Source organism: Phoenix dactylifera, chromosome 1 (assembly GCF_051530095.1).
Source record: "Phoenix dactylifera cultivar Ajwa chromosome 1, Ajwa_hap1_PhDact_Kaust_v1.1, whole genome shotgun sequence".
NCBI classification, from domain to species: Eukaryota; Viridiplantae; Streptophyta; class Magnoliopsida; order Arecales; family Arecaceae; genus Phoenix; species Phoenix dactylifera.
The window spans coordinates 61,195,483-61,260,389 of record NC_143190.1 but is presented as its reverse complement, the minus strand read 5'-3'; the positions used below and the strand labels follow the sequence as shown (position 1 = coordinate 61,260,389).

At 44.0% G+C, this 64,907-nt stretch overlaps 4 protein-coding genes across 6 annotated transcripts; 2 read left to right on the top strand and 2 right to left on the bottom strand.

The window, feature by feature from the left end:
- Positions 1 to 25,986: 25,986 nt before the first annotated feature.
- Positions 25,987 to 27,221, top strand: LOC103713482 (sphinganine C4-monooxygenase 2-like). The gene is made up of 2 exons (XM_008800427.6): positions 25,987 to 26,323; positions 26,490 to 27,221. Exons 1-2 carry the CDS (start codon positions 26,102 to 26,104, stop codon positions 27,030 to 27,032), a joined length of 765 nt encoding a protein of 254 aa, XP_008798649.2. The 5' UTR covers positions 25,987 to 26,101; the 3' UTR covers positions 27,033 to 27,221.
- A 6,884-nt stretch (positions 27,222 to 34,105) lies between these two features.
- On the bottom strand, positions 34,106 to 35,437 carry LOC148715461 (uncharacterized). Its single transcript, XM_088714646.2, has one exon. The coding sequence runs from the start codon at positions 35,435 to 35,437 to the stop codon at positions 34,106 to 34,108; it is 1,332 nt and encodes a 443-aa protein (XP_088570772.2).
- A 5,301-nt stretch (positions 35,438 to 40,738) lies between these two features.
- Positions 40,739 to 52,628, top strand: RRP41 (3'-5'-exoribonuclease family protein). Of its 2 annotated transcripts, XM_089926268.1 has the most exons (13): positions 40,739 to 40,771; positions 48,132 to 48,240; positions 48,319 to 48,365; positions 48,489 to 48,549; positions 48,881 to 48,919; positions 49,017 to 49,084; positions 49,533 to 49,611; positions 49,705 to 49,741; positions 49,955 to 50,071; positions 50,165 to 50,250; positions 51,221 to 51,310; positions 51,543 to 51,604; positions 52,263 to 52,628. In XM_089926268.1, exons 2-12 carry the CDS (start codon positions 48,184 to 48,186, stop codon positions 51,588 to 51,590), a joined length of 729 nt encoding a protein of 242 aa, XP_089782394.1. In that variant the 5' UTR covers positions 40,739 to 40,771; positions 48,132 to 48,183; the 3' UTR covers positions 51,591 to 51,604; positions 52,263 to 52,628. The 2 variants fall into 2 exon arrangements, with proteins under 2 accessions (XP_089782394.1, XP_008798650.4); XM_008800428.5 differs by lacking the exon at positions 40,739 to 40,771 and having other exon boundaries at positions 48,103 to 48,240.
- Positions 52,629 to 54,556: 1,928 nt separating this feature from the next.
- LOC103713484 (putative glucose-6-phosphate 1-epimerase) lies at positions 54,557 to 63,871 on the bottom strand. Of its 2 annotated transcripts, XM_088708597.2 has the most exons (10): positions 63,297 to 63,871; positions 63,141 to 63,197; positions 62,196 to 62,467; positions 61,382 to 61,456; positions 60,105 to 60,161; positions 59,857 to 60,020; positions 57,826 to 57,960; positions 57,088 to 57,190; positions 56,130 to 56,229; positions 54,557 to 54,906 (listed from the first exon to the last, which is right to left on the bottom strand). In XM_088708597.2, the coding sequence occupies exons 3-10, from the start codon at positions 62,304 to 62,306 to the stop codon at positions 54,698 to 54,700; spliced, it is 954 nt and encodes a 317-aa protein (XP_088564723.1). In that variant the 5' UTR covers positions 62,307 to 62,467; positions 63,141 to 63,197; positions 63,297 to 63,871; the 3' UTR covers positions 54,557 to 54,697. The 2 variants fall into 2 exon arrangements, with proteins under 2 accessions (XP_088564723.1, XP_088564720.1); XM_088708594.2 differs by lacking the exons at positions 63,141 to 63,197; positions 63,297 to 63,871 and adding an exon at positions 62,606 to 62,912 and having other exon boundaries at positions 62,196 to 62,532.
- Positions 63,872 to 64,907: the final 1,036 nt, after the last annotated feature.

Sequence of the window (64,907 nt, the reverse complement as noted above, 5' to 3'; positions counted from 1 at the left end):
CATCCATGGTTGTGAAATCTAACTCATTGTTCCAAACACTGCTGTGACATCTTACAAACATATTGTCTTAGCCTTTGAACAGAGTTGCCCTGACAAATTTATTTGTTTATTTTTTCATTGTGTTTTATCTTGCTTGTGAATCTGCCCGGCAGATACCTGGGAAAGCAAGTAATGAGGCAGCTATTATGAGTTTTATATCTCTCTTTTCTTTAAGGGTAATGATGTTGGTTACATTGTTGCCTTTCTGAAAATGAGTTCTAGAAGATTATTATAAATGTTTTTTTAGAGTCTTAGAAGAAGCAAATAACCAAAGCAACTTTTTTTATGGAGTACACTTTAATGTGATCCAGTTAAGATTATTTTGAAAGTGTATATTAGTATCTTAAGACCCTATATAGCTGGGACAAGGGTTGATGGTTAGGATTGTATCTAAGGTACGCCGAACTAGTACCAATTGGCATACCGGTGACGATCCGAACCAAGTCGGTACCAGTTCGGGCCGTACCAAACTGGTACTGATCCGGTCTGCTGCGAGAGAGCGCACCCGCGCGGGATGTTTCCCCGCACTTCCACGGGCGAGCCGCTCGCACGGGCGCGCTTCGCCGCGCGTTTCCCCGTGCGCGAGCACTTTTTCCCGCTCGTTTCCCCGCTTGTGGATGCGTTTCCCCGTGATTCCCCACGCTACCGCCTTTCTTTTTTTTCCTTTTTCTTTTCCTTTTCTTCTTCCTTCTTCTTCCCGAAGCACCCTCTCTCTCCTCCTTTCTTCTTGTCTTTCCTCTCTTTCCCCCCTTCTCCCGCGAGCAAGGAAGGGCGAACGGAGCTCTTGGGAGGGGGGTGATCCTCGTCGGGGTGCTCAGGAGGGAGGGGGTCGGCCCGAGGCCCGGCCTCCCTTCTTCTTCTTCTCCTCTTTCTCATCTTCTTCCTCTTCTTTCTTCCTCTTTTTTCCTCTTCTTTCTTCCTCTTTCTTCCTCTTCTTCGTCTTCTTCTTCCCCGCGAGCATGCTACCCCTCATGCGGGCAGGTGCGAACTGGTCCGGTTCGCACTGGTACGCAGCGAAAACTGATCGGTTTTGACCCCATAGGAGCTGGAACCGTTTTCCATGGCCGAACCATACTGGTTGGCGCCAGTTGTATCAGCATCTAAAGAATATCAAAATAAGCTGTAACTTATATTTGAAAATGTTTGCATCATAAATGAAGATATCAATATAAGTTTACATAAAACAACAATTGTTCCTATCATCACATTCCAATGTTTCAACTTATGACTATTAGAAAAAGGGGTTTGAAACTGGTCGAGAAAAAGACTTGATTATCTTCTGAAATTGACTGATGATCAGGAGCAAGATTTCCTAAGGTAAACTTGATCTGCGTCTATGACCAAAAATTTATTAAACCTATAAGATTACTTTCACTTAGCATGCAAGTTTATGTTGCCTAGAAGTAAGGCAGGCGGTGAATTCATTATCAGGGAGATAGTTGAGTAAGTTATAGTCCTCATGTTGGCATATACCATAGGATCATACGATATCATCACCAATGCCTAGAACTGTTCTCATCTTTGCAGGTGACAACACATTATTGTTTGCAGACAGTTTTGAAGTTCACAGGATCAGGAAAGATGAAGAGATGTATATTAGTAATTCCAGATTTTGCCATCTATCTTGTTGATCGGGATGCTGATGTGTTAAAACAGTGGATAGCCCTTGCAGGCTGCAGCTGTTGACAAGATTTGCTTGAGCAAACTGAGTGATATTTTTTGCATTCATTGTGCGAGTATGACTTACTAATGGCCAGCACTCGGAAAACAGAAATTGTTACTGTGCTAGTTGAAGCTAGCAAAAGAACGTCCGAATATGAAAGTGAGGTGGTCTGCTCCACCAGGTAAGTGTGGGTAATGGCCTTGGTGCATAGATCGCAGCAGCTTCGGGCAGTATCTGGGCTCGCATTTGGAATTTTACCAAGAATGCTCTCGAATTTTCTCCTCCTGCTCTTCTGGCTTCCCCCCAGCCTCCACCTCTTGGATCATGGCGAAGGACTCTCTTACAATGATGATGATATACATGGTGGAGCAGGAGAGTTTTGGAGAGTTTTGCAGTGATGATGGTAAAAGAAATACAGAGCACTGCATCGGTCGTTCTGGGAGGACAAGTAGGAGAGTTTTGGAGGACAAGCAGCAGGAGAAGAAGAAGAAGAAGCAGAAGAAGAGCATCCAGACCCTCTCACTTGGTTGATACACGCACAGTAAAGTGATCGGTTATCATATCCATACGAGTGGGATATGCTCTACGGCCAATGAGTGTTTATCCAGGAGTGAGCGTGATACATGGTGCTCATGCCCGTGCTGCCATGGGACGAAGAAGAAGAAGGAGAAGAAGAATCAGGAATCCCTCCACTAAAGAAATTTAATTTCTCCAATCGTTGCCGTGACACTTCAAACCTCTGATGATATGTACCCCAAATCGGGGGGGGGGGGGGGGGGGGGGGGGGGACTCTCCAAAAGAGAGCTACACCACAAATGTCCGCATTGTTACTCAAAACTTACTGCATGTGTGCAATCTTTTGCAAAAGAGCTGATTTATTTGCTTCCTAACATCAATTCTTTGTTCCTTCTCATCGGACAGAAAAAAAGCAAGTTCGCTGCCTTGTTGCAGGTCTGTTCACACTCGTCGACAAAAAATGTATAAAATAGATCAGTAATAGTTTTCTTAACAGATTACAGCACAAGGAAAGACCAAAACCTGGATGGAAATTTAGCAACGAGGACGTCCTCCGTGATGTGCCATCTGACCCATATCCACTCACAGGCTTCTCAAAGCCAAAGCAGAGGCGGTTTGAATCCCTGGAGGTGGCACAGCCATTAGCCAGGTCCTCTCCACCGCACACCTTGTGCGTCCGGTGACTCGCACCGTTGTCCATTCCTCAACTTTTTTTCCAAAATGCATACTGCACCTGTGCCTAGTGTAAGCCTTAGTTGAGTGATCTGGATCTCCATCCATATGTAATTGCTTTCAAGAGAAAGATCCTACCTTTAAAAGGAGAGGCGTCTCAATTGTTTTCAAGAGTTTCCTCTTCTTTTAGTTCTCCACATCAGTGAGAAATTCATCATGTTGTAGACATTGTGATCGATTTATGATAGATTATGAGTCCTGTCAGGGTCTGAACTTGTGCTTCGATCTCTAGTTCTAAATACCGCTGCATTGTGTATTCATCTTTTCACTTTGTATTCACCCTCCCCTTGCATGCATAGAGGTTCGTAGATCGAAGAGCGTAGATGTTTTCTATATCTTATTGCAGGAGGCATTAAAACAAGGCTCACGAAAGAGGAAAGTGAATAATATTGGGGCATCTGATGGGACATTGACTTTTTAGAGAACAATCTCTTTTATGTTGAGGCTTTGAGAGGTGGAGATATTTACTGCCTGTACAACATATTATTGTGTGCTCTATTCAAGGCTATTTTTCTTCCATCTGTGTGATCTCTATTATTTGTGTCAGGGTAATTTCTTCTGTCAAACTTGAGGTCCTGGTGCTCTGAACTGATACTGTAAATGCATCTATTACTTGAATGGTCGGCACATCCGGTAATTGCATCCATTATTTCTGATCAGAATGAGGAAGAAAGCTCGTGTTTCATTTCTCTGCGTCGGCCATTTCGTCTACAGTTCCAGTTTTTTGCATGCAAGCACACTTGCACATCTGTATGTGCCTGAGCATAGAAGCACACGTATACCCACATGCAGATGCCCATGCAAACACTAATGACAGCATGGAGTATGGCCGGCTAGTATTGTGTTAGTTAAATAACAAGGGGCACAGTCATTTAATTTTGAGTCGGAATAAACAAGAAGAACAATTATTTTACTCGTTTAGGTAATTTGAGTTGGCTTTGGTGCTGTAGGTCTGTAGGGTCTCATTTCTTGTGTAGGACGGAGAGGCGGCTCTATCAGTGTCAGAAGAGGTCAAATCAAGATCAACGGAATCATTTCAAACCAGACAATTTCAACTATTTTGAGCTATACCGATGGCTTATCGGTACGGTTCCAACAATAGAAACGAGACTTGTTGCTGGAGCCGGAGAAGGAGAAGGAAAGAGAAAGCGAGCGGAGGAGGAAGAGAGAAGGAGAGGTCAGGATACCAGTGGAAGACCGGCGGAGGCCAGCTGAGTCCGCCGGAAGTGAGGTCACGACTGCTTCTCCTGTTTTGAACGAAATAAAAGTCGGGCCGCATCCACCGCCCTCTCTCCCTCTCTCTCCTACTTTCTCTCTCTCACACAGTATTGTATCTTCTGTCGGTACGGACTTGGCACGGCCCTTACCGAATCGTGCCACCGAAGAACAGGTACGATATTCGGTATCAGTTTCTCCAATATTGGGTCAAGCTCACTACAATCTTGCAAAGGTGATGCCATTCCGCTACTGTTGCATATTGACCGATGGTCCTTGGCAGCTTGGCAATCTAGATTTTATAACCCGAGACATTTGAGGCCATATCAACAAGGGTGATCAGCAACCCGATTCCTGCTGGTTTTAGCTTGTCCTACGTTTTGAGGTCGGGGTTCCCCCGACCTCAGACCTTATCCCCCACCGAACTGGAACAGGAAAAGAAAACTGCATCTCCACAGAAGGTATTATCCGCTTGGAGCATGTAGAAGTCTTCCTCACGATTTTGCCCTTTAAAAGGTGCCTCCTGAGGGAAGGGTAATCGAGCCCTCCATTTAAGGCACAGACCTTTCCGCTATTCAGTCGATGCAGGATTAAGTCCGAGACCCTTTATTCCCACAACATCAGCCCTCCAGCGGAAAGGTCTGAGCCGAGGTCAAGGGCCCCTACCTGGCGCGCCATTTGTTGAGATCGAGATTCCCCGACCTCAGACCTTAGCCCCCATCGAACTGAAATAGGGAAAGAAAATTGCATCCTCATAGAAGGTATTGTCCGCTTTGGAGTAAGTAAAAGCCTTCCTCACGGTTTTGCCCTTTAAAAGGTGCATCCTGAGGGAAGGGTAATCGAGCCCTTCATTTAAAGTACAGACATTTTCTCTATTCAGTCAATATGGAACTAAATTCGAGATACTTTATTCCCACAATACTACGTATTAACGGACATGCAATAAGCTTCTTTGTATGTTCGTACATACCATCACTTCTTTTCGAGATATGGAGAACGCGCACGGAGAGAAGGAGATGAGGTTAATTCAACGGCCACTGTTCCACTAATCAATGGTAGTTGACCGACATGCACCACCCGCTTTGTCCTATTCACATTCTATGAGTAAATATTTGCATGATCTTCTCATTATAAGCATTTGTATTTTATTTCTCCTGCCTCTCACGATTGCACCGTGCATTGCTCAGGAAAAGAAAATATCGAGCAGACAAAAAGCTTTGTTCAACACCGTGTCCCGTTGTGCTCTTTCTCGATTTTTTATGGGCCATTTCTGTGCTCTTGCAATAATTATAAAGGCAAGCTACATGTTTTGCAATTTCTAATCCAATCCATCAATTTGATCCTTAAACAATCCGTTTTTAAGTAGGTATGAAGTTGACATAAATAAGTTTGAATCATAAATGGGTCAACATGTTTGAATCTATTTATTAAAGGAGTTAGGTTCAGATTTAAACTTTTGACCCATTTAATAAGTGAATTGGATTATGTTACTTAACTTATTTAAAATATGTTTAACTTGTTTGAAACTTGCTTAGCTTGTTTCTGACCTATTTAATCCAACCTGCTTAACATGTTTAACCTATTTAAGTCTATTTAACCCATTAAAAATCCATCTAACCCGTTTATCCCGTTCAATGTATTAATAACTGAGTTATGTGGGTCGGATTAGATTATCTATTTAATAAAAAGGTAGGATACATATTTAAAATTATGACCTATTTAATAAATAGGTCGGTTTTAGGTTGATGAATTCTTAATCCGACTCTCATCCAATTTGGCTAGTACCTAACCCGACCCGACCCAACTCAATTGCCATCCCTAGTCCTATGTTTGGAATGAGATATGGTGCTTATTGCATAAGTAGGGTATATTCATGGTATGGCCTAGAAGAGTTGCATCTAGGGGCCTTATTGACTAGAGCATGATCTAGCTTGAGTCTGATTAGTCTTTATTTGAAATTAATTTTAATCTTGAATTCTAAGATCAAGCTTGGTTTATTTACTATGATTTCAACGTCCATTCAAACTTAATTTCAAATCAAGTCGAACAGAGTCCTACTTGATTAGCTTGATAATCCTAAAAATAAAGCTGAGATCAGCTTGAAATTAAACCAAGCTATTTATAGTTTAAGTGGATGCTTGATATCAAGTTTTGCTTCAAAGTTTGGTTCAAGTCTAAATTAACATTTAATTGATCCAAAAATAGAAAATCAATTCAAACTTTAATTCAATGACTATTATATATGAAATAAAGTATATATGCATAATTTAGATATATTTGTGCCTTATCAAATCAAGCTTGTTCGAGCTAGGTTGATTTTTGACTCAACATGAAATTAATCTCGATTCTATTTGGATGGTTCAAGATTGTTTTTTTTTTTTAATTTCAAATTAAGTTTCGCTTGAGTTTTTCTCAAACCGGACCCAACCCGAGCTCAAGTTGCTAAGTTCATTTGACCCCCCTAGTCACATCGTATGGCCACATAAGAAACCACACCCCCTTGCATTAAGGCAAGGTTTGCTAAATGCCTTCGCTATCATATATTGTAACCCGTAAATTACTAGTTAATCCATGGTGCAACATCAAGGCTCTAGGATGCACTTGATGCACAAAAATATGTAGTGGACAAATTGTAACATTTTCAATACTTTAGTTTATTTCTGGGATCAGCATATGCTCGCTAGTCGTGTATCCTTGATCTGAATATTTCTACATCTCTTCATAAGTATGCAGCGTTGCACTTGATAAAAAGTAGGTACTTCTAGAAAGTTTATCAGGTGACCCACCCAATGCACTAATCTCAAAGTACTGGATCTCTATCATTCATCCATCTGCACAGATCTCAAATCAGCCTATCATTTATCACCCATCTGTCTGCATAGATCGCAAAGTATTTGGTCTTTTACCCATCATCCACTTGCATGGGGTCTCAAAGCGCTGCGTCCGTGTGACTCTCCTTTCCTTCTTTTTCAATTCATGCCAAAACAAGAGTCCCTCGCTAGTTGCTACATTAGTGGAAAGCACAATTCTAAAAATTTACAAAAGTTTAGTTATCAAGTGACTCTTATATGATAATGTTTTATAACAGATATAGGTGACTGGACAATAGTGCAACGAATTCGAAGTTTCTATGGCTAAATAATACTTTTTGAACTTTTGGGTCTAAATGTAGATGTTCCAATTTTTCCGAGATATCTTTGTTATTTTTCCTAATACTTATGTAGTTCTGAATTCAGCATTACTGATTCACGAGCAAAGGAGCATGCTATGTTTTTATATAGTTATAAGTTCGCCTCTTTTTCATCCTTCTATCCGGTATTCTGTGCATTCGCATCAAAACTTTGAAATTTTTCAGAAGTTCTCCTTTGCTAAACTAAAATTCAAATTCCAAGAAAGCTTATCATGTCATGCACCTTGTTGTAGTATTTTTAACATTTATTTAGTCTTCAGATCAGCTTTCTAGGACTAATGTCTGAGGAATGCATTTTTATATTTTCGCTATGTGAACCTCTTCTCTCATCCTTGTTCTAAAATATTGTGCACCGTGCTTGCTCGTGCTCATTCCTTGCCTTAAAAACTTGTCAAAATGACCGTTTGAAGAACTCGGCGTTGCACTTAACGAATTGACATCCCACAATTTGGAATCCTCTGGCAGATTTCCTTTGCTCAAATTTGGTCAAGGAAGGAAAATTCTCAGATGGACCACCTCAATCAAGCGCTTGTCATGCTTTTTCAACAACTTATGCCGACCAGTATTCTAATCGTTTGTTTGAAAAATTCAAGTGCTACGAGGTTATTATCATGGATCGATTCTCCGTTGCTCGATTCATCGCTCATTATTGCCACGAATCTGGGAGTAAATGAAAGCGATCTCAATGGAAGTAACAAGACCAAGACTATTGATGATTTAGGTCTACAAAGGAGAATAGTAAGCATGAGTTCCGTGAAATGCGCATCACTTTTGTGACTTGGTCTTTACTACTGATACTTTGCATTGCACTTGTTACCTAAATTCTGCATGCTTTGAACATTTCCACATCGCCGGTTGTTATACTATGCCGGTGAGCAAGAACTGCCCTCATTAATGAGTTCGAGTGGGCGACGTGTAGAGTACGGTAAAAGTTTTAATAAAACCAAATCCATCATGGAGTTTGTCGATCCGATCAACACGTATGAATATGTATGTATCATGCATATTTTTTTTTTAATTTAAATACATGTTACTTTATGGTTGGATTGATCTATTAGCTCTGCGGTGGACTGCTTAAAATAATAATTGGTGGTAGAGTTCACATTCTGTGCGCAATGCTCGGGGATTTCGCGGCCTGGTCTCTCCTCAAACTTATTTAGATGGGAGTTGGATAGTCAAAGCATTTAGTCTTTTACTCGTCATCCACTTGCATGGGGTCTCAAAGCGCTCCGTCCGTGTGACTCTCCTTTCCTTCCTTTTCAATTCATGCCAAAACAAGAATCCCGCGCTAGCTGCTATATATATTAGTGGGAAGCGCAGTTTTAAAAATTTACAAAAGTTTAGTGATCAAGTAACTCTTATGTGATGATATTTTATAACTATTGGGGGGAAAAGTGTCGCCACGCTTTGGTAAGCAGACCCCTTCGAGCAGGGGCCAACCGAGCAGACCCCTCTGAGCAGGGGCCGACCGGACAGACCCCTCCGAGCAGGGGCCAACCGAGCAGACCCCTCCGAGCAGGGGCCAACTGAGCAGACCTCCGGCTGGGGGATACTCAGTCTTACCAACCTGAGGACGCCTGAGTTGCACACTGAGATTACGTCCACCCGCAGCACGGTCGTGCAGACAATTAATGTGTAAGGGTCGTGCAGACACCCGGTTCACACAACAGTCAAAACGTATGGCCCTTGCAGGCTTCTGGGCTTACTCAACAATTAAAGCGTATGGTTTCCGTCGCCTACGGACATCGAGTCTCTCACGGCAAATCCGCATGCCTACAAATGATGGCGACTCCGCGACGACAGGCTCCGGCCTAATCTCCTACCATGATAGCATTGACTTACATGAACAAGCATTAATGACCAATTGTACGACAACCAATTTGCTCTGTCACGTCACAGGTAGCCCGATCCTCCCTATAAAAGGGGAATTCCTCCACTTAGGGGGGGAGGGGTTCTTTCCGTCTCACTCTTTCTTTCCTCATACAAACCCCTGACTGACTTAACCATCGGAGGGCCGACGCCGGAGAGCCCGGCCACCGGCTTCTTGCAGGTCTCCAGGAGGACGCCGCCCACCGACGCGCCGCCACCCAGGCAGCGGAGCTCCTCTTCTCCAGCCGACGGCCGCCCCCGGGTCCAATTTCCAGCAACAGTTGGCGCTAGAAGGAGGGACCGAGTCGCGACCATGAAGCTGAGAAGCAAGGGAGCTTCCAATACCTCCCGACGTCCTCCATCTAGCCCCGGACACTCTGTCCAGAACTCGCCACCTCCGGCCGATTCAACTCCCCAAGTTCGGCCGGAGCAGTTTGATGCCCTGGTGCAGCAGGTTCAGGCCTTGGCCGCCACTGTCCAAGGCCTGCAACCTAGGGGCATTCCAACGGCACCACTCCCTCCGGCCCCAGTTCAGCCGGCGCCTCCTGTAAACGGATTGCCCCTCCCAGGCCAAGATCCCCGTGCTCAGGCCTCCCCCTGGGGGAACACCCGGTGAGGGGTCCTGGTGACTGGCCACAACCGTCAGAAGCCGAGTCAGTCCTAGGGCAACCTGCGCCAGAGCGGACCGCTGCGGCGGCCCCCCCGAGTGATGAGCTCGACAAGAAAGTCGAGAAGCTGGAGCGCCAGATTGAGGCGCTCCGCGGCAGGAAGTCGGGACGTGATGGTGACTTCGAGCTCAACACGAGGTCCCCCTTTTTCCAGCAAATTGAAGATGAGCCAATCCCGCCAAGGTTCAAGATGCCTCAGGTGGAGCCTTACAACGGCAGGACCGACCCCCTTGACCACTTGGAAAGCTATCGGGCCTTAATGGCCCTGCAGGGAGCCTCGGAGGCTATGCTTTGCAGAGCCTTCCCAGCAACACTCCGAGGAGCAGCCCGGCTTTGGTTTACCGGGCTGAAGCCCAGCACCGTCTCCTCCTTCGAATAGCTCGGCAAGCAGTTCGCCAGCAATTTTGCTGCCAGCCGACCCCAGCGGCGGACCTCCGACTCCCTCCTCGACATAAAACAAAAGGAGGGAGAGTCTCTCAGGGAATATTTGGATCGGTTCACCGCCGCAACATGGGAAGTCCGGGAGCTTGACCAGTCAATTGCCATGTCGGCGCTGAAGACGGGGGCCCGGTCTTATCGATTCCTCTTCTCTATCGAGAAGAATTTTTCTGGTGACCTCACTGAGATGCTGGTCCGGGCGCGGAAATACGCAAAGGCCGAGGAAGCTGTCGCTTCCAAGCGGGGCGGGGCCGAGCAGGCCTCCAAAAAGCAAAAGAGGCGCCAGGAGCGAGGCCATCCCAGAAGCCCGTCCCCGCATCGAGCCAAAAATCCGCCTCGTCTGAAGAGTCCGTCCCGATTGCGGGGACCACTTCGTCACAGGTCTCCGCCTCGCCCAAGGTCTCCACCACGGTCCTGCATACCCAATGGGAGGTACGAAAATTACACTCCCCTTACTGCTCCTCGGACCGAGATCCTAATGGAGATCGAAGGCCGGGACTATTTTCGGCCCCCGCACCCAAGACGGGATTCCGGAGCCTGGCGCAATCTCCGGAAGTACTGCCGCTTCCACCAGGACCACGGCCATGATACGGAGGACTGCTTCCAGCTCCGGAACGACATTGAAGCACTCATCCACCGAGGAGTGCTTGACCGGTTCATACGGAACCGGCCCGCAGGAAGGCCGGCGGAGAATCCCACACAGCCCGAAAATCCAAATGCCAACAGGCCCATCGCCGGCACCATCAATACCATCCAAGGCGGAGCCTCGGTTGGAGGAGCCCCGAAGGAAGGAACCACTCCGAAGCGCTTGCGCGCCTCGGAGACTATCTCATTTTTGGATGAGGACTTGGAGGGAGTTGAAACTCCCCATGACGACGCTGTGGTCGTCTCTATGGTTGTGAATAGGTTTGATGTAAAATATGTCTTAATTGATAATGGGAGCTCGGCGAATGTTTTGTACTTTGACGCCTACTCTAGAATGAGGATGGAACAGCAGCAATTGCGAAGGATAAACGCCCCGCTGGTCGGATTTACCGGAAACTCAGTCCCAGTGGAGGGCGAGGTTGATCTTCTAGTCACAGTCGGGCTCGCGCCACGAGAAAGTACCGTGAGGATGGGTTTCCTCGTGGTGCGTCTGCCCTCGGCTTATAATGCCATCCTCGGACGACCAGGGCTCAATGCACTCCAAGCCGTAGTCTCGACCCGCCACCTACTCATGCGATTCCCCACCAGCCAAGAAATCGGCGAAGTCCGTGGGGACCAGGCGGTAGCAAGACGATGCTACATGGCGACCCATGAGGCGAAGCAACCAGCCAGGGAGCCGGTTCCGACAACGGACGACTAGCATGTAGTGTCTAAGTCTCTACATGGCCCGGACAAGCGCAAGGCATGCCTTTTCAAGCGAAGAGTATCTAGACTCATAGCCCCCTATGTTGTAAGTGGTAAGGGGAGACGAGCTCTCGGCCGAGACCTTAGGGGCGCGGGTCGGCCCTCAAAAGAATCGGGTGGAGCCCGGTGAGCTACTCATTCAAATTCCCCTGCGAGAAAATTTTCCTGAGCTAACCGTGCAGGTCGGCTCCGGCCTTGACGCTCGCGAGAGGAATCGCCTTATTAGCTTCCTGCAGAACAACATAGATGTCTTCGCCTGGTCGCCCGCAGATATGCCGGGGATAGACCCGGAGGTCGCGGTCCACCGGCTCCAAGTAAAGCCCTGCAAACCTGTGCGGCAAAAGAAGCGAAACGCCGCCCCAGAGCGACAACGGGCGATAGCTGAGGATCGACAAACTCCTCAAGGCTGGCTTCATCCGGGAGATATCCTATCCAGAGTGGCTCGCCAATGTGGTCCTTGTCAGAAAGGCCAGCGGAAAATGGTGCATGTGCGTGGACTACACCGACCTGAACAAGGCCTGCCCAAAGGACAGCTTCCCACTCCCTAGCATTGACCGGCTCGTGGACTCCACCTCGGAACACGAGCTACTGACATTTATGGACGCCTTCTCCGGGTACAACCAGATCCGGATGGCGCCGGAGGATGAGGAAAAGACGGCCTTCATCACCGACCGGGGTACCTATTGCTATAAAATAATGCCCTTCGGCTTAAAGAATGCTGGAGCAACTTATCAGAGGTTGGTCAGCCGGATCTTCAAAGACCAAATAGGCCGAAACATGGAGGTCTATGTTGATGACATGCTGGTGAAAAGCAAAATGGCGCAAGATCATGTGACCGACCTCAGTGAAGCATTCTCCACACTACGAAGGTACCGAATGAAGCTCAATCCGGCCAAGTGTGCGTTCGGAGTCACCTCGGGCAAGTTCCTTGGCTTCGTAATTACACAGCGAGGAATCGAGGCCAATCCTGAGAAGATCCGAGCACTCCAAGAAATGACGCCCCCGAGAACAGTCAAGAAAGTGCAACGGCTTACGGGCCGAGTTGCAGCTCTCGGAAGATTCGTCTCCCGATCGGCCGAGCGCTGCCTTCCGTTCTTTGTGGCTCTCAAGAAGCCAAAAGACTTTTTATGGTCGGCCGAATGTCAGCAAGCTTTCAAGGAGCTCAAGTGTCTTCTTGCCTCTCCTTCGCTGCTCACGAAGCCTCAGCAGGGTGAGCTCCTCTACTTGTACTTAACTGTTTCTCCTGTAGCGGTGAGCTCGGTCCTGGTTTGGAAGGAGAGCAAGCTCCAGAAGCCGGTATATTACACAAGCCGGGTCTTGAGGGATGCCGAGACCCGATACTCCAAGCTGGAGAAGACTGCCTACGCCTTGGTCGTCTCAGCCCGAAGGCTCCGGCCCTATTTTCATGCTCACACGGTGGCCGTGCTGACCGACCAACCGGTGAAGCAGATCCTGCAGCGATCAGATCGTGCCGGTCGGGTTACCAAGTGGGCTATCGAGCTTGGGGAGTTTGACCTCGAGTATCGGCCCAGGCCGGCGATCAAGGCACACGCACTCACCGACTTTATAGTCGAGTGCACCGTGCCGGACGAGCCCGAGCCCGGGCTAGCGCCAGTGGAGCAAACCCCGAGCCCGACTTGGACCCTGCATGTCGATGGTTCTTCGAACTCGGGGGGTAGCGGAGCGGGCCTCATCCTCACCAGTCCAGATGGAGTGGTCGCCGAGCAGGCCCTGCGCTTCGAGTTCCCCGCCTCTAACAACGCGGCGGAGTACGATGCACTCATCGCCGGGCTCAAGTTGGCCAGGGAGCTAAGAGTGAGGGACCTAAGGGCCTTCAGCGATTCCCAGCTGGTTGTGAACCAAATCCTGGGCGACTTCGAGGCCAGAGAACCCACGATGCAGGAGTATCTTCGGAAAGTGCGGGATCTTACTTCGACTCTGAGCTCCTTCCGCATCCAACACATCGCCAGGACGGGGAACCTCAGAGCAGACCAACTATCAAAGCTGGCGTCTTCTCGCATGAGCGAGCTTCCAAAAGCAGCGGCACTGGAGTACCTCCAAAGACCCAGCACAGAGGAGCCCGAGCCAGCCCTTTGCATTGAAGTTGAGCCAAGCTGGATGGACGAGCTCATCAGCTACTTGCGGGATGAGGTCCTCCCCGGCGATGAACGCGAGGCTCGTCGAGTCAAGCGTTTGGCTGCTCGGTACATACTATACGAAGGTAAGCTTTATCGAAGATCCTTTACCTCTCCCCTCCTCAGGTGCCTTCGCCCGACAGAGGCGGATTATGCGATGCGCGAAGTCCACGAGGGGATTTGTGGAAATCATCTGGGGGGACGAGCGTTAGCGCACAAGATTTTGCACCAAGGATACTACTGGCCGACACTCCAGAAGGATACCCTGGACTTCGTTCGGAGATGCAACCGATGCCAGAGGAATGCCAATATCCAACGACGGCCCTCGGCCCCGCTGACCTCGATCAGCTCCCCTTGGCCATTCGCCCAATGGGGAATTGACATCTTGGGACCGTTCCCTCTGGCGACCGGGCAAAGAAAATTCCTAGTTGTCTCCATCGACTATTTCACTAAATGGGTGGAGGCCGAGTCAGTTGCCCGGATCACCGAGCAAAAGATGCGAGACTTCGTTTGGAAGTCGATAATTTACAGATTCAGACTCCCCCATGTCCTCATATCAAACAACGGTCGCCAGTTCGATAACACCCGTTTCAGAGAATTCTGCTCCGAGCTTGGCATCGATCACCGCTTTACCTCGGTCGCGCATCCCCAGACGAATGGAGAAACCGAGGTAACGAATCATACTATTTTGCAGGGGCTCAAGGCCAGACTCGACCAGTCCTGTTAGATGTATGCTCTAGAAGCCAATTTTGGCTGACACATTATTAATTCTAGGACATAATTTGTACTTGACTTTTTTATTATTGAATAAATAAAAGGCATCTTTTCATTCATATTATTTATGTGTCTATGAATCGTCCAAGAAATTAATAAGATGATGATGCATATTCTCAAGAGTTGAGAATTTGAGCCATGTATCATTGGTGATTAATTTCTAAATGCTCCTGATCAATGGATCATCACGAGGACGGTGATCGATCCGATCAGTGCACAGATCACTTTCCTTCTGGATGGACGAGACTTGAGTCCACAGTGTAGGGACACTGAAGTGATAGTGCAGGTGCTTGTTAGAGAACAAGGGTATTGAGCGTGACCAATACAAGAAGTCACTTGGATGTCTATCCACTCGTCAGTGACTTGCTTGATGTTGCAGTAGTGTGACTGGTCCTTTGACCTGCGGTGCTTCGGCTACTCACAGTGAGGTTATTGTAGTTTGACTGCACACATACATGGTCTCTAGCCATATGGGTCCATGCAGTGTAGATTGGCTGCAGTAAGTTCACTGTAGGAGTAGGGTATGCACCTATAAGGAATCTATCGACCTTGATAGATAAGGAGAGATCCTATGTGATTTATAAGACTGAGTTCGTAAGACCTCGGCCGGGGCAGTATGCACAGTGGAGAAAGAGTTTTCCACTCTCGAACTTAAGTCAAATAAATCTTCACATATGACAGACGATGGGGTTTGACGAGTTGTCCATGACCTCCGTCCATGTAGGGATCCACGATAGTAGGACTGTATCACATGATAACTGCACCTAGAGGTTCATCATTCTATTCTACTGGGTAGCCACTACATGCTGCTAGGTGTCACTGGTGGATGGTGGGACTCACAGGGATTATCTCGATGATCGATAAATTCTAATGAGTAGAGTTGGAATCGTTCCAACCCATTGAAAGAAGTTTTCAATGATATTGTGATAGAGATCGCAATATATCTCACTACCAGTCAGAATATAACCTATGGGGTCACACACACTAGAAGTATTGACCGATCCGATGGTTGAAAAGTGATTATGAATCACGAGTAATCAATTCGATTGATAAGAAGTTGAAGAAGGAATGGGAATTGATTAATTGGACTTAAAACACAAATCCTACTTGAAGTAGGACTCCTAGAGTTCTAATTGGATTAGAACTGGGAATCCTAGTTGGAGTAGGACTGGGATTCCTACTTGGAGTAGGATTGCTACAATCCTAATTAGATTAGGATTTTGAATTCATCTTTGGATTCCTACTTAGAATAGGATTCCTAGAAATCCTAATTGGATTAGGACTTCGGATTCAAATAGAGTCCTAATTGGATTAGAACTAAAATTAAATATGTCCTAATTTGGATTAGGGTTTCTTAAGTCACAATTAATTATTAATCTAATGAATCAATAAGACTCCTAATTGGATTAGGATTGAAGAGTTCAATTGAGTCAAAATTGATTTAAGTTCTAATTGGATTAGGACTTACCTAGATTGGATCCAAATTGGTTCACCCTTGGGCTAAGCCTAATTGGATTAGGGCTTGACCACATTAGGGCATCCCAATCCTTACTTAATAAGGATTAGGGCAACCATGAAGGAGGGGCTCACGCCCCTCCTCCTTTGATCCTTTGGTGCGGCAACAAGAGGGGCCGGCGCCCCTCTTGGTAATACATCAAGGGCTCCTAACTTGTAGGAGCCCTAGATGGTTATAAAAGGAGGGCAAAGGGGCCGACGCCCTAAGTGATTCTTCTCCCCTCCTTGCAGCCGTAGCCACCCTCTCCCCTCTCCTTGGTTCAGCCGCAAGCAAAGGGAAGAAAAGAAGAAGCCTTGGCGGCCTCCTCCCCTTCCCTTCCTTCATCCAACGCAGGGAAAAGAAAGGCTGCAGTAGGGGCTTTGGTTCTTCTTCAAGATCCCCTTTCTTCTTCCTCCTCTCAAGCACAATCAAGGGTTGATTGAAAGAGAGGAAATCAGCCATCAAAAGAAGTCTTTGCAAGGGAGCTAGCACCCCGGGAAGACTAGAGAGCTTTGATCGGATCTCTGCTTCGTGTGGATACCCGTAGAGGCCGGACACTTGAACGGCTTCAAGCGAACCCTCTTCCTAAAACCACGAACTCAGATTTGCGGTGATCATCTACCTGCACAAGGTGAAGATCTGATCTTCTAATATTTTTAAAAGTTTTTAATCCTTGCCTAACTACGAACGGTTCATGAAACAACGTTCATGCGATGAACGTCGATCCCGCACATGCCTCTTCCGCTGCCATCTGATTTTTTTGAAATATCAGCGGCATAGGCGGGTTCCCAACAAGTCCAAGGGACAGTGGGTCGAAGACCTGTACAATGTCCTGTGGGCTTATCGGACTACGTTCCGTGTGCCCACCGGCGAAACTCCTTTCAATCTGATGTACGGGACAGAAGCTGTCATCCCGCTGGAGATCGGACTCCCTTCTCCACGGGTAGAGTATTTTGACGCCAGCACTAGCTCCTCACAGCTCAGAGGTAACCTGGACCCGAGTTCGCATGGCGAGGTACCAGCAAAAGACAGCGCAATACTACAACGCTAAAGTCAAAGTCAAATCCTTCAAAGCGGGAGACCTCGTCCTTAGAAGAGCTGAGGCCTCCCAGCCGGCCGAGCAAGAAAAGCTGGCTCCAAACTGGGAGGGACCCTACTGAGTCGCGCGAGTCTAACGACCCGGGGCGTACAAGCTGGAGTCTCTCGACGGGGCCCCCGTCCCACAAAGTTGGAGTTCCGAAAATCTCCGGGTGTACTACCAATAGAACCCCAAGGGGTTCTCCGCTTCAATCATAAATCTCATCTTTCTACAATGACTTGCTCACAATTGCTTAATTGTGCTAAACTTCTCCTGATATCTAAATGCTGACTCCCAGACGATCCGGCCCAGCTCGTATATACGACCCTGTTCGGATACAGCCTGAACCGAGAAGCCGGACGCCTCGGCGAAAATTCGGAGTGCCGATATCGAGCTCGGCTCGATCTCCACCATCTATCGAGCTCGGCTCGATCTTCATCGACCATCGAGCTCGGCTCGATCTCCATCGACCATCGAGCTCGGCTCGATCTCCATCGATCATCGAGCTCGGCTCGATCTCCATCTGTCGAGCTTGGCTCGATCTCCATCAAATACCTCGACTATGGTTGGGATGCCCCGATCCCTCGGGATGACGGGAGTACCCTTGCGGTCTCCACCAACCATCGAGCTTGGCTCGTTCTCCACCAACCATCGAGCTCGGCTCGTTCTCCACCAACCATCGAGCTCGGCTCGTTCTCCACCAACCATCGAGCTCGGCTCGATCTTCATCGACCATCGAGCTCGGCTCGATCTCCATCGACCATCGAGCTCGGCTCGATCTCCATCTGTCGAGCTCGGCTCGATCTCCATCAAATACCTCGACTACGGTTGGGATGCCCCGATCCCTCGAGATGACGGGAGTACCCTCGCGGTCTCCACCAACCATCGAGCTCGGCTCGATCTCCATCGACCGTCCCATCGCGCTCGGCTCGATCTCCATCGACCGTACCGTCGAGCCCGGCTCGACCTCCACCGACCGTCGAGCCCGGCTCCCGGCTCGACCTCCACCGATCGTCGAGCTCGGCTCGATCTCCATCGACCGTCCCATCGCGCTCGGCTCGATCTCCATCGACCGTACCGTCGAACTCGGCTCGATCTCCATCGACCGTACCGTCGAGCCCGGCTCGACCTCCACCGACCGTCGAGCCCGGCTCCCGGCTCGACCTCCACCGACCGTCGAGCCCGGCTCGATCTCCACCGACCGTCGAGCCCGGCTCGATCTCCATCGATCCTCGAGCTCGGCTCGATCTCCATCTGTCGAGCTCGGCTCGATCTCCATCAAATACCTCGACTACGGTTGGGATGCCCTGATCCCTCGGGATGACGGGAGTACCCTCGCGGTCTCCACCAACCATCGAGCTTGGCTCGATCTCCACCGACCGTCGAGCTCGGCTCGATCTCCACCGACCGTCGAGCTCGGCTCGATCTCCACCGACCGTCGAGCTCGGCTCGGTCTCCATCAAATACCTCGACTACGGTCGGGGTGCCCCGATCCCTCGGAATGACGGGAGTACCCTCGCGGTCTCCACCAGCTATCGAGCTCGGCTCGATCTCCACCAGCCATCGGGCTCGGCTCGATCCTCGCCGACCATCGGTGCCTGGTTCCGATGTCAGACCCAGGTCGCGATTCGGACGTCTCGAAGCCAGCAGTAGCTCCGTGTATGAGCTCAAAGGGCTACGGCCCCATGCTTTGGATTAAGCTCGGGGCCGTCCTCCACGAAGAACAGTTCGCGGCCCGGGGCATATAGCCCCGAGAAGGTACGCTCTGATTGGCGCCTGTCTTGTTCGATACGCATGTTCCATTCGTTTTTACGTTGGACACTTTTAACGGAAAACACCTCGGCCAATATTGGGGTCCTCCGCCGAGTCGACTACGAACTGAAATCTAGTCGAACACGCCTACTTGAGCCCTAGATCGATTTTTCGGCCGCTCGGTAAAATTTAATCCCGAGCTCGAGGGGTGCGATTCAAGCTGCAAGCTAGCTACCTAATACGATGATTAGAGCACGACGCCCCGCAGCTGGGGCCCCGAGCTCTACGGCCGCGAAACTGACTCAGATCTAAGAGCTCGACAAGCTCGGGCATTTTTTCGGTTTGAAGTGCCTTAGCAACTCGGGAGTCCGAGCAGCAAAGCCTTGGAGAAACATTAGCTAGAAAATGAGCTAGAGTTGGAAGAGCGAAAATTAAAGAATATTTCCATTCAAAAAGCCCGAGGGCCAAGTACAAAACTAAGTCTCGGCCGTGCGGTAGACATGGGCCGACCTCATGTTACAAAAGGAAAAGCACAAAGCTAAGAGGCGGCTGTCGCGGCGTCTCCGGCCGAGATCTCCCCAGGCTCGACTTCAACGCCCTCGGCTTTGGCCCCCTCGGCAGTAGTCCCGGGCTCGCCGCCTTCAGTGCCTCTAGGCACAACCTCGGGAGTGGCTCCCCGAGCAGCCTCTTCCGCGGAGGCCTCCGGAACTGCCTCTCCGGTCGCCTCGGCCGGCTCCGCCCCGAGGCCCTCGACTCCAGTTCCGGGCTGAAGCAGATTGAGATCAAAGTCGGGGCAGAGCCGGCGCAGTTGATTATGGAAGTCGGTGAACCCTTGAATAAGGCCGTTCACGGCTTCCTCCTCAAGCAGCTCCTGAAACTCTTCCGATTCTCGGAAGAGCTGGACGGCATTCTGGGCTCGCTCCTGAGCCTCCTTTTTTCGGGCTCCGGACAACGAGCAGGGACCGCGCCCTTTATTGCCAGCTCCTCGGCCTTGAGCTCTGCACCCTTTATTGCCAGCTCGTGGACAACGAGCAGGGACCGCGCCTCGGCTAGGCGAGCCTCGGCGGCCCGCAGCTCTGATCTCGTCAGAGCATGGGCGGCCTTCTCCTCATCAAGCGCCATCGATAGGAGCTTGACTTCATCCTCGGTGGCGCCTACTCTGAGCAAGAGCTCCTTCTCGTGGCGCTCGAGCTCCGCCAGTTTCCGATCGGCCTCCTCCAGAGCCTGTGAACTCCGAGGGGCCCGCTCTTTGTAATCCGCCCGAAGCGTGATCAGCGTCTCGACCTCGTGAAGATGCTGCGATCAAGGCAGAAATTAGGTCGAAAATAGAATTGGAGCACCAGAGTTAAAGACGTAGGGAATAAGTGACAGAAAAAAAAAACCTTAAAACTTACCCGAACAGCGGAGAGGCGGGCCGACTCCAAAAATTGGTTCAGGCTCATGGCCTGAATCTTCGCCCTATCGGCTGGAAGGAGTGCGACGCGGAAGAGTTGCCGCGCCGTCTCAATATTCTCGAGGGCTGAGTCGCCCTCGGACACCGTCCACTCCACAACATAGGACCGTTTTTCTTGTTGGCCCTCATTTTCCGGCGGGTCGGGGAGGCTGGGCCTCGTCGCCCCCGGGGAAGGCGGCCTCGCGGCCCCTTGGCTGCTGCCCGGCTCGGATGCCGAGCCCTCGGGTCGGACGGAAGGCCGACCAGGGATCTGTCAGAGCGGCGCCAGGCACGCGAGCGCCGTGGTCGCCCCCCCCTGAGCTTCCGGGCTCCGAGCTCGGACCACCCCTCCTAGCAGCTTCAGAGGGGCCGACTTGGGGAGCGGAGACTTTTGCCGCTTTCTTCTTTGGCTCGAGCGGCTCTCCTCCGAGCTCTGCAGCCCTCTTTCGGAACCGGGCATACAGAACTTCGCTCTTCGTTACCATTTTTCGCGATGTCTGCAAGGACGAGCAAGATAAGAAACGCAAAAAAAAAAAAAAAGAGAAGAGAGAGAAGAAAGAGAAAAGAGAAAGAGGGCTTCCTACTGTTACCCTTACCCTTAGGACGTGCCGAGCTCAGGCCTACATTCACCAAAGCGTCCTCGCTTATGAGGCCGCTTAGGAGGATACCGTCCCCGAGGCTGCGAACGGCGTCAAGGATCCCCTGCTCGCGCGCAGAAAGCTTAGGGATTTTGTTGACAGCCCTGAGTCGGCTCGGCCTCCACCTAGGGTCAAACCCCCACGTTCGCTCGGAACCTAAAAAAAAAAATTTCTTCTTCCAGTCGTGAATGGACGACGGAGCGCCCTGGAAGAGTGGCCGACCTGCCCGAAGGGCGACATAGAGCCACTCTCCGTCTCCTGGATTCGACTTCAACATAAAAAGTCGCCAGAAAACATTCACGGAGGTCGGAATCCCGTACGCCAAGCACAGCGACAGGAACCCGAAGATCGTCCTCCATGCGTTCGGAGCGAGTTGTGCCGGAACCAGCTGGTACTCCGTGAGCAACTCGTTCACGAACCCATGAAAGGGAAACCGTAGACCGGCCCAGAGTGCCTCCAGGTACACTCCGATCCGGCCTACTGGGGGGTTCGTTACTCGATCCCCCAAGCCAGCGGGTTCCAATCGGAACCCTCGCCGAGGAAAGAACCACTCCTCAACCATCTCAACTTCAGCCTCGCTCATGGCAGACCCGATTTCATTCGCACCAGAACCCATTGGAAAAGAGAGGAGGAAGAAAGAGGGGGACTCCGAATGAACGAAAAAGACCTGTGGGAGGTTCGCCGGAGATCGGTTACTTCGGGTTGAGAAGAAAATGGGAAGAAGATGAAGGCAGTAGGAGAAGACGAAGGATATATATATAAATCCTACCGACGGCCCAGATCTACGAAACGGAGCGCTGCTCTCCGCTCGGATCACGATACGCGTCAACCCTAAGAGTTAAGGGCGCCGCATTTAATCCGAACCGACACTTCGAATACGGAAGCGTCGCGTCGGATCGTGTGGTCTCATCATAAGTCCACGACGCGAGGACGCTTCGAAAAACGAAAAGGGGATGATAAAATGTCTCTGGAGAAAGAGGAGCTGCCCATTAAAAGCATCTCGAAATGCACGATAATTCAAAATCCCCTAAACCACATTAATACTACTTCCCGTGCTCGAACTTCCGAACAGCTCGAGCTCGGAAGTCGGGAGGTAGTGTTGGGGAGAAAATTGTCGCCACGCTTTGGTAAGCAGACCCCTCCGAGCAGGGGCCGACTGGACAGACCCCTCCGAGCAGGGGCTGACCGGACAGACACCGAGCAGACCCCTCCGAGCAGGGGCCAACTGAGCAGATCTCCGGCTGGGGGATACTCAGTCTTACCAACCTGAGGATGCCTGAGTTGCACACTGAGATTACGTCCACCCGCAGCACGGTCGTGCAGATAATTAATGTGTAAGGGTCGTGCAGACACCCGGTTCACTCAACAGTCAAAACGCATGGCCCTTGCAGGCTCCTGGGCTTACTCAACAATTAAAGTGTATGGTTTCCGTCGCCTACGGACATCGAGTCTCTCACGGCAAATCCGCATGCCTACAAATGATGGCGACTCCGCGACGACAGGCTCCGGCCTAATCTCCTACCATGATAGCATTGACTTACATGAACAAGCATTAATGACCAATTGTACGACAACCAATTTGCTATGTCACGTCACAGATAGCCCGATCCTCCCTATAAAAGGGGAATTCCTCCACTTAGGGGGGAGGGGTTCTTTCCGTCTCACTCTTTCTTTTCTCATACAAACCCCTGACTGACTTAACCATCGGAGGGCCGGCGCCGGAGAGCCCGGCCACCGGCTTCTTGCAGGTCTCCAGGAGAACGCCGCCCACCGACGCGCTGCCACCCAGGCAGCGGAGCTCCTCTTCTCCAGCCGACGGCCGCCCCCGGGTCCAATTTCCAGCAACAATAACAGATATAGATATAGATGACTGGACAATAGTGCAACTAATTCGAAGTTTCTATGGCTAAATAATACTTTTTAAACTTTTGGGTCTAAATGTAGATGTTCCAATTTTTCCGAGATATCTTTGTTATTTTTCCTAATACTTATGTAGTTCTGAATTCAGCATTACTGATTCACGAGCAAAGGAGCATGCTATGTTTTTATATAGTTATAAGTTCACCTCTTTTTCATCCTTCTATCCGGTATTCTGTGCATTCGCATCAAAACTTTGAAATTTTTCAGAAGTTCTCCTTTGCTAAACTAAAATTCAAATTCCAAGAAAGCTTATCATGTCATGCACCTTGTTGTAGTATTTTTAACATTTATTTAGTCTTCAGATCAGCTTTCTAGGACTAATGTCTGAGGAATGCATTTTTATATTTTCGCTATGTGAACCTCTTCTCTCATCCTTGTTCTAAAATATTGTGCACCGTGCTTGCTCGTGCTCATTCCTTGCCTTAAAAACTTGTCAAAATGACCGTTTGAAGAACTCGGCGTTGCACTTAACGAATTGACATCCCACAATTTGGAATCCTCTGGCAGATTTCCTTTGCTCAAATTTGGTCAAGGAAGGAAAATTCTCAGATGGACCACCTCAATCAAGCGCTTGTCATGCTTTTTCAACAACTTATGCCGACCAGTATTCTAATCGTTTGTTTGAAAAATTCAAGTGCTACGAGGTTATTATCATGGATCGATTCTCCGTTGCTCGATTCATCGCTCATTATTGCCACGAATCTGGGAGTAAATGAAAGCGATCTCAATGGAAGTAACAAGACCAAGACTATTGATGATTTAGGTCTACAAAGGAGAATAGTAAGCATGAGTTCCGTGAAATGCGCATCACTTTTGTGACTTGGTCTTTACTACTGATACTTTGCATTGCACTTGTTACCTAAATTCTGCATGCTTTGAACATTTCCACATCGCCGGTTGTTATACTATGCCGGTGAGCAAGAACTGCCCTCATTAATGAGTTCGAGTGGGCGACGTGTAGAGTACGGTAAAAGTTTTAATAAAACCAAATCCATCATGGAGTTTGTCGATCCGATCAACACGTATGAATATGTATGTATCATGCATATTTTTTTTTTAATTTAAATACATGTTACTTTATGGTTGGATTGATCTATTAGCTCTGCGGTGGACTGCTTAAAATAATAATTGGTGGTAGAGTTCACATTCTGTGCGCGATGCTCGGGGATTTCGGGGTCTGGTCTCTCCTCAAACTTATTTAGATGGGAGTTGGATAGTCAAAGAAGTTGATGGCAGGGGAGAGCAGTTAATGCGAGCAAATACGAGGGCGAGCAGATACAAACGTCAGCGTTCTGTTTTTGGGAAAAGGTAGCTCCTGTCCTGTTCGAGGGAGAGACTTGGCAGCATCTTGGTCTTTGATAGTTAGTTGGATTGATAAATGCGCATTTAATATGATTTTTGAGTTTCATCATTAAAAAGAAATTATCCTTCCACTTTTTAAAATATTTATAGAGTGGAGAACAATAAATTGGTAACTAAAAGTGACAAAATCAAAATTATTCTGCATTATAATTCTTTTTCACCAAAACAGTGAAAGAGTTATATCAATAATAAATATTACATCCAACTATAAGATTTTTTTTTTGCTAAAAAATTGGTAAAAAGAGGGGAGGAGAACATCCCCGTGTAGCAACCCCACACTGAGCTTGATATGGCTAAAAAGCACCCCCTACCCCTTTGGAGATAGGGGCATACCTATATTTTCTCATACCCTTCCCACCTCGCGGGCGGCTCCACCTACATGGCAGCCCTCTCACGGGTGAGTATGTCATCCTGGCGCCACCTTAGTACCAGCCGACCAGCAGCACTTCCAGACTCCATGTCCACGCGTGGGATATTCGGTCCCCGAATTTGACCGACGCCCGCACGTTTCAAACCTATAACCACTTGGTTGGAAACATATGCCTCGTTCCAACTGAGGTTCCACCTTGGTGGCAACTATAAGATATTTGATGACTTATTGATTAGCTAATGAATAGCTAAAAAACTCGCAGCTTAAACAAATAAATTATCATCCTGTTAGTGAAAATTTTAGATGTGCTCTTACACACACAAAAAATAATATATATATATATAAAACTTGGAAACATAAATTATGGAAATTCTGATTGCTATACATGGTTCTCCATAGAAACGTAGGTAAGAGTCCACTTAGGGGGTCATCTAATTGCGCGGCGCCGCTCCTCTCCCAACTCCATCCAAATCTGGAGGTCAAAAGAAGGCTACTGTAGGAAACACCCATTCCCTATTCTCATGAATCACATGTTATCAGTGCCCTGCTAGTGGAGCACTCAATTCAATTACTTGTTCTAATTTTCTTAGATATTTATTTTTGATGAAAAGGAAGGCAGATGGCCATCCTGTCTTTATTATATTTCAGAAAAAAATACATCAGATTCAACAGAAAAAACAAAAATCATGAACAGGTGGATGATGACACTGGGAAATGGTAGTCGATCAATCTCTTAGAGAGTAGTAAAAAATTCACTAGCTTGTTCCCTTTTTGTCTTAGAGATCTCGTCACCCTAACACAAATTATATTCCATTCATCTTAGTGTTTACTCCTTGGGTGGCTCTGGACGGCAACTCATGCCATTAGCCACCAACTACTACCGTAAACATCTTGGGTGGGTGGAAACCAACTTCGTCGTTCCTTTCAGCACGTCTTTAGTATTATCCATGGCCACAGAATGATCCATGAGGATGGTTGAAGCGTGCTTGACCTTTCAATCTTGCCTTCTAGTTGGGAAAGCAGACTAAATGAGTCATTTATGTATCAGCCGACGCGGTCTTGGGGACCCAGAGGTGCAGGTTCACATTCCCTTTTTTTTTTTTTGATGAAACTAATTGCATGTATGTAAAACGGGATTTGGACCTCGCATATAATAATAATAATAATAATAATAATAATAATAATAATAATAATAATAATAATAAAAGTGAAACCGCGGCTGGATAAGCGTCGCCCGGTTACGATCTTTTCAACTTCCAGCTCCGCTGCCATTTGGTATTTAAACACCCAGACCCTTTCCCATCGTCCACAGTTCATTAATTGTTTTCTATGTCCCTAGAATTTTTCCTCGTCTCTAGTGTTAATATCCTTGGGCACTCCACCACCCCGTTCCAGCCATCTTCTTTTTGTCTCTCTCCTTTGCACAATGGGCTTCTTTGGATCTGATGAGTTTTTGGTGATGTTCGTGCCCATCTTAGTTTATTGGGTTTACTCAGGGATCTATGAGGTGTTGAGCCCTTTGGAGAATTATAGGTTGCACTCGAAAAAAGATGAGGAAATCAAGAATTTGGTTTCCAAGCGGGATGTAGTTAAAGGGGTCCTCTTCCAACAAGCAATTCAGGCAGCAATTTCACTAGCTGCATGCAAGGTGTGTTACTTGTTTCTCCTTTCATAACGTCTGTGTTCTTGTTGCTGTTGTTGTTGGTGGTGGTGGAATTAGAACAAGAAAATGCAATTAATCCTTCAGTTGTGCTGTACCTAGCAAGCTCAAAGCATTCCATCAGAGTGCTAACCCTCTTAGTTTGTGTTTGCAGGTGAGTGGTCAAGATGCTGAAGCCGCAGCCAGCCCAGACTCGTATCTTCTTACGGTGGCAAGACAGTTCTTCATTGCAATGGTCGTCTTCGATACATGGCAATACTTCGTACACAGATACATGCACCTTAACAAGTTTCTCTACCGCAACTTCCATTCATGGCACCATCGCATCGCCGCGCCGTATGCCTTCGCGGCACAATATAATCATCCGATCGATGGAATTGTAACGGAGACCCTCTCCGGCGCCATGGCATTCTTCATCTCTGGAATGTCATCCCGGACCTCTATTTTCTTCTTCTCCTTCGCTACCATCAAAGGGATCGACGACCACTGTGGGCTGATGCTTCCTTGGAACCCTTTCCACATGCTGTTTCGTAACAACACTGCATACCATGATATCCATCACCAACTTGCAGGCAGCAAGTGCAACTTCGCACAGCCTTTCTTTGTTATGTGGGATAAGATACTTGGAACTTACGTGCCTTACACCATTGAGAGAAGGGTTGGAGGTGGCTTTGAAGCCCGAGTGGCAAAACCTTAGGCTCCCCTCTGGGGAGCTCATGTAGCCATAAATGTCTGTTGTAGCTTAGGATGGCAAGGTGACCATAAAATCAAGCAAGGCGTGCACAAGTGGTAGGAGAATGATATATACATCTGCTTCTTATAAATCTTTTTCCTATTACTTGTTCTTTCTTGATACTCGAAGGACAATTTATTAAGTTGCGTACAAGAGGCTGAAGACTTGGATTATGGGATGTGACTACGGAGCCTACAGCATTTCTCCTCTTCAAACTTGCATTGACCACGCAATTCTTTTAGATTCTAGTCTCTTTTTTCTCTTCGTTTTTTAAGAAATGGAAGGAGCGCTAGAACACGCTCCCATCAGATAATTTATTAAAAATCAGAAAACAAGGTATTTACACAAAAAATGCAGAAAAACAGAAGAAGATAATTAAAAGAAGAAAAAAAAATTCAGTAATGGAACAGGAAAACAATAGCTTAGGAAACTAAAAAGCCTCTCAGCAGATCGGACATCTTCGGTGTGACCTGTAAATGTGACTTAGCTGCCTTCGATGAACACAGCTCTACCCAGCTTATGAAATCACCGGCACCAAACGAAGAGCGGTGTTCGCTAAAGTTGAGTTCCTTGAAAAAATACTAGAGTTCCGCTCCTACCACAATCTCCAGCATATGGCCAACTTTGGTAAATCCCAAGCTTTCTGAAAACATCTCTTAATTCTCTTCTTCCTCTATTTTGTTCAAAACCTAAGAATTGTGGGAGGGTGCTCTTTGATGACAAGGTAAATTTTTGACAGCAGACTAGACGCTCTTATTTTATGAGCACTGTAGGAATTAAACTAGGAATAGATGATTAACAGATTCAGTTGTGGCACCACGTAGAGATCATGTTGATGCTATAGGCTATCCTTTTTGTAAGAAAATATAAAATATATAAATAAGTCTATCTCATCCTATCAATTTAAATTTTTGGGAAAAGTGGTGATTTTAACATGGTATTAGAGTAGAAGTCCTGAGTTCGAACCCTGTCTCCGCACTTTTTAACCCCATTATTAAAAATTTCACATGTAGCACCCTGAGTCTTCCATGAAGTTCCATAGCATGGTTATAATACAACCTCATATATAAATTGGTATAGAGATTTAATAGAGCAGCTCTGATCTATTGTTAACTTCCACAATGGTCTGTCTTCGCATCGGCCTAACATTACCCAGTAACATTCTGAGATTTTTTCAAAATCCTCATATTCAGATCTAGCAGTAGCAAATCTTCCTCTACTTCCATTGAGAGGCCACCAATACTTTTTTCTTCAACTCCCGCATCTTGTGATAAAAAAGCCATCCTCAATGGCACACCATTACACCATCAATTCTCCCAAAACGCGCATTAATTGTTGCCATTGCCCAGTTTGAAAGAAAATAGTTTCAAAAAGGTCATAGGCTCTCGTTAATATCTCTCCTTTAGGGCAAGTACCCACATAATATTAAGTCAAGCAGTCTTTCACCATAGTAGAGCTGCTAAAATCTTTCCGGCATTTAAATCATTAGTCTGAAAACTTAATGCTCTTTATGCTTCCCATGTATGTAGGACAGTTACTCTTCCAATGGTCGTTCATGATGCAATAGAAACACTTTCCCTTGCAATCGACTTTTTTCTTGGAACTTCCTTACTTGGTCTTTTCTCGGTCTTCTGCTTCTTCGTAGGCTTCTTCTTCTTACAGATAGACTCTCTCTTGGAAGTAGAAACCAACTTGACAGCGAGAATGATGCCCTTTGAACTCTTCAAGGTCCCTAAGATAGTTACCAATTTATTTAACAATTCTGTTTTAGTGCATACAATCTTGTTCATATTGTAGTTTACTATAAACTGCCTATATGAAGCAGAAAAGGATTGCAGGATCAGATCTATTTGCAATTCCTTGTGCATGTTCATGCCGAGCTTCTCAAGCTCCTCCAAGTCCCTTATCATGGTCAAACCATGATCATGGATATACTGCCATTCGCGCATTTTGGTCTTGAAGAACCTTTTGGACATTTCAAACCGTGCTGCGCGACTTTGATCACCATACAACTCTTGCAGGTCATTTAAAGTTCATTAGATATGAATGTCATAATGTAGCACCTAACTTTATTGTCATCGTTCGTCCACTAGTCATGCGTCTTATGCTGATCAGTGATCGGACGGACTGGCAACACGGAGATTTCATGGTCCAGCACATGTCCTAATTTCTCACAATTCAAAACTATTTTGAAATTGTAGAGCCAATCTTTATAATTGGGTTTGGTCAAAGGGTTGTTCTCTAGGATATGAGTTAAGAGTTTAGAAGCTGACTCTATAATCATCAGAGAGTAAAGATTCTAATTAGAATTTTGTACTTGAACTCTATTTGTTTTAGGGCCTTTTAAAACAAACACCTCCCACTATTTTCTCGAATCTCTTACACTCTTCCGGTAGAGAAACGGAAACCTGCGACTCTAGGTTTCAAGTGGGGTGCTACGGTCCCACTAATTTACATGCCACCTCATCTAACAGTTATTGGCGACACATAAACGATGAGTGTATAATTCCTTGTACAATGCTTCTCAAGCAAGTTGTAGCCAACTTGATCTCCAAGTCATAAGGACCTCATCTAACAGTTATTGGCTCCGTTCTTCAGTTAAGTCAGACCCACCATATATCCTGCAAAAGTAAAGTCGTTATTGGATTCTCACCTAACAATTATTGGTGCTCAACCCCACCTTTACCCCCACAACATCTCATGTCAATAGAGAGATCCGGTCCTCCGATGCAACTTGCCCAATATATCCAGCCAAAACAAATCAACGCCGGAAAGATTTTAGCAGCTCTACTACGGTATAAGACCGCTAGACTTCCTACTTCTCATGTCCATCCTTCCCATAGATTAGGAAGAAGCTTGATTATTTTGTTCCGTGGGCTATTTTCTGTTTGCAAGAACATCTAAGCCCATATGCTCGCAAAGATGCATTCATATCTTGTATGCTTGTCACCTCTAATCCCCCGACTTTTAGATTTGCAGACAACCTCACAATTAACTAAACAATTGAACCCCAAAATTTTATCTTTGCCTTGCAGAAGAAATGCCCATCTCAGTTATCTATCTTAGAAATAACCCATTTTGGCAATCTGAAAATTCACATATAATAGCTTGGTAGCGCTTACGAGACAACATTAAGGAGAGCCAGTCTCCCATCAAATGATAAGAACCTTCCATTCCAAGCAGATAACATCTTCTTTATTTTCTCTAATAGTAGAAGCTCATTAGCAAACCGAGGTTACTAAATAAAAATGAAGCAACCAGACAATTCAAACATCTTGCTCTTATCCTCATTTAAGTTCAAACCAACTAGAAAACTCTTGTGAATGTTTATCTTTGATCCGGAACGATCTCTGGCACTTAGGAGCGTCTCCGTTGTCTCAGTCCCACACAAAAGGAACCACACGACGCGAAGACGACACACGACGAGCGGGAGGAAGCGCATTCCGAGTTCCATGCGAGGAGAACCATACCCGACGTGAAGACGATGGCGAGTCCTACGCATTCGCCAAGCAGGAGGAAGCTCGTTCTATGCATGACGAGCCTTTTTCGGGCCATCCCACATCATGCACGGGAATCATTGCACGGACGTGGGATGCGTTTTCCAAGCCTACTTCTGAGCCATCACACGTCCGTGCTTGGGTCCCACACCAAGAACTATGCACAACGAACAGGAGAAGTTTTCCGAACTATCCCGCATCAGGCACGAGTTTTGTTGCATGGCATGGGTCTCACGCAACGTGGGACACAGGAGACTTTGAAGTGTTTCCAAGCCATGCATAGTCTCATACAACGTGGGACCCGGGAGGCTTTGAAGTACCTCTAAGCCATGCATGGCTTAGCCTGGGGAGCCAGCTGGTGGGGACCAAGTGTTGATCATGCACTTCCCACACCAAAGAGTCCCTCTTAGCTTCTTGGCGTTGGCCAAATCAAGGTGTGCCGCCTTGACCGAATATAGATAGCGCCAGCCAAAGGAAATTTCGGCACTTTGCTCCTCCAAACTCCAAGTATGCTCGGCTATGGATGGAGTCTTGCACTCCTCTTCGGAATCTAAAGCTTTGTTGGCCAATGAAGACAACTCATATGAGAATGCAGAGGCATCAAAGGCAACTTTGATTCAAAGTAAAAAGAAAATACAATGTTCTAAGGAGGGTTGGTGGTTCCCTGCCTTAGCCTAATCCAAGGGGGGTTGATGTACCCTGCCTTGGCCCAAGTCCCTTAGGACCGAATTAGGCAATATGCCTACCCAAGCCTAATGGCCGAATGCACTTTACAAGTGGCTAACTAAACAATGTCCAAAAGTCCCTCCCCCTACTCAAATCGGATCTATTTGTAGACTCCCTACATTGCTATGCATTGGCTTCCTTTTGGCTGACTGTTGGTATGCTTTGGCAACTTCTTTGGAACTTTCATTGCAGAGTTTGCTATCTTAATTCGGTTGCCATTTGGTTGCTGTCATTGGTTTGGCTGCTTGTTTGTCTTGGCGGTGGTTGCTTGCAGTTTCTTGCTGTTGCTGGCATTGGCCTGCAGTTGTGGCTGTCGGCGGTTTCTTGCTGTTGGCCAAGCTTTGGCTACTGCAGAGGCCTTGGTTTGGTTGGATTTGGCTGCTGGCACTCTTCTATGCTTGCCTCTACAGATGGCTGATCTTGTGGTTATGGTCCGGCGCACTGGTTCTGCCCGTGTCGCGCGCGGTCTGGTGGGCTGCGTGTTGGCATTGGCAAGCCAGGCGCCGCCCTTGCTTTCCCGTGCCTGACCTCTTGGTTCGCGGCTTGACCCTCTGGTTGCTTGGGCGCTGACGGTCTGGCCGCTGGGCGCCTGGGCGCTGGCCGCCTGGTCGCTGGCCGGTTGCTGCTTGTTGGCTCCCGCGCGCGCATGGGCTCGGCTGGCTGATGGTTGGCGCGCTCGAGCGGTTTCCTCCTGTTGTGCACGGCACGCGCGCGCGCTGGTCTTGGGCGCCACGGGTCCGCGTGTGCCGACGGTTGCCTCCCATTGCTTCTGGCGCATGCGCGCATCGGTCTTGGGCGCCAAGGGCCCGCGAGCGCTGGCGGTTGCCGTCCGTTGCTTCTGGCCTGTGCGAGCGTTGGTCTTGCGCACCACGGGCCCGCGCGCATGGCTGATCTTTGGCGCGCGTCGGTGGTTGCCGCCCGTTGGCTGCCCCTTGCCTGCGCGTCTGCTGTGCCTGCCCCTTGCGTTGGTCGTTGCTGTCCGTTGGCTGCCTTTGGCCTGCGCGTGTCTTGGCTTGTGCTGGGATTGCCTTGGCCGCGCTTGCACCTGTCCCGTTGTCGGTTGCCTGTGGGTGCGCGCGCGCATTGGTCTGGACCGAAGGCATCCAGACCTTGCGCGCGGGTGGATAATTGGCCTGGCCCTCCTGGCCATTCGGTTTGCCTTGTGCTTGGTCCTTGTGGCCTGATGCTTGTCTCGGTTGCAGGGGCACCCCAGCCGAAGGTCTGCGGCCTTGGGCGTGCCTCTGCCGTGCCTTGTCGATGTTGCCAATGGCCCAGCCTTTGCCTGCCAAGGCTGGCCGAACCTCGGTTGTGCCCCAAGGAAGGATAAATGGCCACTAGGCGGACATGAGCCTTGCTCTTGCTCCGCCTTGGCCTCTATGATTTGGCTGATTTGGTGAGGTGATATAGAGGGAACCTCACCATTCCCCCCTTCTTGAAGAACACCCTTGTCCTCAAGGTGGAATATGGGGTACTTTCTAGCCACTTCATCATATTCTTCCCAAGTGGCTTCCTCGAGCGGCATATCCTTCCATTGCATGAGAACCTGCCAAACTTTTCTCTTGTTCCTCCCTTTTCTCTTAATGCAATATTGGAGGACTTTCATAGGTTGGAGAATGATTCGTCCTTCCTCATCAAATTTTGGTAATTCTACCCCAATAGTAGATGGATCTCCTACTCTTTTCTTTAACCATGATATGTGAAAGACAGGATGCAATAGTGAATTGTAAGGCAACTCTAATTTATATGCAACCTTACCAATTCGTTCCAAAATCTTGTAGGGTCCATAGTACCGCTTCGCTAACTTGTAACTGATTCTTTTCCTCAATGATTTTTACTGTGTGGGTTGCAACTTCAAATATACATAATCCCCCGGCTGCAAATCACCATCTCTTCTCTTCCGATCATGAAATTTTTTCATTCTTTCTTGGGATTTCTTCAACTCTCTTTTGACAATCTTCAATACTTCTTCTCGGGCTAGCAACTCTTTTTCTACTTCATAATTTTTGGTTGTTCCAATCTCATACCGAGTAAGTGTGGGAGGTGTTCGCCCATACACTAATTCAAAAGGACTTTTCTTGGTTGATCCTTGGTATGAAGTGTTGTACCAATACTCTGCCCATGGTAGATAATCAGCCCATCTGTTTTGGTGTTCATGATAGAAACACCTCAGATATTGCTCTAATATTCGATTGGTTACCTCTGTTTGTCCATCAGTTTGGGGATGATATGATGATCCTGCTTTCAGCATACTCCCTTGCAGTGAGAATAATTCTTTCCAAAACAAACTCATAAAGATCTTATCCCTATCAGATATGATACTTCTCGGAACTCCATGTAATCTGATTATATTCTCCACAAATGTTTGGGCTATGGACTTGGCAGTAAATGGATGTTGGACCGGGATAAAATGAGCATATTTGCTGAGTCTATCAACCACCACCAACACCACTTCATAGCCCTTGCTACTTGGCAGCCCTTCAATGAAATCCATCGAAATGTCTTCCCAAATCTGATTCGGAATAGGCAATGGTTGGAGTAGGCCAATTGGTAATCAAGGATCATACTTTACCTTTTGGCAAATATCACATTGAGCTACCATAGTTTTAACATCCTTCTTCAATCCTTCCCAATAAAAGAAATATTTTATCCGAACATAGGTATGAAACCATCCGGAATGTCCACCCTCCTTACTATTATGAAAATGGGAAAGAATATCACCTCTTAGGTTTGGAACATCCGGGACATAAACATTGGATTTGTAGAAGATGAGATCATCCCTAATGCTGAAATTTTTAACTCCATCCGAGGTGGCTTCTATCTTTTCTTGGATTTCTTGAGATCGAACATCCAACTTGAGTGCTTCCCTGATTCGGTCCAATTTCTCCATTTTATCCCACTGATGGCAGAACAGATAAACTCCTTTTCCTCTTGAAGTAGCCAAGGGTCTTCTATTGCTTGTGGTTCTTCTTGACCTTGTATTGCTGTCCATTTTTCCTTCCTGCCGTTCAACTTGAAATCCATTGTCATGGTTTCATAATTTGTGTTCACCTTCCCCACACTTTTAAGCCATACACTCCCATGGATTATGTCAAGATCAACTAATTGAATCACATGTAAATCAACCTTGATTCTGACCCCTTGGATGTTCATTTTCACCTCTTGTATGACTTCTTTGCATGTGAGCTTTTCACCATTTGCCACTTTAACTTCAAATGGCTGAATGTCCATAGGATGTAGTCCCAACTTGGCCACAATTGCAGCGTTGATGAAATTATGTGATGACCCGTTGTCAACCAATAAAGACACTTCATTTCTCCCGACCCATGCTAGGAGCCTCATGGTGCTGGGTTTTGACATCCCTGTTAGTGCATTCAATGAAAGTTCTGCATCACTATTTTCAGCCTTCACAAGATCTTCCTGATTTCGGATTGGCTCCTCTTCATGTTCACTTGACTGATTGGTTTCTGCATCTCCAAAATCTACATCCAGAACTTCATGGTCTGATTTGCACTTATGATCTCGGCCCCATTTTTCCCCACATTTGAAACACAGCCCCTTCTTGATAAAGTCTTGGACTTCTTCCCTTGACAGCCTCTTCACTTGCTGTGGCTGGGTTCTTGGATTGGTGCCGACTGCATCTTTGCCCTTCCAAGGAATTCTGGGCGGCATAGCTTTGGCTTCACGGCTGATGGTCTCTTTGATCATCCTTCTTTCGGACTGAAAACCATCCTCCAGGATTTCAGCCATCCGCATGGCCTCTTGCATGGAAGTTGGTTGCTTTAACTTGATCTCCTTGGCAAGCCAAGGCTTCAAGCCGTCAATGAATGTGCCCATCAATGCTTTCTCCGACCAACCTATCACCAATGTTTGCAAATGGCGGAATTCTTCTACACAGGGCCTCACTCTTCCTTCTTGCTTGATTTTTGCCAATTGTCCATGGTAATTTACAATAGGGGAAGGCCCCCATTGAATCATAAACTCCTTTACAAATGCAGTCCATCCCAATCTCCTTCCTTCTTTTTCATACATGGTTCTCAACCATCTCCACCATTTACTTGCTTTGTCTTCAAGATGAAAACTAGCAAGGGTTACTTTCTCTCTATGTGGAACCTCATAAACATAGAAGTATTGTTCCACCTTATCCATCCATTCAAAAGGATCTCCCCCACTGAACTTAGGGAATTCAATCCTTGGCTTTCTAATCTCTCTTCTAGGCTCTCCCTCATCTTCTCCTATCTCATCATGATGGGCCCTTCTCACCCTCTCATCCCTTCTTCTTCCTCTCGGTCTAGTGGTAACCCGGGGCTCTTCTTCGGACTCCCTCACACTAAGGACTTCCTCATACTCTATTCCTTTCCCAAATCGATCTACACATACCCCAAATCCTTCCACTCAACTCCCTCTTCTTGTTCTTTCACTCCTTCTTTCTCTAACCCGGCATCCACTATGGTTACTTGCCAATTCTTCCTCATTACCCCTTCCTTGGTCCTGCTTATTAGCATGCGGCCAAGACTCCTTGTTAGTATTTTTTTCTCCACTTGAAACCCTCCTTTCCAACCTCTCCAAACTTTGATTGGTATCTCTCCTCATTTCAGCCATTGAATTGGAGAGTTCCTCCAAAATTCTACTCACTCGGTTGGACTAAATTTCAAGGGCCTCTAACCTTTGGTTATCCCCGGAATCCATGAAAATTTTTAATTAGATTCAGAACAATCCTTCAAAGGCATTCAAAGGGAAAAACTAGTCCTGAATTATCAACACCCACAAGGTTCCCTCACGTAGCCCTTCCCTCTTTTACCACTCGGAAATGGCAAATGAAATGAAGGTTGATTGACTTACTTGGAGGGGAATTCAGATAAATGGCGCTACCTTCAAGATGTTCTTCTTGATGAAGACTCTCAATGAAAGCACCAAATTGGTGGGGACCAAGTGTCGGTCATGCACTTCCCACACCAAAGAGTCCCTCTTAGCTTCTTGGCGTTGGCCAAATCAAGGTGTGCCGCCTTGACCGAATATAAATAGCGCCAGCCAAAGGGAATTTCGGCACTTTGCTCCTCCAAACTCCAAGTATGCTCGGCTATGGATGGAGTCTTGCACTCCTCTTCGGAATTTAAAGCTTTGTTGGCCAATGAAGACCACTCATATGAGAATGCAGAGGCATCAAAGGCAACTTTGATTCAAAGTGAAAAGGAAATACAATGTTCTAAGGAGGGTTGATGGTTCCCTGCCTTAGCCTAATCCAAGGGAGGTTGATGTACCCTACCTTGGCCCAAGTCCCTTAGGACTGAATTAGGCAATATGCCTACCCAAGCCTAATGGCCGAATGCACTTTACAAGTGGCAAACTAAACAATAACCAAAAGTCCCTCCCCCCACTCAATTCGGATCTATTTGTAGACTCCCTACATTGCCATGCATTGGCTTCCTTTTGGCTGGCTGTTGGTATGCTTTGGCAACTCCTTTGGAACTTCCATTGCAGAGTTTGCTGTCTTAATTCGGTTGCCATTTGGTTGCTGTCATTGGTTTGGCTGCTTGCTTGTCTTGGCGGTGGTTGCTTGTAGTTTCTTGCTGTTGCTGGCATTGGCCTGCAGTTATGGTTGTCGGCGGTTTCTTGCTGTTGGCCAAGCTTTGGCTACTGCAGAGGCCTTGGTTTGGTTGGATTTAGCTGCTGGCACTCTTCTGTGCTTGCCTCTACAGATGGCTGATCTTGTGGTTATGGTCCGGCGCACTGGTTCTACCCGTGTCGCGCGCGGTCTGGTGGGCTGCGCATTGGCATTGGCAAGCCAAGCGCCGCCCTTGCTTTCCCGTGCCTGACCTCTTGGTTCGCGGCTTGACCCTCTGGTTGCTTGGGCGCTGACGGTCTGGCCGCTGGGCGCTGGCCGCCTGGTCGCTAGCCGCCTGGTCGCTGGGCGGTTGCTGCTTGTTGGCTCCCGCGCGCGCATGAGCTCGGTTGGCTGATGGTTGGCGCGCTCGAGCGGTTGCCTCCTGTTGTGCACGGCACACGCGCGCGCTGGTCTTGGGCGCCACGGGTCCGCGCGTGCCGACGGTTGCCTTCCGTTGCTTCTGGCGCGTGCGCGCGTCGGTATTGGGCGCCAAGGGCCCGCGCGTGCTGGCGGTTGCCATCCGTTGCTTCTGGCCTATGCGCGCGTTGGTCTTGCGCGCCACGGGCCCGCGCGCATAGCTGATTTTTGGCGCGCGTCGGCGGTTGCCGCCCGTTGGCTGCCCCTTGCCTGTGCGTCTGCTGTGCCTTGGTGCGCGTTGGTCGTTGCTGTCCGTTGGCTGCCTTTGGCCTGCGCGTGTCTTGGCTTGTGCTGGGATTGCCTTGGCCGCGCTTGCACCTGTCCCGTTGTCGGTTGCGTGTGGGTGCGCGCGCGCATTGGTCTGGACTGAAGGCATCCAGACCTTGCGCACGGCTGGATAATTGGCATGGCCCTCCTGGCCATTCGGTTTGCCTTGCGCTTGGTCCTTGTGGCCTGATGCTTGTCTCGGTTGCAGGGGCGCCCCAGCCGAAGGTCTGCGGCCTTGGGCGTGCCACTGCTGTGCCCTGTCGATGTTGCCATTGGCCCAGCCTTTGCCTGCCAAGGCTGGCCGAACCTCGGTTGTGCCCCAAGGAAGGATAAATGGCCACTAGGTGGACATGAGCCTTGCTCTTGCTCCGCCTTGGCCTCTATGATTTGGCTGATTTGGTGAGGTGATATAGAGGGAACCTCACCACCAGCCTCTTCGTCCCATGCGGTTGCACTGCATAACCCCTCCATGCCTTGCCCACTATGAAAGAAGTTGTCCACGTCGGGTTCGTGGGATTGTGGGAAAGTTTCATTAAGCCCCCGGCCATTAATTAGTCCGAGGGGACTAGTGAGGAGGGGGGTGGTGGAAAAAGTGGTGTAAAGAGTGTTAGCCTCTGTAAAGAAAGCATCTTCTGAAACAGAGAGAGAGAGAGAGAGAGAGAGAGAGAGAGCTTGGGAGAGGAGTACTTTGGGAGTTGAAGAGAAGAGATAGCCTCTGTAGTAGGGAGTAGACCTTGTAACAGAGAGAGAGAGTCCAATAGGTGTACGAGAACTCTTCCCAATAAAACCCCTTGGTCCCAAAACTTTTCTCTCTCCTATTTTGAGGATCAGAACAAAGGCTTTGCTATCCTACCGTCCTCCTTAGGATCAATCTTCAGCCCTATTGCACATTAAAAACCAATTAAGATGGCCTTCCTCACAAGAAGTTTTGACCATTCTGATAATGGCTCGAGTAGTGTATTATCAGCAAAGTGCACAGTCCTGATTTCTATTGCTAGAATAAATAAACCTGGTGATAGATGGTCTCCTAGGTTAATCCTCCATTGCACCCTATCCACTTTAATGGACCATTAAGCAAGACTAATAGAAGAATTTAGCAGCATTCTAATCTAACCAATCCACTTTCGGGTGACCTTCTTGCCCCTAATTTAAAAAAGAGATTTCCAGCTTTGTCTGTCAGAGGCTTTTTGGCAATCCAACTTCCATAGGATAGCCTTGTAGCTGGTTCTTTTATAGAAGGCTACAATTTCAAGTTACCAAATAAAAAAGGCTACAATTTCATGGTTACTCAAGTTCTCCAAAATACACCTTCCTTTCACAAAAGTTGTTTGACAATCATCAACCAAACTTAGGAGAAACTTAGCCAGATTCAAAGCAAGTGCTTTTGCTATGATTTTATAATGGTTGTTCAAATAACTAATAGAGCAAAGGCCTTGTGCTTGGGTAAACCTTCCTTCTTTGGAATCAAAGCAAGATATGCATAGTTAATACGCTCAAATTCTAAAGTTCCACGGTAGAACTCCTCAAACATTGCAAGGATATCAAGGTTTAGTTCATTTCCAAAATCTTTGGTGGAATGATTCAGGAGCATCACTAGACTTGATGTGGACCACTTGATCACTGCAGGTACCATTTGATAATGGACTACTTTAGCAACTACAAAAAAAATTAGACAAGGTCCAAATACACTCAAAGTCTAATTAAGGTTCCACGGTAGAACTCCTCAAACATTGCAAGGATATCAAGGTTTAGTTCATTTCCAAAATCTTTGGTGGAATGATTCAGGAGCATCACTAGACTTGATGTGGACCACTTGATCACTGCAGGTACCATTTGATAATGGACTACTTTAGCAACTACAAAAAAATTAGACAAGGTCCAAATACACTCAAAGTCTAATTAAGGTTCCACGGTAGAACTCCTCAAACATTGCAAGGATATCAAGGTTTAGTTCATTTCTACAATTTTTAGTCGAATGATTCAGAAGGATCACTAGACTTGATGTGAACCACTTTATCACCACAGGTATGATTTGATATAGATGACTTTGGCAACTATGAATAAAATCAGATAAGGTCCAAGAGTAAGATCCACTATTTCAGGAAACCAGTGATGAGCCAAACTTTCAAAAGCCATATCTTAGTCATACGATGCCCAATTAAAATGATCTTTTTTTAAAATTAGATAACTCTTCGAGATTTAAAACTTAGAATAAAACCCTATAACATTAAAATGGGTTGAAATTCATCCTTTGGACTTCGAAACAGGCCGGTCAAACCTTTTTTTTTTCGAGAAAGATTTTGATCAAATATATTTCTCAATTCATGAAGAATTATATGGAGAAATGGAAGCAAAAGTTGACATAAAAGTCAAGATATACTTCTATAAGATTTTAATTAGTTTGCATAATTATTTTTATTTGTCGTATTTATTTTTGACAATCTAATCTTATTCGAGCTAGAAAAGAAATTTGATTTGAATTATGCAAGAAAGGACCTCATTACTATTATAAATAGGAGCTATGTGCCTCAATTTATGTGCGGATTATTAATTAAAAAACAAGGAGGGCATAAACCTACCCTCTCATTTTTTTTATTTTTTCTATTTTTTTTGAAAAATTCAAGTTGAGTTGGTTAAAGAATTTTTTTCTTGCCAATCAACTCATAAAATGTCACAATAAATTCATACAATCTCGGCAATTTAGTTTCTGAAAAGCAAGCATATATTCTTAATTTTTCTAGTAAAAAGTCAAACCTAGAAAGCATTTTTTTAGCACATGATTTTAGTAGATCAACTAATTAAGCATCAACAATTTTCAAAATTAGAAGAACTTTTACCACAATGGCCTTTGCCAGATTATAACATAAAAAGAGCATTGGTTTTGAAAGAAAACCAATCACTTGAGACACAGATTTTAGGTTTTTATTTATATTTAATTTGATTAAAATATAATCAAAATGTTATTTGGGATTTTGAAACTAAAATAGTGATGGACAAGGATAAAGAATGTGCCCGAGAAAAAGATGTAAATATAAATATAAAAATAATTAATAAAAATCATTAAATTGAAAATTATATAAAGAATTGAAGTTTTATCCAATATAATTATTAAAAACTTAATTTAAATCGACAGTCGATCATTATAAAATAATTTAGACCCTATAGGTGCTTTCCGGCCGCTCTTGAGGGGAACCGGGTAGTTCTATATACACCACCCCTATTGCTCAGGACACCCCCCAAAAACCAAAAAAAAAATACCCAAACTAACCTTTAGTGTAATTACCATATTGCCCTTGAAATTTTCTCATACACCCCCCCTTCCTCCTCCTCCGTTTCGTTTTGAAAAGAAAAAAAAAACCCCCCCTCAAACCCCCCTTAAACCCCTCGATCCATTTACATCGTTTAGGCGATCTTTGAAGGAGATTTAAGCCCCATTCGAAGCATGGACAAGCAACTAGTGATTTGGGACGAAGAATCGGCCGCAAAGGTACGTGTTCCACCTTGTTTCGAATTTTTTTTTTTTCACGGTTCGTGCTCCGTTCGGCACTGGATCGCCGAACAAAAGGCTTCTGTTCGGCTGCACAGTGCCGAACAGAAGCCTTCTGTTCGGCACTGTGCAGCCGAACAGAAGGCTTCTGCTCGGTTGAGGGTTGCCGAACAGAAGGCTTCTGTTCGGCACTGTGCAACCGAACAGAAGCCTTCTGGTGCCAAATCGCGTGCCGTGCTGAATTTTGTGCCGAACAGATCCTCTGATTCATTAATTCTTGGTGATAAATTATTTTATATGTAGGGCTATGCTACAACCGAATCGAGTATAATTGGATCAGAATTTGTACTGGATTACACAAGCGAATTTACAACTTACGAGGTATTATAATGTATTGTGCAATTTTGTAATAGTTTAGCGAGCTATTTTTACAACTGTGTACTTACATAAATTGTTTAATGTATAGATCTTCAAGAGTAGAGAGGACTTGTGTAATTGGTGTCGTGAAGCTGGGAGGCGAAATGGTTTTGTTGTTGTAATCAAATCATCCGATGCAGGTACCATTTCTAAGAAACCCAGAATTACGTTAGGTTGTGAGAGGGGTGGGACGTACCGAACCAAAAAAGAAAAGCGAATAAAGACTGCCTGTGGGACAAAGAAGTGTGGATGCCCTTTTGCATTAAGAGGAAAGAAATTGGATACTGCGGATGATTGGATATTACTGGTCGTATGTGGAGTGCACAATCATCCCGCTGCAGAGAATCTGGAGGGGCACTCATATGCAGGGAGATTATCTGAGCAGGAGACGGAATTGTTAGTGGATATGTCGAAGAGTTTGGTTCGTCCAAAGGACATATTATCCACATTGAAGGAAAGAGATGCCCTCAATGTTACGACTATCAAGACTATCTACAATGTACGTCAACGGTTTAAGGTTGCAGAGAAAGCCGGGAGGTCTGAAATGCAACATCTATTAGGTAAATTATCAGAGGCTAAATATATTTAGTGGCATAGGAATTGTACTAATACAGATGTTGTGCATGACTTATTTTGGGCACACCCTGGCAGCATTGATTTGTTCCGTGCATTTCCCCGTGTGTTGATAATGGATTGCACGTACAAGACGAATAGGTATCGTCTTCCGCTCTTAGAGATTGTGGGGGTGACATCTACTGACATGACATTTTCAGTTGCTTTTGTATACTTAAATTCTGAGGGGGAAGAAAGCTATACTTGGGCATTAGAGAGATTGCGCAGTGTCATAGCTGATGATGTTTTGCCTGAGTTGATTGTTACAGATAGAGACTTGGCTTTGATGAATGCAATTCATAAAGTATTTCCTACTGCTAGACATTTATTATGTAGATGGCATATTAGTAGGAATGTTTTGGCCAAGTGCAAAAAATTTTTCGAATTGAAGGAGAAATGGGATAAATTTATTATGAGTTGGAATGTACTAGTGCTGTCCTCCACGGAAGACGAGTATAATGATCGCTGGAGTGCACTGCAGAGAGAGTTCGGTACCTATCCAGATGCACTACAGTATGTGTCAGATACTTGGCTGAGCAAATACAAGGAAAGATTTGTTGCGGCGTGGACGGATACATGCAGGCACTACGGAAATGTGACGACAAATAGGTATCACAAATAAAGACTCATTTAATTTTAATTTGCCTCAATTCTTATATCTAACTTTCATTTGTTTACTAGGGTCGAGAGTGCACATGCAAAGCTCAAAAAGCAGCTTGGATCAAGCCAAGGAAGTTTCGAGTCATCTTGGACTAGAATAAATGGATTGATTGAGTTGCAGCACAGCTCCGTTAAAGCCTCATTGGAGAAGAGTTTATTGGTAGTGCAGCACAACTTCAAGCCAGCTGAATTCAAAGAGTTGCGAGGTTTCATATCTATAAGTGCGTTAAATCATGTCCTCGCCCAATCGAAACGAGCCAATTCAGTTGGGTTTGATGATTCAAATTGTGGGTGCGCTATTCGACGCACACATGGTATACCATGTGCTCACCAGATTGCGCGGTACAGGGTGGAAGGTCGGCCCATTCCTCTCGACTGCATAGATCCTCATTGGAGGAAACTTGATATTCTGCCTACCCCCCCCCCCCCCCCCCCCGTGCAGCCAATTCAGTTGAGTTGTGATGCAGAGTTAGATTTGATTGCGCTACGATTCAAGAAGTTAGATGGGGCTTCTCAATTGCAGATGATCAAGAAGTTACGAGAGATTGCAAGTCCAGATAGTACACCTCTTTTAGAGCCTGCAAAACGGAAGACTGGTTCACGTGGGCGCGCTTCAATGAAGGTTGATACGTCTACTCGACGTGACCCGTCTGCGTTTGAGTTGGTTCTATCTGGACAGGATAGTTATTCACCTGGTGTTGAGAAAGTTACCATCCGCAATCCATCTACTCAGATTCAAAAGAGGCGGCCCAAGCAAAAGGTAAGTACCAAATATTTATTTCCTTACAATAGGTATCACAACGTCTACGGGACGGTCCGTGCCGTGCCGGTATGTGATGTGCCGATACGGGACATGTCGGGACGTGCCGTGCCGAGATGTGCCGATACGGGACATGTCGGGACGTGCCGTGCCGAGATGTGCCGATACGGGATGTGCCGTGCCGAGATGTGCCGATACGGGACATGTCGGTACGTGCCGTGCCGAGATGTGCCGATACGGGACATGTCGGGACGTGCCGTGCCGTACCGGTACGGGAAGTGCTGAGACGGATAACTATTTGGATATTTCTGCCATTGTTACATATTTTCTATCATTTGATATTATTTGCAGGTTTTTTGTACTAGAGCCCAGTCACATACGCCCATTATCTATATTGATGCTATTCCTTCTGCCTTGAGACCATACATCCAGCATATCAAGGATGTAAAAGCTGATGGGAATTGCGGATTTAGGGCAATAGCTGACTTACTGGGATTTGGAGAAGATGACTGGGTGCGTGTTAGGAAGGATTTATTGCAAGAGTTGCAATGTCATTCGGACCACTATCGCACATTATATGGTGTGGAAGGGACGATTGCTGAGATCACTCATGCATTATCATATTATGATGATTGTCCACCATATGACAGATGGATGACTATGCCGGACATGGGTCATCTTATAGCATCCTGCTATAATGTTGTCCTATACCATCTCTCGTTGCAACAATGTCTGACCTTCCTACCTCTCCGTTCTGTGCCAGTACCTCTTCTATCCCGCAAAGATATCGCTATCGGATTCGTAAATGGAAATCATTTTGTTGAGGTACTACGTTCACAACACTTGCGAATATTTAATTTTGCTTATTTAATTTTGCTTATTTATAATTTTGTAGCTATTAATATTTTCTTATTTCTAATTTTGAAGGTGTTCTTGTTGCCGGGACATCCCGTTCCGCCAGTAGCGACCAACTGGCGAAAATATCATCTTCCTTGTGCTACCGGATGGGAAAATTCATATGAAGCACGGATTCAACAGTTCAAAGAGAGCATCTCACCTAATGTTATAACTAGCGAGACAGTAGAGTTAGATTGATTCTTTATATATGTACAATTTTTGAAAGTTGTAAATTTTTTTGGGCTCTTAGAGTCATGTACTGTGAAACTCCATCATCAATATAAATCAAAAAATATCTGTCTTCGCATTTTTCGGGTATTGGGGGTGCTGAGGTGGCTCTCCATCAGCTGGGAATACATATGAAGACTGTTGTTTCCGTTGAGATTTCAGATGTAAACAGAAACATACTTAAGAGCTGGTGGGAGCAATCCTAGCACACAGGGGAACTAATAGACCTTTCTGATGTACAAGAACTTAACGGTGACAAGCTTGAGCAGATGATTAACACATTTGGTGGGTTTGATCTGGTTATTGGTGGAAGTCCATGTAATAATCTTTCAGGTAGCAACCGCTATAGTCGTGATGGGCTGGAGGGTAAACATTCATCTCTTGTTTATGATTATTTTCGCATCTTAGACCTTGTGAAGTGTATCATGGGGAAGAACTTCTGATTGCACCATCTCACTTTCTTGTTTTTGGGTCAGTGAATCTAGTTGTATGTTAGCTATGTATTTAAATGTTTGCCTATGATGATTGAGGCGGATTTTCTGATAAGCAACAGTTATGTTAGCTATGTATTTAAAATGTTGAAAGATCATGAGGATGTTCTCTGTGAAACTCCATCATCAATATAAATCAAAAAATATCTGTCTTCGCATTGTCCGATTGATTGTTATGTGCACTGTTATATTTGTGTAAAATAGAACGGGCCAGGCTTTACAAAGATTACACGTAAATGTACCAAAAATATATATTTTTCATTAATATCAAAGGCTTTACAAAGATTACAAAGGCTCCATCATCAATCCCTATGACGCCATCGTCGACGCGTGTACTGCTGTACGTCCGAATGAGAGGGTGCTGGATCCGAATGAGAGGGTGCTGTACTCGGGCCAGGCTCATCACCCAGAAGTACCTGATGCATCTGAGAAATAGCATCAAATAGGTGCCCGGCACCTAGTGACGTAGCCTCTGAGGGACCCATCCGTACAATGTCGGTACTGATACCGAGTGCAGCTGCATTACGCCGCCGGTGTATGTCAGCATCATCATGACCTCCCCTAGCTCCAGAATGAGTACTCGAGCGCAGATGAGGAGGCTGAACTGCAACGTGCGTGATACGGAGATACCACTCCATGTATCCCGGTACGCTGTCTGATGGCCGGGTAACTGGGTGGCTCCTGCTCGCCTGGCTCAGCACGTGGTCCTCCCACCGCTCCCAAAACTGATCCATATAGGAGTAATGTATCCGGTACGAGCCTGCTGTGGAACCTCTGTTGGCTCGCGTAGGGGCTAGTGGCGCTCGAGGGATGGTCTGAATACGACCAAACTGTCTAAGAACCCTTTCTGGATGATAGGGTTCTACGATATCAAGGCACTTGATGGAGCCACTAAAAAATGCGATATCAATATATGGGCGATCTCCCCGAAGCCGATGATGGGGATCCCAAATAACCTGCAAAACAAAAGGTCCATTTCAGTTTTATACTATATCGCATATTAAAAGTACTGACAAACACAAGCAAATGGTAATATGATACGTACCTCATCGATGCTCAAAAGGTCCAATGACTCACGTAGAACCACTAAATGGTCCATCGTGGTACGGGATGGAGTACCGGGCATCCAGCGGTGCACGCGGGGACTGGCATCAGTATACTCGAGCGACGGGTGAGGACTGAGTGCTGGAAAATGCTCATAAATCCATGCCTGCAGAAGCGTCATATAACCACTGATCTGTCTCACTGATGACCTCGACGCAATCCCCAACTGCCGATACAAATATGCTAAGGCAGCTGTACCCCAGGCATATGTGCTCACCCTATCCAGATCCCGCAGTAAACACAGATACGCTATAGGCACCCTGGTCCCACTCTTATCAGCAAAGAGTGTGCAGCCTAACAAAAATAACAAATAGGCTCGTGCTGCACACTCTATCCTCTGCTGGCTGTCTCTATCAGATACAGAGTGAAACTGAGTCCTCAGCCACTCCATCCTCACAGACTGACCGCGCGATGACAGTACCTCCTGACGCGCGTCTCCAGCTGACACCCCCAACAACTCCACAAGTAGCTCCTCAGCATCCCGATCACTCATCCTCTCAGGAGAAACTGCTACTGAGGCACCTGCGACAGGAATCCCTAAAATGGCGGATACATCATCCAACGTGATAGTGATCTCGCCAAATGGTATATGGAAGGTGTTCGTCTCGGGCTGCCATCTCTCTACGAAGCCCGAAATCAAAATCTTATCGGTGAATCGATAAGAGCACTGTACTAACTCTATGAGGCCCGACTGCCTCAATAGTGCTTTGAACCTGGTATTTGGTTGGTTTGAAGACCACCACTTCCATTCACCAACCTTGGCAGTATGGTTCATGCACTTTAGTGGAGCCCGTTCCTGTAATATAAATGTATAATTACTACTACTTTATAAAACATCAATAAACAAAATATAATGCTATAACAAATAAACAATACCTGTTGCCTCCAGATGGAAGCTGCTATATGCGTCCTGAAACTGATCAGGACGGACTCATCCTCTGGACCTCCTGGACATGGTCCAACGGACTCATCGTCTTCGCCCCTAGCGGGCATATCATCATGCTCTGACTCAGGAGAGTCCGATGGCATATGAGCAGGCTCGGGAGAAGCAATCCTAGCACGACGTCTCCTAGCTGACGCCGTAGGTCTAACTCTGGCGGGACGGGGATCCATGTCTGAAAATATAGAAATTCAATGTTAGGCTATATCAAAGAAAATAATTCAATTGCATACATAAATGTTCGGCACAAAATTCAGCACGGCACGCGATTTGGCACCAGAAGCCTTCTGTTCGGCTGCACAGTGCCGAACAGAAGGATTCTGTTCGGCTGCACAAAGCCGGACAGAACCCTTCTGTTCGGCACTGTGCAGCCGAACAGAAGGCTTCTATTCGGCACTGTGCAGCCGAACAGAAGGCTTCTGTTCGGTTGAGGGTTGCCGAACAGAAGGCTTCTGTTCGGCACTCTTCAGCCGAACAGAAGGGTTCTGTTCGGCGATCCAGTGCCGAACGGAGCACTGGAGGCGGGGGGGGGGAGCTACCTCGAGGTGGTCGTGGAGGCGCCGGCGAGGTGCTCGTTGCTCGGGAGATGGCCGGGGAGGTGGTTCCGGGAGAAGCCGGCGAGGTGGTCGGAGATCGGGAGAATGCCGGCGACGAGAGGGAGAAGGGGGAACGGGGGGGTTTTGGGCGTTGGCGAGGTGCAATGCACCGACCGGCGACGAGAGGGAGAAGGGGGAGACGGCGGGAGGGGAGGGGAAGAGCGGGGTGGGGGGGGTTTGGGGGGTGTAGAGAACAATTTAGGTGAGGGGGTGGGGAGGGTGGGGGGTAATTTAGGAATTTTCAATTTTTTAGGGGTGTCCTTAGCAAATGGGGGGGTGTGGAGAGTATTTAATTTTTTTTTAATTTTTGGGGGGTGTCCTGAGCAATAGGGGGGGTGTATATAGAACCACCCAGGGGAACCCTGTAGCTAAAACCCTCTCCGTGTCCCTCGGCTGCTCCCAGCTATTCCGGCCATGGAGTACGTGAATCCCCTCACTGGCTTTCGCTTAGATGGTCGCCGTCCCAACGAAGTACCAATCTCTCTCTCGTTCTCTCATTCTTCTATTTGATTTTATTTTGTTCACGACCTCGCTTTCGTTTGATTGCAGATGAGGCAGATTCGTGGAGAGATCGGCGTTGTTGCCAAGGCCGATGGGTATGGTTTTTTTGGCTTTTTTTTGGTTTCTTTCCCCTTTGTTCCTATCAAGAAACTGTATAAGGAGGCAAGGAGGGAAAAATTAACGAGTTTTGGTTTCTGTTTGGGTTTGGATGGATGCAGCTCTGCCCTTTTCGAGATGGGAAACACCAAGGTTATCGCTGCTGTGTATGGACCCAGAGAGGTTTGAACTCCCAAATCCTTCCCTTTCTTTTCTATAACCCTTTGTTGTTTGTTTTTATGGACTTAAAAATTTATTCCTGCCATGCTTGTACCCGTTTGTTCGTATTTGTTTTTTCTTCTTGATTTGTTTACTTGTCCACTCCGATGGTATCAAATCTATTCGATGAAATGAAAGAGGCTTAAAAGAGAATGGGATCATATGAAAGAGGCTTTAAATAGAAAAGAATTATTAGAAGAGATGATTAACAGCCCCAAATTTTAATCTTTCCCTAAAATTTGTGTCTCATTATTTGAATTTCTGAACAAATTAGCTTTGATTCTTGAACCTTCAGGTCCAGAATAAGGGCCAACAGATTAACAATCGAGCACTGGTAACTCTTGCCCCTCTGCAACTTCCATTTTTGAGCACCAAAAGTTTCTTTTTGAGATGCATGTACATCTTCTTGTATGTTGTAATTGCATCTACAGGTACGCTGTGAGTATAGTATGGCTAATTTTAGCACCGGAGATAGGAGAAGAAGACCGAAAGGTGACAGGTGAATCCCCTTCAAAGCAATTGGAAAGTTCTTTGTTTGCCAATTTCTGTATAGTGGTTTATGTTCTTGTTCATGAAGAGTTTTGATGCTGTCTTGGCACTATAGAGCTGTAGTTATCATGATGTAGAGCTACATGTAAGAATTTTCAGAGTATTTGATTCTGGCATAATATGCATATAAATATAGTCTGCTGGAACTTACCAGATAGGGTAAAAAAGGAGTCACCTAATGATGAGTCCCACTCTCCCTGTGGCGACTCTAGATTATATTTTAGCTCAGTTAAATTTTGTCTTTCTGTTCTTGCTCTACTAGATGGAAAAATTAACAAGATATAATTTATTGGTACATGTGAATTTATATGAACATGATTATATGCTACTTAGGAGGGTAGATATGTGTTATCACCTTGATTTACGGGTAAACATATTTGATCCTGTCCTCATGGCAGGCGGTCTACTGAAATATCTTTAGTTATTCGCCAAACCATGGAGGCATGTATCTTGACACATTTATTGCCACATTCCCAGGTCAGTCTCCTTGTCCTTGGGCATTGCTTGTTAGAACTTAATGAATCAGTTTCTGTTTCTTTTCTAACGGTTCTTTCTTCATATGTTTTCTAGATTGATATATTTGTCCAAGTTCTTCAAGCTGATGGTGGTATGTTAGACATTCTTGTCTTCACTGGGGCTCATCGAGTTACTTTTTCATGAACTGGTTTAGATATTTCGATAGCAACTATTGTGTTCTTGATGTTTATCTCCATTCCCCCCTGCCTCCCAATCATCATACACCTCATTCTAGTGTAATGAACTGAAAGATCACTGCCATCTCTATGTTTCAATTATCTGAATACGGTCTTCTTCACTATAGGAACAAGATCAGCATGCATCAATTCTGCAACATTAGCGCTTGCAGATGCTGGGATTCCAATGCGTGATATAGTTACCTCCTGTAGTGCTGGATATCTTTGCTCCACTCCTTTGCTTGGTATGACTACTTACTTTTTGGTGGATTTGCATAACTATCTCTATCAGAATATTAGCAGCATTGATAGAAATTTGTTGATTGCCTTATGGACAGATCTAAACTATATAGAGGATAGTGCTGGAGGCCCAGATGTCACGGTGGGCATGCTTGCAAAGATGGATAAAGTCACTCTTCTTCAGGTTTATAACTAAAGACAATTATAGATTGATCTTCAAATTTCATTGGCAGTACATATGCTAGTTAGCATGTCTCTATTCCTGGATTGCTGCTTATCGAGTTCCATGGCCTTATCTTTGCTCAAACAATCATAAATAATTTTTATTTGCAGTGTGCCAATATGCAGCAGGTAGTATGACAGTCATTTTATTTTATTTATTTATTTAGTTTAGATTATTAATAACAATTTCATAACCTGAGTTAATATATATGTTTACAGCTTTGTGCTTAATTCATTACTTCTAGTTTAACATATATATGTGTAATTAAAACATTTTCTGAAAGAAATGTTCTATTCTATGCAGACATTGTTAAGGTTTATAAGTTGTCTTTGCAAAAATTTTAGTGAAAAATGAATAAGAGATACAGCTATCATGCTGTTATCTGAATGGATCTTATTTTCCCTAATAATGAAACAATTCTAAGCTGTATTTTATGAGCAAACAAACCTTTGTTCTAGCTTATCTTGAATTGGTCGAAATTCATTGTTTCTGTAAAATTGATTATTATTTGATATAAAATGTTGGTTTCATCAAATCAATAAAATATAGCTCTTAATATTATCATGTCTATTTGATATCTGAACTGTCTAGGCATCACAAAGGAGTGACAGTTTTCATAGAAAAACTGCAAAACAATTTTGATATCTTTCATTTAATTCATAACATAATCTTACTACAAAGTAACCGATAATACTGAGAAACTGCACATTCAGTTCTTTTGATTCCTACATATCTGTTAATGTGTGTGTGATTCTGGAAATATCGTGATGAGTGCAAATTCTTTCTTTGGGACCTGAATCTAGAATTTCTAGATTATAGGAGTATAAATATGTTTGACTTTGGTGTGCGGCTTTACTGTTTTCGTGGCTCATGCACAGTTTCTCTTGAGTTCATTTTGATGTCATTGATGGTTTTGTTGCTTAAATCTCAGATGGATGCAAAGCTACCAATGGATATTCTTGAAAATGTAATGCAACTTGCAATAGAAGGATGCAAAGCAGTAGCTCACTACATACGAGAAGTAAGAGATGTTGTACTTCTCTTACATTTGTTCACATTTTCAAAATTTGTTTTGCTTTTAGAGTATCCGTTAATTTTTACTTTATCCTTATCTTTTGTATTCTTATGCTATGCTCTGCATACTTCTAAAAAGATTATATCAGATGCCATGATGCACAAGCTAAAATATGGATGCCCCCATTACCTGCTTGCCACTAATTTGTGTATGTTTCCTGATGGCTGATCTGATACAGGTTCTACTGGAGCACACAAAGCAGCTGGAGTGTCATCGTGGTGCATAGCAGATCGGTTTAAGGTACTCCCTCTACTTCTTAGGGCTAACCTGGGCTTCTTGTGCTTTTTCTGGTCCTTTTTTTGCTTAGGTTTTAATCTTACAGCTTCTCTCATCATTTCAGTTATGAAATTCACTGCTGGAAACTGATACTTAGGTTTTGGGAGTGGGCCCGGATATTATACCTATTTGAATATTTTTGGTTCGATTGTAAAATGGAAAGTTAAAGACCTGGATTAAACTCAATATTGAATAAATAGAAATAACATGACTCAACCAAATCGTATCTCATTAATTCACAAATTCTGATTCTCATCTTTCCTTTCTTTACTTCATCAACATTTATCCCTTACAATAACTGAATTGCTTATCCATAGTCTATATAAATAATAAAAGATAATTGTTTCTCTTTCTACCTTCTATTTACAGTTTGAAGATTGCATGATATTATGTAACCACTACAGGATCTCTGGTCACTGGGGATTTGGGAGATTGTGTTTCTTTAAGAAAATTTCCTACTTCAGGCAATTTAGTTGCACTTGATTAAACTTCATTTTTGTATCATTCTGCGAACCTCTAAAACACTCCATTTTGTGGATTACTTTTTTAAGTTAGATCCAAATGTGCGAAGTAAACTTTTTTTGATTACGGGTTGTGTAATTACCATGTTGCTGCGCTGCAGGTGAATTGGCTTTGGGCTGAGCGTTAGTACATCGAGCGTATCAGTGCTCCACTTAAGTAAAAATGAAATTGCACTTTCGGCGAAGATAATGTTTCAGAGATTGCAGTCAAATGCTTGCATCATGTTCTTTCCACAGGGTACAAGGACGGGTTTTCATGTGATATCATCCGCTCACTATGTAGTCAGACTAGAGGCCCTTTGTTTCTTCCACAGGGAATTTTAGTTGGTCGGATTCCAAGTTTTCAAGGCTGAAAAACATGGACTAATAGCATTTTGGTCCATTAACACTTTATTAAGTGATTCTGGTTATACCTAGTTGTCAACAAATTCTCGAAGGAAAGTGCATATTTAAAGCTTTCTTGCTAATTGTTCTGTACATGGTATTGCGTACATTCACTGATTCAAAATTTTACAGTAGGTAAGGAGAAAACTGATGTTTGGATCACCTGCAATTTCTACTTTTCCATATGCTCGGAAGACACTTGAGTTGGAGGTGATTTTACGAGATGCTCCAGGGATGGCTGCACTAGATATAAAAAAAGATGCAATTCTAGAGTGGTTGATGTCTGGTATCCAGGGATTCCAAAGTTACATAGAGAAACCTGATAGATTTGTTGTCTTGGGTCAGGGAGAATGAGCCATAGGGGAGACTGGTCCTTGTTTCAAACCCAAGACGCAATGTGGTCTAGGTTGGGTCGATCACAGCCTGATTCATAATTGATTCAGTTCATATTCTCTGCATCCTTGCCCCTTATTTTCTTCACCTCTTATGCCGGTGCAGCATTTGATGGGTGGCAAACTCCATATAATTGGGTTCAGCAACATTCATGAATTTGATTAGATATGATCTCTCTTCTGTGCTTATTTTAAAGATCTATTAGTTAGTGCTGTATCTGCAGCACGGAATAAATTCCACCTAAAGATCTAAGGACAATTTGATTGCTTTACCATTGTAGCTAATATTTCTCCCTAAACTTGTAGGAAAAATTTGCAGCCGGGGCATCGGCTGCCAGCCTGAAGAAGTGGACCTTCTTTTGGCAGGCTAGCAATTGTTTTCTGAGAACAGTTACCTTGGAAAATAGTTATGAAATCTTAAAGTTCCTCGAAACCATTCAAGAGATTTTAATTGTCCAAGCTCATTTAATTTCTTATGAGGGTCAGGTTGAGCCTGGATGCTATATGCCACCCAATGGATGCTACTGCTTCTAAACCCCTGGCCGGATTGGTTTTCTAAGGGAAGCAGAAATGCTGCCGAACTGCATGAAAACCGCTGAACCAAGAAGAAGAAACACGTGAATTGGAAACAAACCCGTGACCGCGTGTTCATCTAGAAATCCTTAACCAATAATTGCTTGTTGATAACTTATCAGCATTATAATTATATCTATTTTATTCAAAAGATCATTTACTTATTATTTAAAATAATCAGTTCCAATAAAAAGCAAACAATTCTTTGATGAAAAAATTAAAGAAAAAAATACATAGTTTGGATACTATAAAATTTTACTATTCACAAAAAAATTTATTGCATTTTTAAAATTAAATGAATCATACTTTTCGATCTATACTACAATTAAAAAGGTAGTATAGAATGTAAATCAATGTACTTTAAAAAGTGGTATTTAATAAAAAATAATAAATTATGTTCATCAATTAATAAAGAATTACAGATAGTTGTGCATATTTATATATTATTTATTTTTCTATATTTTTAATTATTACTCAGTTTGACTGATTATTACTCACCGGTTCGATTTTTGTAGCTATGATTCATTTGGAATTGTATGGATTTTCCTTCCAGAGGATAGGGAAGAGTTCAATTTATATACTTATGCACCATAACCATAGAATTTAGATATCCATAATCTGATTACATTTGAAAACTTCATCATGCCAAATTAATGCCCACAGCCGGTAACCATCACTTGCAGTAAATTTATACAATACTACTTGCATTCCTAACAAAGCAGAAAAACCAAGACCATAATAACAGCGTTCTGATGATATATACGTTTATTCAGAACCAGGTTTGTGATAATGACATCTGTCTTAATACTGTAATGGCCTTTGCTTTAAAACTATGGCTGAGACGGTTGACCTTAGTTATCAGACTCCGGGGGAAGAATCTCAGGTTTAGAACGAGCAACATGTAATCAAGTTTAGCTGCGAGATGCGCACCGGGCTCCTACTCTCATACTTTCTACTGCACAATTTAGCTGTCCTTAGTTATAACTTACAACCCTGACCCTGTAATAAGGCTCAAGTAACCATATCAATCATGAACAAACAATTGATGACACCATTCCAACATGAGATGTTATTTTCCTTATACTGCCATGTCATGAAAATTTCCTGCAAGTTAAATATCTCAGATGCATCACAGACATACGCTGAACATGGTAAAAAGTAGTGTGCAAATTGGTGCTGGTCTGTCTTCACAAGCTTCTAATGTCATCAAGATGATCACTGCAGTAGGTGGTGGAAGGAACAGCGGAGAGCTCCAGCCGCCCCGTCCATTCCTCACCTGGTTTTAAGGTAATCGGTTTTTCAATCGCAGCACCATCTACACACAACATCTGTTTATACTCCTCGTCTCCAAAATCAACGATGGTTTTGGATTTCTTCTCCCATGGATTCCAGACAACTGTAAAAGAAAAGGGGTAGGAAACTTTAATAAGCGCTTGAACTGAAAACATCTATAAACCAAAACTACTGTAAGTTGCTTCTCTTTACATTCTCACATTGATTCCCCACCTCATATTTTTCATATATGCTGATGAAGCTAGATTATATACCAGGCCCTCTTAATTTATTTTTCATTTAAAGATCATCAAGTTGTACGGATGTCTGAAGTTGTAGTAGGGGCACGAACAACGAGGAATGGAGTTACATGCATTTAGTCCCCTCATCAGTTATACATCATTTCTTTACCGAAACAAAGATGGATGGATAACTAAGAAAAGATCACATGGAGAAAGATCCCAAGCTTGCTTGCATGTTGGAACTTGCCGGCATCTTCACCATAAGAGGTACTGGTTTAACATTAGGAAAATAATTAAAATGAACCCTCCCAAAGGTTATGGAATCAGAACCTTAGACTCTAGATGTTGGGTGACAAAATTTAATTGCTCAACTGCGATAAATGGCATCACGAAATGAGCTAGCAGCGAACTAGATCAAGTAAAAGCTATAAATTCTCCTTACAGACAAAAGCAATGGCATTCTTTATACTATAAGAGAATGCCTAAATTGGATTTTGAGAGGGTTACAGCAGGAAGGAATCTTGTTGTAACATTTTGTAGACCGACTAATACTTCTAAAGAATGCATTTTATATATTTAGCCATGCAACAACGAAAGCGGTATAGAATCTTTAATATAAGTACAACTTCTACATGCCCAAGAGCTCTTTATATACAGGGATTGCAAAAGCACAAGCATCTTTCCTCAAGTGCCTCTCTTGAATTTACATTTGCAGAAACTCTTATTCCAAAAATGATATGCAATATTAAGTTCTTGTCTTATTGTTCACCTGTCAATCTGACATATTTTAGACGTGCAGGAGAAAAGGATCACCCGGCAATCCTAATATCAGGCAAGCTAATTGCATTTAAGGCATAAAGAAAATCAGATGCATAATCTGAATTGATTTCTTATGTTAGAACCGTATATCTAGCACTTCTTAGTTGTTACCTTGGTAAATTGCTTTCTGTAAGAAATTCCCTAGCCCAAAGTAATCAAGTCAATGTTCATAGTTTTAAATAGAAAAGATTTTAAAAGAAGTACTATACCAATAGCAACCACATGCAAATCTACAACAGAGACGAATGTGCAGATCTGGACAATTTACAAAGAAAGTGTATCTTACCAACATCAGGCAACCCTTCCTTTCTAATAACAAAAGTCTGTTTCTTTTCGTGGTCAAGTATCGCAATTATATTTGGAGAGCCAAGATAAAAGCGATCGACCTGCAAATTAACAAAGATTTGTGATCTTTCATGCCCAAGACTGAAAAATATTATATTAAAGTGTATTTTAGCATTATAATCATGCTGAACTAATGTATGTAATATAGCCACCACATGATGCTTCAACATCCTTCTTGTTTTTGTGAATAATTTAGAAATTCATAAGAACCATGATAATCCAAAGATGGAAAACTAGTGTCAGACAGACAACATCATTATTATTCAAAGACTTATAAGATGTGAATTCTAGAGACCACTAAGATTTAAATAAAGACAAGATCTAAGTACATTGTCTTTTACGTTCTTGATTGGTTCTGTTCCTAAAAGTTATATAATATATTCTTTCTAACTTAATCCTACTTCCTTGCATGGTATTAGTCACAATCTGGAAGATCCTAGTTATTTCGAACAATCAGCACCGAAATTCTCATCTAGCATTTGTCATTCCATATTACTTCAAGATGTTACATTTTACTGGCAGATTTGCAGTGTTCTCATTATCCTTAGTTAACGACAATTTGATAAAATCATTTGTCCTGCTAATTATCAGAGCAAAAATGAAACGTTACGCAGCAACAACCATTCAGTGAAAAACCATAACAAGCGGAATAGAGGGTGGAGGGAAAGATTATCAGCAGAAAAAAAATGCATTAACAAGCACAAATGACAATTCGACTTTACCACATTTAAATTCTCTGTTCGTATTATTTTGCAATAAGTAGAGGCACGTACATCATGTTTTCTAACTTCCAGAATAGAATAGGGTGGATGTCTGGTAGGATGTGCAAACACTTGATATAAGTTTTGTTTTGGAAAAATAAGGATTCTCAGCGACACCAATAACCAAAAAGTGTTTACCTCAGACTCAAATGTTATGGCATCTCCTTGTTCTGTAAAGCGCTCTCGTTGGCAAAGATTGTCCAGATAATCGAGTGTCTCCAAACCTTCTATCCTCACCTCACTGTGGATACAAGGTTCATGTATGCAACAAAGTGAGAATATCTTGAGTCTTAACCTTGCAAGTTTATAAAATACACCACTCGGAGCAATTTGGTGAAAAAGATGAGTGATCACTCAAGTTGAATAATGTTTTTCAATTATGAAAAACAAAATATTTTTGACAGTATTTGATAAGACTAAAGAAACCATGACTATTACATAGTTCAGGGAATTGACAGGACAAACTTGAACTCGTACTTCATATATAATCAAAATTTCTAGTCATCATAAATAACATAAAAATTTTAGTGCCTAATGCCTCGTCCTTTCTAGTGTCTACCACAATTTCGAATCTATATTACAATATACTGTGCTAATCTGAAAAAAAAAAAAAAACTTATTTTCCGAAGTTCAAGATTTGATATAACTGGAAAATAAGAGTTTTTTTTTTATATAAGTCCTTTCTGCCAAGTATTGTGCAATACTTAAAATGCACTAGAGTTTATAGCAAAAGAACAGATGATGCCATGTTTACATAAAAGAAAGTACAATTGCACAGTAAATGGAAAGTATGATCATCATCAATTTTCAATCAGATTATGCAGTCCCCATCTAACTAAACAAAATTAACTATGCTACGATGATGAGAAAATATACCTGATGTCAGAAACAGAGAAATATGTGTGATAAGCAAATGAGAAGCTAAATGGCTTCATATCAATGTTTCTGATACGTGATACTATTGCGAGGCCTCCATCCATTGCAAGAGATACTCTAAGGCGTAACTCAAAACTGAAAACCCAAATAATATTTATGTTATTCATAGAGATGCAAAATGATGGAATAAAATAAAGAAACATGAAAGAATGATAAGATAAAAGTAAAAAAGAAACGGTGAAAAAATAAAATTGATACACAGAAAATTGCAGCATAAATGGTCATTATCTTTAGTCCAATATTTATGTCATCCATGTATAACAGAAAATTACATGTGATTGGTCAGCTTCACATAAAGTACGCATTTGCCCTGGCTTTCAACATGACCATGTAAGTTATGATCTATTTGCAGCCATGGCTATCTTTGGTAGCAGCCTCTATATCAGCTTGATATGAAGAAATCCTTCAAAATGACCTTCATAAAGAGCTTCATAATGGACAAACACTCCAGTCCATCTTAAACAACATCGGTCACATGTTTGTCAATCAAATCATGTAATTAATTCTCTCGCTAGGATCCTGCTACATGGTTTACGAAATTCAGTCAAGCAACTACGAGCTTGAATCACTTCATTTGTAGTCACATTCAGGACTTGTTAGAATCCTTATTCTTCTTCCCTGATAATTATATATTAGTAACTATCCAATTCCTTTTCAGTCTGACAGGAGGCACCCTCAAGTCCTCAATACCAAAATAAACTGGAAGACCTTCATAAGCCTTAGAGAACTTTGTGGACAAATTCTCCCCAACAGAACTACATAACTGGTATACTTCATCATTCTCGTATGATCAAATTGCATCTTGCCAATGGCTTAACTTCCAGCAAAATGGCAGTAACCAGTAAGCTGAGTTTTTATGTTGTGAACCAATAACGCAATGAAAGTGCTATTCAGATTGCCAGTAATGATATATGCTCAAGAAGTGACCAAAGCATTAGAGACTAATCACCTTCATGTCCGCAATGACTCACCTTAATATCCTACAAAATAATGTTCAGAATTCTATTTGCACTTCAAATTCTTATTGGTAAATGTATCCCTGAGAAAGGAACGTCCATCTGAGAAAACAATTCATTATACTGATAAAACTGTTTGATGTAATGATGTAAATTGTTTGTCATAGAATACCAACTTGCATGATTACTGGCAAAAGGAGATATCCATTTAAAGCATGCATGATTACTGTCAAGACAATTCGGAATGGAAAGTTAGCTATTAAAGAAGTGGTACTCAATATCTTCTAAAATTTAATGGAATACATCCAACATGTATCAAGTTCTGTAGAAAAGTTTTGAAATGAAAAACTACAATTAGGCAGGGTGCACTTTATTTTGCCAGATGAGAATTAAAATCTTGTTCTTGATGCCATCTACCCCTGTTGAAGTAATGAATGATTCTCTCCCTCATAACTCTAAAGTTATAAGAGGAAAAATAGTTGAAGTAGTGCCTATAAATATGCTTCAAACCTTAAGATAATCGCAAACTCTTTGAATTAGGTGGTTATATGTAATATATCGACACTCATCATTTCCAAGAAAAATGCCAAATCAACCTATTCAAATCTAATATATATTTTTTCTCAAATGGTGATACAATAGAGTCACTTCTTAAATTGCTCTCATGTAAATAAAATATTTGAAATGTTATATCCAGAAACCACATTGATGCAGAAGTTCCACAAATTGATTTAAAAGTATCAGCACTGGTTTTGAGATTCCACAGTTTAATACTTTCGATGTTTAACAGACAGATGGCTTCTGCAGAGGGACAATACTACCTCAAATAAGAACAAGAAAAATTTGCAAATTTTAGATTGAAACAATTTTAGAAGTCGCAGAGAAATGAAGGGCTCCCATGTCAACTATTATCTTCTCGTTTAAACTGTTTGACACAGCAAGTTCCAGATATCACTATTTTTGTCCTTGCCATACAAAATATTGTAAAAATTGCCTACAAGAAAAAACCCCATACCAGTGCGGCCAGCATTTCAGATCATCTTCTGATGGTTTAAGCAGCAGGTCAACAGAAACTTTGCCTGGGCTATCATTGGGGTGCAAAGGTGGAGGATCGTTATCAATGCTCCATGTCTTGTTCCTTGCAAATCCATGTTGTTCCAGTGAACCACGGTTACCAAACTACAAAGTAAAAAACCAAAATCGGAGCAAGTTGAGATGATTGGCTGAACTGACATAGAAAACCATCAGAATGATGGAGATCACCTGTGGAAAGCATATAAGAATTCCTCCCCGCATTGCTTTTGGTGGCTTAAAGATTGCCTGAGTTCAGAAATCAGCAGAATGTTAGAGTGTGTTTATACAATATCTCAAGCAGAAATCTCCAGTACAATTTATAATATAGGCACTGACAGAAGATACCAGGAAACACAAGAATTTTACACACAAGTTTTCTAGAGATGCATATTTTGTTCTTAAAATTCAAGTAAAAAGACAGAATAGAATGGTTGGGAGCATATAAGATATAACACAAACCAGCCATATCCTAATGGCGTTGAATTTCCAACAGTAACCTCCATGAGATGCAGCAGATTTCCAAATAATGTACGGCTGAGTATATAACTTATCTGTATAGTTAACCTATAAAAAGAATTTACCATGGTACTTGTGGTGCAGAAAATATCACATGTTTAGATTCAGAATGCTCGCTCTCATCATTTCATAAAGAAGCATACACAGAAGTTATATAAAATCCTCTTAAATAGGTGCATCAATGATCTTCAGCTCTAAAAGATCTATGGCAATGCCTCCCATATATTGGCTTCATGGATTGTCTAAGTTACCAAATATTGCCAATACCATTATATCCAGCAATACCAAACAATAGATGCTTGATATCATACTATAGTCATTAATGTCTTTATTAACAGATGAGCTCCAACATCATATCAATTCCCTTAAGTTAGCATGCTAGATCCTACTCTTGCTTCTTTAAATTCTCTTACATGATCACATAAGACATTTATATTCTATAATTTGCCCGCTAAAATACTTGCATAATGTGGTGGCCATGGCAGTGAGAGTGGCAGTGGCCATGTCGTGAAGATCATGTTTTTCTCAGCTAACATGTACATTGGTTATAGGTTTACATACTCTGGCATACATAGTATCAAGAAAATCGATGTTGTGCCACAAATAATACCATAAAAACAATAGCCTTATTGAGTCAGGGCATATTTAACAGCATTGATTAGAATCAGCAGCACTTTTTTACAAAAATATGTTGCAAAACCAAAACATATGATTCTCTACGAAGCCTGAAGTTAATCAAAACATAGGAATTTCTATGAAGACTGAACTTTTATTAAGTTAACATCCGTTATTGGATTGATTCTCCCATATCGATTGGATTTCAGAATGGAGACATATAAAATTGGAAATGACATAAAGAAATAAAGAAGAATACAAGCTGACTTAACATGTCACAGCCCTTCAAGCATTGATGGAAAGAAAAAGATTCAGCAATATTCTCATAACTGCACCTTACTGCTAGTGAATAAAAGTTCTTTGCCCCTTTCATTCTTCCATGAAACAACCTGCCCCCCGTGCAAACTTACCTGAATTGCTGACAGAAGAATTATCAGAATAAACCAGAGGGATATTCAGAAAAGAACTTTAACACATTAAAGAAAAATGCAAATGTCTAAGAGTCAAGGCTTAGAGCTAAAATATCTGAAGTAGCTAGGACTGAAATTAGATCAGATAAGGATCGGATACTAGCATATCCAATCCATATTTGTTTTGCTTAACGAATACAGATGTTAGTTGGATGCAAAAATTCATATCAATATTTGTTTTAAACATATACATATACAAATCGGATACCAAAAGTATAGATATAAATACGGATATAAATCAGATAATTAAACTTTACGACTACAAAATCAAAAATATTGCTAAGTGAATAGTAAAACAAGTTAATTACATGTTAATATGGACATTTATTTTTCTTAAAAAATTATGAGTGCTATGTAAAATTAAATAGGATAACAAATGGAATCAGATATTCAGATATGGATCAGATAGTTGTCTATCTATATCCATATCCATTTTTCTTTAATGAATATGGATACAGATACGGATATTAGTCGGATGCTCAAATTTCTATCCATATCCGAATAGATTCGGATACGAAAGCAGATCCGGATGGATATTATCCAATCCATTTTTACCCTTAGAAGCAGCCAATAGGAATATAAACCAAATACAGAAAAAAAAAATTATGTACATATCTCAGTTTAATTGCACGGATAACGAAAAGAAAAAGAAGAAAAAGCTAGAAGGGGAGAATCTCACTCGAGCAGAAGCTCCTCGTGGTGCTTTAAGTGTAACATGATGGATTCCGTTCAAGTCCTTTGTAAATTCGAGCTCTGATCTCTGATCCCAAACAGTTGTCGAATGGCCCATATTGGAAATGTAATGTGGAGTAAAACTGATCTTCTGCTTCCTCTCTTCAACAAAATCCCCAAAACTTCTCCCCAAACACACAAAAGAAGAAGGCTGTACCGCTCACACAACAGTCATCGTCATACAGTCGGGCATGTGATGAACAGTTCCCAACATTTTTCCTGTGAGTAGGAGGAGCCTATATCTCGTGAGCCCCAACTACTAATCCAACCTCGAAAAAAATGGTCTAAGAAAAACCTGCCATCAGTTGGAGAGCTAGAAAGAAACGTTGGATCCCATTACAGAACCAAAAGCTCTACCTTTCAAGCACTCATTAAAAGAGCACCACCGACCAATAGCCAAAAAGCAGCAGCCCTGATCCAACTGCACTAGCTATACTCTTGATATATAACTAAAATAGATAAGCCCAAATCACTAGATGATTCCTCAAAAACAAAGAAGATCTAAGTCTAACTGAAAATCTACGCTCAAAAACTTAAATATACAAGCCCAAATCTGTAATATACATCAGTCCTCAAACTAGAGAAATTCAAATCTAATTGAATTTCTATCCTCAAAGCTTCAATAAATGAAAAAAAAAAAAACAAATTTTTCCTCCAAGGAACGCTTCAAATTTGCACGAAGTGGATATAGCCCGAATGCAAATAAGAAACAAGAGAAAATTATTAGTAGTATCTTAAATTTTTAAAAGTATTCCAACAAAAAACTAGCAATATGAAAATAGCGGTATATCAAAAGTTAGCAGATTTCACCAAAGCCCTCACATTTGGATTTAAAACAGACGACTCGAATTGGTAAATTTCAGAGAGAACCAAAAAGGAATCGCAATCTTACACCAAGGACAGTGAACCTCGAAAAGATCTTTTTAAGGTTGGCAAAATTATTTTTTCCCTGTCAAAACAATGAATCCAGTGCCAGCACAATCTGTCAGAGAAAAATCGAGAAAAAATGTTAACAATTGAAACTTTCCAAAGTCGGGAGCTATAATACCTCAGAAAACGCCATACTTTCCCTGGGCCGCCCAACCCAATCTCACCAGGAGCCCGATCTCAACGCTCGAGAGCATTAAAAACTCGAAGCAGGCCATGCTTCCACGAAAATTCTCCCCCATCTCTCGCGCATTGCCATCAAAATACGGCACCCCGTCGCCCGGAATCGCAGCCACCGGCCCCGCCCCCGCCCCAGATCCCCTGAACCCCTCCCAAAAAGAGATCCACGAATAGAACCAAGACCGACCGCTCTAATGCCTCCCAAACTCTACTACAAGCCCACCCTCCCGCTCATGGAACGAGGCCAGAATCCAGAGAGCATAAAGGAAATCCAAGAACGAGGACACGTGCATGACGGGCGGAAAGAGGATGTACTCAATCAAAGGATTTGTCCAAGGTTCCAAGAAAGGAAAGGAGAGTTAAAGCGGAGGGAAGACTGGAGACACAGACAGCGAGGTGAGGGAAAATTTCCGGTCGGAGAGAGGAAAGAAGAAAAGCGGGCTTTGTTTCTAAAAATTTTCTCCTCGCTATCTTTTTGGAGATACGTGACTCGGTGGATCTCCAGAACCAACGGTCAAATTTCAAAAGGTGGAGGCTCTCTTCCATGATAACGACATTATCCCGTTACAGTAACCGTTAAATGTTACGATGGAATGATGATCCTTGTTTCATGTCAATCTTTTAAAAAAATACTGGGCTTATAATATTGTACATCCTCAAACAAATGGATAAAACAAGTGCACTGCACGAGATTTGAATGATATTTTATGAATTAAATCTTCCCAATGATGGAGTATATTGCACCATTGTAAGTTTGCAACAGCTCATTCGTACAAATAGATACAATGAGCGAACAAGGCTAACAAGTGCATTGATGATTTTTAGGAAGTATATCTTCCCAATGATGCTATTACAATGTTGCAACATCTCATTAGCAATATCAATTTTGAGTTTTTTTTTTTCTTTTTGAGAAATGAGAAGGGTTATCGATTTATTGCCCACCTAGCCACCCGGGATAATGCAGGATTTTAATCAAAATTGTTGGGTACCATAATCCAATAAGTGGCATTATCATTCTTGAGGATTATGATAAAAATAATGATTATAATTTGCTATCGGGAGCACCAAAGAAAGAACTATTTTTATGGGGTACCAAATTTCCAAATTGATGAGGTCTCTTGATGAAAGCATCTAAATCAAGATCTAAAATCATGCTTTTATCAAAAAAAATTGGCATTAATTGCATTTGGATGCGAGTTAACCTCCATTGCTTATGTGTCTCTTTTATTTTCAAAAAACAAAATAAAAGTAAAATTTCTTGATGCATATGGATGCCCACAAAACGTCAAATGAGAATCAACAAGAATTTACTTAAATTACACATTTATCTGGTAGAGTTAACGAGTCATTAGTTTCTTGTTGCCCATCAGTATTTAACATTTTTTATAAAATAATAGCTGCCATAGTGGTATCTGGTAGACATAGTAAAAACAAAAGTACCAATGAAAATCTAACTAATATGCAATGAGAAACAAGAAGTGCCTACTTTGTTTGGTGATGCTTCCTCAATTGGGTGGACTCCAAGGAAGATGAAAAGAGCTTCACAACCAGT

Bases quoted from the DNA above. Each gene is read 5' to 3' on its own strand.
- LOC103713482 (XM_008800427.6), top strand. From the start codon at position 26,102: ATGGGCTTCTTTGGATCTGATGAGTTTTTGGTGATGTTCGTGCCCATC. The intron at 26,324-26,489 runs GTGTGTTACTTG...TTGTGTTTGCAG, and splicing joins TTTCACTAGCTGCATGCAAG to GTGAGTGGTCAAGATGCTGA.
- LOC148715461 (XM_088714646.2), bottom strand. From the start codon at position 35,437: ATGGATAAGGTGGAACAATACTTCTATGTTTATGAGGTTCCACATAGA.
- RRP41 (XM_089926268.1), top strand. From the start codon at position 48,184: ATGGAGTACGTGAATCCCCTCACTGGCTTTCGCTTAGATGGTCGCCGT. The intron at 48,550-48,880 runs GTTTGAACTCCC...TTGAACCTTCAG, and splicing joins CTGTGTATGGACCCAGAGAG to GTCCAGAATAAGGGCCAACA. The intron at 51,311-51,542 runs GTAAGAGATGTT...GATCTGATACAG, and splicing joins TAGCTCACTACATACGAGAA to GTTCTACTGGAGCACACAAA.
- LOC103713484 (XM_088708597.2), bottom strand. From the start codon at position 62,306: ATGGGCCATTCGACAACTGTTTGGGATCAGAGATCAGAGCTCGAATTT. The intron at 61,457-62,195 runs GTGAGATTCTCC...TCAGCAATTCAG, and splicing joins CACGAGGAGCTTCTGCTCGA to GTAAGTTTGCACGGGGGGCA. The intron at 57,191-57,825 runs GTATATTTTCTC...TTGTATCCACAG, and splicing joins TTCTCTGTTTCTGACATCAG to TGAGGTGAGGATAGAAGGTT.